The sequence below is a fragment of the Camelus ferus genome, chromosome X (assembly GCF_009834535.1).
Source record: "Camelus ferus isolate YT-003-E chromosome X, BCGSAC_Cfer_1.0, whole genome shotgun sequence".
Lineage (NCBI taxonomy): Eukaryota > Metazoa > Chordata > Mammalia > Artiodactyla > Camelidae > Camelus > Camelus ferus.
The window spans coordinates 49,107,273-49,179,361 of record NC_045732.1 but is presented as its reverse complement, the minus strand read 5'-3'; the positions used below and the strand labels follow the sequence as shown (position 1 = coordinate 49,179,361).

Sequence of the window (72,089 nt, the reverse complement as noted above, 5' to 3'; positions counted from 1 at the left end):
TCTTCTTTAATTTCCTTCATCAATGGTTTGTAGTTTTCTGTGTATAATTCTTTCACCTCCTTGGTTAGATTTATTCCCAGATATTTTATTACTTTGGGTGCTATTTTAAAGGGGATTGTTTCTTTACTTTCTTCTTCTGTTGATTTATCGTTAGTGTAAAGAAATGCAACTGATTTTTGAACGTTAATTTTGTAACCTGCTACCTTGCTGAATTCTTCAATCAGCTCTAGTAGCTTTTGTGTGGACCTTTGAGGGTTTTCTATATATAGTAACATGTCATCAGCATATAATCACACTTTTACCACTTCCTTTCCAATTTCGATCCCTTTTATTTCTTTCTCTTGCCTGACTGCTGTGGCTAGGACTTCCAGGACTATGTTGAATAGGAGTGGTGATAGTGGGCATCCTTGTCTTGTCCCAGATTTTAGTGGGAAGCTTTTGAGTTTTTCACCGTTGAGTACTATGCTGGCTGTAGGTTTGTCATATATAGCTTTTATTATGTTGAGATATGTTCCCTCTATACCCACTTTGGCTAGAGTTTTCATCATAAATAGGTGTTGAATTTTATCAAATGCTTTTTCTGCATCGATTGAGATGATCATGTGGTTTTTGTCCTTTCTCTTGTTGATGTGATGTATTACATTGATTGATTTGCGTATGTTGAACCAGCCTTGTGTCCCTGGGATGAACCCCACTTGGTCATGATGTATAATCTTTTTTATGTGTTGTTGGATTCTATTTGCTAATATTTTGGTGAGGATTTTGGCGTCTATGTTCATCAGTGATATTGGCCTATAATTCTCTTTTTTGGTAGTGTCTTTGCCTGGTTTTGGTATCAGGGTGATGGTGGCTTCATAGAATGAGTTTGGGAGTATTCCCTCCTTTTCAATTGTCTGGAAGAGTTTGAGAAGGACTGGTATGAGTTCTTCTTTGTATGTTTGGTAGAATTCCCTGGTGAAGCCGTCCGGTCCTGGGCTTTTATTTGTAGGGAGGTTTTTAATTGCTATTTCTATTTCCTTTCTAGTGATCGGATTGTTCAAGTGTTCAGATTCTTCTTGATTCAGTTTTGGTGGACAGTATGTTTCCAGAAACTTGTCCATCTCCTCTAGGTTATCCAGTTTGGTTCCATATAGTTTTTCATAATATTCTCGTATGATATTCTGTATTTCTATTTTGTTTGTTGTAATTTCTCCATTTTCCTTTCTTATTTTGCTAATTTGTGCTCTCTCTTTTTTCTTCTTTGTGAGTTTGGCCAGAGGTTTGTCGATTTTATTTACTTTTTCAAAAAACCAGCTTTTGGTTTTGTTGATATTTTCTAAGGTCTTGTTAATCTCTATTGTATTTAATTCCCCTCTGATCTTTATTATTTCCTTCCTTCTGCTGCTTTTTGGGGCTTTTTGTTCTTCTTTTTCTAATTCATTCAGGTGGTGGGTTAAATTGTTTATTTGAGATTGTTCTTCTTTTTTGAGGAAGGCCTGTGTCGCTATAAACTTCCCTCTTAGCACTGCCTTTGCTGCGTCCCATAGGTTTTGAGTGGTTGTGCTTTCATTATCATTTGTCTCAAGGTATTTTTTAATTTCAGCTTTGATTTCCTCATTGATCCATTGTTTTTTCAATAACATATTGTTTAATCTCCATGCTTTCCTTATTTTCTCCTTTGTTTCTCTGTTGTTGATTTCCAGTTTCATGGCATTGTGGTCAGTAAAGATGCTTGAGATAATTTCTATCTTCTTAAAATTGTTGACGTTTCTTTTGTGCCCAAGTACATGATCGATCCTGGAAAATGTTCCATGTGCACTTGAAAAGAATGTATATCCTATTTTTGAGGGGTGTAATGCTCTGAAAATATCCACGAAATCTAGTTTTTCTATTGTAGTATTTAATTTCTCTGTTGCCTTGTTTATTTTCTGTCTGGAAGATCTGTCTATTGATGTTAATGCAGTGTTAAAATCTCCAACTATGATTGTATTCCCATCAATATCCCCCTTTATCTCTGTTAGTAATTCTTGTATGTACTTAGGTGCTCCTATATTGGGTGCATATATATTAACGAGTTTAATATCCTCATCTTGTATCACTCCTTTAATCATTATAAAATGTCCTTCTTTATCTTTCTTTGTGGCCTTTGTTTTAAAGTCTATTTTGTCTGAAATCAGTACTGCAACACCTGCTTTTTTGGCTTTTCCATTTGCATGGAATATCCTTTTCCATCCTTTCACTCTCAATCTATATGTGTCCTTCTCCCTAAAGTGGGTCTCTTCTATGCAGCATATTGAAGGTTCTTGCTTTATTATCCAGTCTGCCACTCTGTGTCTTTTGACTGGAGCATTTAGTCCATTAACATTTACAGTAATTAATGATAGATGTGTGTTTATTGCCATTTTGAACTTATCTTTGCAGTTGAATTGGTATATCCTCTTTGTTCCTTTCTTCTTCCTTTTGTGGCTTGGTAATTTTCCTTTGTATTATCATGGATTTTATTTAATTTCTGTGACTCCTTTTTAAATTTTTGGCTTGTGGTTACCTTTTTTTGTAAATCTATCAACCCATTACTATAACTGTTTTTATTAAACTGATAGTAACATGATCTCAAACCCATCCTACTGTTAAAAAAATTTTAAAAAGAAAGAAAAAAATATTCTATATTTCCCTGCCTCCCTCTCCCACTCTCAGTGATTTGTATGTCTTCTTTTATAATTTCATGTTTACTTTATTTGTAATTCATGAGTTATCACCTTTCCAGTTGTGTGTTTCTCATTTCTGTAGCATCCTGCTGCTTTTCTATTTAGAATAGCCCTTTCAATATTTCTTTTAGCATGGGTTTAGTGTTGCTAAACTCCCGCAGCTTTTTTTTTTGTCTGTGAAACTCTCCCACTCTCAGTGATTTGTATGTCTTCTTTTATAATTTCATGTTTACTTTATTTGTAATTCATGAGTTATCACCTTTCCAGTTGTGTGTTTCTCATTTCTGTAGCATCCTGCTGCTTTTCTATTTAGAATAGCCCTTTCAATATTTCTTTTAGCATGGGTTTAGTGTTGCTAAACTCCCGCAGCTTTTTTTTTTGTCTGTGAAACTCTTTATTTCTCCTTCTATCCTAAAGGATAGCCTTGCTGGATAAAGGATCCTAGGCTGCATCTTTTTGTCATTCAGGGCTTTGAATATATCTTGCCACTCCCTTCTGGCCTGTAGTGTTTGTGTAGAGAAATCAGCTGAGAGCCTTATGGAGCTTCCCTTGTAACTTACTCTTTGCTTTTCTCTTGCTGCCTTTAGAATCATTTCTTTATCCTTGACTCTGGCCATCTTGATTATGCTATGTCTTGGTGTGGGTCTATTTGGGTTCTTCCTGTTTGGGACCCTCTGAGCTTCCTGTACTTGGATATCTGATTCCTTCTTTAAGTTCGGGAAGTTTTCAGTCATGATTTCTTCAAAAACCTTTTCAATCCCCTTTGATCTTTCTTCTCCTTCTGGGACCCCTAATATGAGAAGATTGGGACGCTTTATATTATCCCATAGGTCCGTCATGCTATTTTCATTATTTTTTATTTGCTTCTCTTGTAGTTCTTCTGAATGGGTGCTTTCTATTGCCCTGTCTTCTAGATCACTAATTCGTTCCTCTGCATTATCTAGTCGGCTTTGCACAGCTATTAGATCATTCCTCATCTCTGTCAATGAGTTTACCCATTCTACTTGGCTCTTCTTTATAGCTTCACTTTCATTTTTGACATATTTTATATCTCTAAACACTATCTCTTTTAATTCCTTCAGCAATTCAATCACTCCTTTTTTGAAATCTTGATCTAGTAGGCTATCAATGTCTGTTTCATTGATCTTTCTTTCAGGGGATTTCTCTTGTTCTTTTAATTGGGAAAGGTTTTTCTGCTTCCTCATCTTCCTCATACCTCTTTGGCACTGTGGTTTATGAAGTATCAGTTGTTTATTTTGGTCCTTAAGGATTTTACCTATCTGATGCCTATTTAGGAATAGAACTTAGGAAAAAAAGAAAAAAAAAATAAGAGAGAGAGAGAAAGAATTTTAAAAGAAGGGAGAAAGAGGGTTTGAAAACAGTGTATAATGAATAATAGAAGAGTGAGTTGAAGCAGAGTATTAATCAGGTTGAGACGTCCTTTTGAAACCTTTACAAAAAAGGGGGGGGGAGATGAATAGATGTATTTGAAACCCGTGTCTAATCAATAGCAGGACATCAAAACCCAAGAGAAATAGAAATGAATTAAGAAGTAAAGATTAAGAGAGTAATAGAAAATAGAACAGGTAAAAACAGATTTAAAAAAAAAGGGGGGGGGGTGTCGGTGTTTCCCTGGAGTCTGTGTGCTTTTAATGTGAAGTCTTTCTGTCTTCGTCCTGTTTTGGAAGGTCAGCTTGCTGTTTTCAGAGGCCCTCCGTTGGCGCCCTCTTCTGTGCTGCTCCCAGCACCTGTCGGCAAGCCGATCGCGCCTCCTCCTAACACTGGGTCAGGTGCAGCTCTCTGCTGTGGGCGGGCTGGTCGCTGCCCGTCCAGATGCCGCAGTCAGATGTTGCAGACTGGCCGGGTAGGAGGGCGGGTCGTGCCCCCTCCCAGCACCTCGGTCAGGGGCTGTGTTCCTGCCCGAAAGTCGCGGGGCCGCTCTCGCTCTACCTGCGCCGCCGCCGGTAGCTCCGCTGCTCTGTGCGGCTGTGCGCTCCACCCTGGTCGGCGCTCCGCCCTGGTCGGCGCTCCGCGGGTGGGCTCGGGGAAGACCGAGGGACAGCCCTGTCCCTGCTCCGAGCCAAAACCCAGCTCCTTGTTTGTCTTTGTGGAGCAAGTTCTCTGAGGGACCAGGATGGATGGATCCTATCTGCCACGGGCTGCAGGCCAGTCTCAGTCTGGCCTTTGAGGCTGCTAAGCCCTTCGGTTCGGATGCAGGTTTCGCCCCCGCCCCCGCCTCCGCCTGACTGCTCAGCGCAGAGGATATGGCGGCTGTGCCTGAGCCCCGCCTCTCTTCCCCCGAAAACTTTCCGCGGGTTTTCAGAGATGGGGGTGTGCACCCTTTCCCCGAGAGCACATCAACCTTGCTGTTTTATGGAGGGCCCAGGTTGTTCTGCCCTGCGCACCCACAGCCACGGCGCGCAGCCCCTTGTGTTCCCCCCGGGCTGCCTCTGTGCAGCCACTTTCGTCCTCCGCCCGGCTTGTGCAGCCTGGCCCTGCCCGCGGCTGCCGGCCCGCGTCTCAGGCTGGGTGTCGGGGGGACGCTCTGTGCCCATTTAACTTAGTTCTGTTAGTCAAGGGCTACTCTGTACAGATCCGAGCCTCGGAGGCTCCCCCTCCGTCCCGCTGGCCTCTCAGTTGGAGAGGGGAGACCCAGCGAGCGAGCGCCAGTCCTCCTTTGCCGCTCCCACCCCTCAGGACCCGTCCCGCACTGCTTTTCCTTTTGTTCTTTCTTTTTTCCTTTTCTCCTACCAGATTTTTGGCGTCTTTATCTTTTGAAGAGGGCGATGTTCTGTCGGAGTTCCACAGGTGCTCTGGTTGGCTGAGTGGGTCTGTAGATGTGGGTCTTGGTGTATTTGTGGGAGAGGGTGACCTGCAAGCGTCCTTCTACTCCGCCATCTTCTCCGTCTTCCGGGAAAATATTTTCAAATCATACATTTGATAAGGAATTGTACCCAGAATATACAAAGGAGTATTTATAACTCAACAATAAAGACAAATAACCCAATTAAAAAACAGGCAAATAATCTGGATATTCTCCAAAGAATATATACAAATAGCCAATACACACATGAAAAGATGCTCAACATCTTTAGTTTTCAGGGAAATGCTAATCAAAACCACAGTGAGATATACTTCTCACCCACTAGGAATGCTATAATAAAAAGATATGGGCAATTACAAGTGTTAGTGACGATGTGTACAAATCTGAAACTTCATATATTTCTGGTGGGATTGTAAAATGATGTGGACACTTGAGAAAACAATTTGGCAGTTCCTCAAAAAATAAACAGAGAAGCACCATATGACCCAGCAATTCCAAGAGAAATGAAATTCCAGGAGAAATTAAAACATATGCCCACACAAAAATTTGTACACAATGTTCACAGCATCATTATTCATAATAGCGAAAAAAAGTGAAAACAACTAAATTGTCCATCAGCTGACAAGTGGATACACAATTTGTGGTATATCTATAGAATAGAATATTATTCTGCCATAAAAATGAATGAAGTACTGATACATGCTACAAAATGGATGGACCTGGAAAGCATTATGCTAATTAAAAGAATCCAGTCACAAAAGACCACATATTGTATGATTCTATTTATATTAAACAAGTAAGCAAATTCACAAAGACAGAAAGCAGATTAATGGTTGCCTAAGTCTGGAGAAAGGGAGGGAGGAACAAGTAGAAGTGAACAGGCTAATTAGTATGAGGTTTCTTATCAGGGTGATGAAAATGTTCTGGAATTAGTGGTGATGGCTGCACAATTTTGTTGATGTACTAAAAACTACTGAACATTTTAAAAGGGTGAATTTTATGGTATGTGAATTATATCCCAAGCTGTTAAAAACACACAAAAAAATGAGGTGTCAACTGTGGTAGGCTAGACTCATACAGGCACCTCTCGTTCTGTGTGGCCCACTGTTGTCTGTGGCAGCTTAACCTAACAAATGCTCTTTCTAGTCTCAAAAAAATAAATAAATAAAACCTGTGGTAGGCTAAATAATGTTCCCCTTCCTTCAATGTGCCTATATCCTGTCCTAATCACTAAAACCTCTGACTGTTACCTAACACTGTAAAGCGGACTTCCCAGATGTAATCAAGTTAAGGATCTTGAGCTGGGGAGATTATCCCAGATTATCTGTATGGACACAATACAATCACCAGGGTCCTTTTGAGAGGCTGAAGTATCAGTTGAAAGAATGGGATGTGACAACAGAAGGAAAGATTGGAGTGATATGCTTTGAAGATGGAGGAAGAAACCAAGCATGACCCATGGAATGTAGCTGGTCTCTAGAGGATGGAAAAGGCAAAGGAATGGAGTTTCCCCTACAGTTTCCAGAAGGAATACAGTCCAGTTGATGCCTTGATTTTAGTCTTATAAGACTCATTCAAAACTTCTGGCTTCCGGAACTGTAAGATAAACAATTTTGTGTTGTTTTAAAGCACTTAGTTCATGGTAATTTGTACTGCAGCAATAGGAAACTAATACATTTCATATCCAATAGACAAATTGCTAAAACAAAAAATGTTAACCATACTAAATGGTTTTCTTAATTGAGGTATAGTTGATGTACAATCTTATATGTTTCAGGTGTACAACATAGTGATTCACGGTTTTTAAAGGTTTATTCAATTTATAGTTATTATAAAATATTGGCTATATTCCCTGTGTTGTACAAAATATCCTTGTAGCTTATTTATTTTATATATGGTAGTTTGTACCTCTTAATCCCCTACACCTATCTTGCCTCTCCCCACTTCCCTCTCCCCACTGGTTACCACTAGTTTATTCTCTGTATCTGTGAGTCTGTTTCCTTCTTGTTATATTCACTAGTTTGTTGTATTTTTTTAGATTCCACATATAAGTGATATCATATGGTCTTTGTCTTTCTCTTTCTGACTTCACCTAGCATAATGCCCTCCAAGTCCATCCATGTTGTTGCAAATGGCATTATTTCATTCTTTTTTATGGCTGAGTAGTAGTACACTATATATACATATATATAACACATATATCTCTCACATCTTCTTTATCCAGTCATCTCTAAATGGATATTTAGGTTGTTTCCATGTCTTGGCTATTGTAAATAATGCTGCTATGAACACTACAATGCATGTATCTTTTTGATTTAGTGTGGGTTTTTTTTAATATATACTCAAGACTGGAATCACTAGGTCACATGGCAACTCTATTTTTAATTTTTTTCAGAAACATATGTTATTTGCCACAGTGCCAGTGCATTCCCACCAACAGTGTCCATGGAATCCCTTTTCTCCACATCCTTGCCAACATTTATTGTATGTGTTCTTTTTGATGATAGCCATTCTGACAGGTGTGAGGTGATATTGTGGTTTTAATTTGCATTTCTTTGATGATTAGCCATGTTGGGCATCTTTTCATGTGCCTATTGGCCATCTATATATCTGCTTTGTAAAATTGTTTATTCAGGTCTTCTGCCCATTTTTAAATCAAGTTGTTTTTTTTTTGATGTTGAGATGTATAAGCTGTTTATATTTTTTTTAGATATTAAACCCTTATCAGTCATATCATTTGCAAATATTTTCTCCATTCAATAGGTTGTCTTTTTGTTTTATTGATGATTTCCTTTGTTGTACAAAAGCTTTTAAGTTTAATTAGCTCTCATTTGTTCATTTTGGCTTTGATTTCCTTTGCTTTAGGAGACAGATTCAAAACAATATTGCTATGGTTTATGTCAAATAGTGTTCCACCTATGTTTTCTTCTAGGAGTTTTATGGTTTCCAGTCTTACATTTAGGTCTTTAATCCATTTTGAGGTTATTTTTGTATATGGTGTTAGAGAATGTTCTAATTTCATTTTTTTATGTGTAGTTGTCCAGTTTTCCTAGGACCACTGATTGAAAAGACTGTCTTTTCTCCATTGTATTTTCTTCATAGATTAATTGATCACATGAGTGTGGGTTTATTTCTGGGCTCTCTATCCTATTTCATTGACCTATGTGTCTGTCTTTGTGCCAGTACCATACTGTTTTTTTTTTTTTTAATCAAAGCACATGTTTGGCTTGTTTTGTTTGTCTTATAAGGGGGCAGTAATTGGGTTTATTTATTTATTTCTATTTGGGTGAGGTACTGGGGATTTAACCTGTGACCTTGTGTATGTCAAGCATGTACTCTACCACTTGTGCTATATCCTCCTCCAGTACCATACTGTTTTGATTGCTGTAGCTTTCTAGTATAGTCTGAAGTTAGGGACTGTGATTCATCCAGCTCTGATCTTCTTTCTCAATTCAAAGCTTTTCATGTATCCATAAAAATTTTTAAATTACCTGTTCTAGTTCTGAAAAAAAGGCCCTTGGTATTTTGATAGAGATCTTATTGAATCTGTAGATTGCCTTAAGTAGTATGGCCATTTTAACAATATTGATGCTTTCAATCCAAGAACAGGGTATATCTTTCCATCTGTTTGTGTAGTCTTCAATTTCTCTCATCAGTATCTCATAGTTTTCCAAGTACAGGTCTTTTACCTCCTTAGGTAGGTTAATTCCTAGATATTTTATTATTTTTATATGATTGTAAATGGGATTGTTTATTTGATTTCTCTTTCTCATAGTTCATTCTTAGTGTATAGAAATGCAGCAGACTTCTTAACCATACTAAATGTTGGTGAGAATGTGGAACAGCTAGAACTCTCATATGTTGCTGATGGGAATGTAAACTGGTGTAATCACTTTGGAATGTTTCATGAAGGTAAAACACATCTACCATGTGTTCCAGCGACTTCTTTCCTAGGTATTTACCTAAAATAACTAAAGCATAAGTCCATACAAAGATATATACATTAATGTTCATAGCAGCATTATCAATAACAGACAAAAAGTAAAGACAACCCAAATGTCCATTAACAGATATGTGGATAAATGAAACATGGTATACCTATACAATGGAATACTTCTTAGAGATAAAAAGGAACAAACTATACACATGACAACATGGATGAATCTCAAAATAATTCTGCTGGGTAAAACAAGCCAGATAAAAGCATTTACTATTTGATTCCATTTACATAAAACTTCAAAATGTAAAATAATCTAAAATTGTGATGGGGTTGTCTATAGACATGGGAAGGGGGGATGGAGGTTGGGAAGTGATGAGGGTTGGGAGGGATTAAAAATGTGGAATGTGGAAAATTTGGGAGGGATGGATGTATTTATTGTCTTGATTTGGGGACTTCATGGTGACATACATATGTCAATACTTATTAGAATTTATGTGCTAATCATTGTGTCAATCATTTCTCAGTAAAGTATTTAAAAATAAAATGAATTAAAATGACAAATATGACATTGCTCTGCCTCAGGACCATTCTTAGGATTGTGAGAATGATTTGATTCCTTCTATCTTGCACCCAATGAACAGTAGCTACATTAGGGTAACTGACTCTGTGTGTAACTCCTCCTCCTACTCCTAATGTTTAATTCTCTTTTAAGTTAGTCTTACGTTTCTCATGGTGGACTCCAGGTTCCTTAAGAATTATTTGCTTCTCTGAACTTAGAGTGGAAACAAAATCCTAAAAGTCTAACTATAAGGCAAATTTTTGTTAAATTTAATTATGTTAAGATTAAGTATATCTAGTCAACATAAAATACCATGCATAAAACTAATAGGAAGATGATAAAATTAGAGAAAATACTTTCAATGTCTAAAACGAACAAAGAATATCTAAAGCACACAAGAACTCTGGAAAGTCAACAACAAAAAATCAGCAACTTCAGTAGAAAAATAGGCAAGTGATATTTATTGGCAACTTACACAACAGAAAACCCAAAAGACTAATAAAGCATATGTAGAGATGCTCAAGCTTATTCATAATCAGAGAAATGTAAATTTAAACAATGAAATACCACTTTGTACCTATTAAACTGATAAAAATTAGAAAGCAGGATGATGCCAAGTTCTAGTGGAGACTGGGGCTGTAGGAACTCTCATGCAGGTAGGAGTGTAGATCTGTAGCATGATTCTGAAAAACTAACTGGAAGCAGTTAAAACTAATTAAAGCAGTTAAAAATTAGTTAAATTTAATGCATGTCCTATGCCCCAGAAATTCTGTTCCTGAGTTGACATCCCAAGTTCTTACATTGGTTCACTGCAGCATGGTTTATGATAGTGGGAAGTGGAGGATGCTCGGAGAGTGAATGTGGTAGGAAAAAGCAATGAGCTAGATGTGCACATAGCAAAATGGAAGGTGCTTTTAAATACAGTGCTGAAGGGGAAATGAGATATACAACATAATGCCATTAACATACAATTGAAAATATGCACATACCTATAAATTAAAAGATACACACTAAACATGTTAGAATAGATGTATATGGAGAGTGGGGAGCAAAATGGGAATCCTATATGAAGATGAAAAGGAATAAATAAATAAGAAATGGGCATTGGCCAGACCAACAATAATGTGAAAATAAAATACCAGAATATAAAATCACTCAGCCAGGAGACAATGAAAGCAGTCAGTATGCAGATTTTAAGAACTACAAAGGTCAGATTTCTGAGTCTTCAAAAATCTGTAAGATAAGGAACAAAAAGAGGTGAAGTGAGTGGCACAGCATAGAAGCTGAACTGCTAAAGAAAAATATCTAGAACTGATGCTCAGAGGTCACTTTTAGACAATCTTTCTTCTCAAAGGTCCACTCTACAGTTGCTCATACATTTTAAGATGGACTATATTTTGAAAGCTCATTTATACTCAATTTAACACTAGCAGGCACTAAAAAAATACAATTTCTCTAGATTCATTCATTTATTCATCTAACAAATATTTATTTAGGGCCTAGTATGCAAAGGTGAGACTCAGATTGTAGTCATTAGATTAGAGGCTGTGAGTATATTCTGTAAGGGTACAGACTGCCAGTGGTATAGAAGGTTCACAGGACAAAGGTGTTAGTAGGACCACAGGCTTCTAGACTAGGAATGCTTTGCTTAGAAAATTAGAATGCTCATTGTCTCCTATGCCAGTTCTCATGTTTTCTTCATGACAAGGGTATTCCCTGCATCTCCCCACAAAATGCAAAGTATAGGATTTTTAGCAGATATCACTCCCAATGTAAGACCTGATGTGGCTGAGGGGGGCTCAAAGTGGGTTAAGACTTTAATTACTCACAAACAAAAATTTCCTGGTTAATTTGTAAAAGGAGTCACAAGAGACCTCACTAGTGTCCACTGCTATTAAATCTTTGCTGACTGTAGGGATAGTGCCGCCAGGATTTGGGTGTGGGAGAGTTATAGGGCTTGCTGCTGAGCAGAAGGAATATTAAGCCAAGGACTGCTGCATGGAACTTCAGATTTTAATAATGACATTTTATACTTTGATAGCTCAATAAGTATGTAAGAAGACAGTGGCATTAGTGTGTCCCCCAGATACAGCCTCTAATGGGTTAATTTAATGAGCCAGTACAAATTCGTAATTGGTCAATTTGCCCATATTTCTAAACTCCTACCTCTTTAGTCCCCACTTCTCCTGTGAAATCCTACAGGAGATTTCAGAATCAATAATTCTCTACCAGAGGCTTTGAGGAAGCAGAAGTCCTACCCAGATACCTGCCGTGTCTCTGCGGGAAGGCTTGAGTCATGATGAGGCTTCAACCCATGTCCTCAGCTCAGCTGCAGCTATAATTAAGGATAAGCTATAATCTGCCTTTAATATGTCCTCCACATTCCATGCTTTCCTTGCACAGACATGACTGTTTTTAAAATATCAAATCATCAAGGGCTGAAACTGGGTCTTTATCCTGTCCTCCTATTTCTGGTAACAAATGTATAAATCCTTGAGCTCTGCTGTATGATTCTGAGGAGCTTGTTAGAAGCCTTTTTAAAAATAATTTAGTGGTTTGAGGGATTTTAACAGTCACTCTCTCTTGGGCACCTACTGATATCCTAAAGTACAAACTTTGTACTTTTATCTCAGTTTTGCTGTGGAGTATGTTCTGGAGGTGAAAAATGAAATGTGAGTAAAGACCTGTAAGCCTGTCTTGCTCACCACCCTCCCAACAGGACAAAGCCCTACCACTTCAGGTGATTTAATGCTGGCTTCTAACAAGGAGCCTCGGGTGGGTACAGACAGCCCATTTACCAGTTGCAGTGGTATGTGGCATTTTATTTAAATATTTTCAGTCAAATATTCAGACAAACTAATTAGTAGAATCATAGCAGATTGGGGCCAGACTCAATAGCATCCAAACAGAGATAGAACAAGAAAATAATTGCTTGGGCTAAAACTGACACACTTGACTGTTAGGCCCCCAAATCTTCAATGGTCACTTTGTACTCTTAGCCTTGGCAAGTACTTTCCTTTCCCAACATATGGCCAAAAAGTATGCAGAACTATAGCACTTTTCAAAAAACCCTGTCACTTTTTTTCTCATTACTGATGAGAAAGAGGTTTACATATTTAAATATGCATGCCCATATAGGTACATAGGCTTATATGTATGCACATGCACGAATGAGGTTAGTCAACATTTATTGAGTACAGAACACTGTATACACTGTGGCAGGAAGTACAGGGGAAATTAAAAAAAAAAAAACCTAATCTCTGCCCACATGATAGTTACAGTCTAATGGGCAATTTGTGATGCAGAAGGAAGATGAGGAAAAATTGATTACTCTAGAGATAAAAACCTCTTTCTTGTCTGTAACATTTACTTTTTTTCTCCTGAGTACAAAAGTAATGCATATTTCTTGCAAAAACTTTGGGAAATAATCACCTGTAATGCCAGAACTCAGAAATATACATATCAACATTTAAATATATATCCTTCCAGACTTGTTTATCCTATGTTTATAAAATGTCTTTAAAGGCTACATATGATAGGATTCCAACTATATTACATTTAGAAAAGGAAAAACTATGATGATCGTAGCAAAATCAGTGATTTCCAGAGGTTCAGGGAGAAGGATGGAGGGATGAATAGTCAGATCACAGGGGAGTCAGAGCACAGACCATCTTAGGCAGCAAAAACACTTTGTATGATACTATAACAATGGATACATGTGATTATACATTTGTCCAAACCCATAGACTATACAACACAAAAACGGAACCCTAATGTAAACCATGGACTTTGGGCAACAATGACATGCCAATATCAGTTCATCAGTTGTAACAAATGTACCATTCTGGTGAGTGACGTTAATAGTAGGAAAAGTTAGACATGTGTAAGGGTAGGGTGTATATGGGAAATCTCTATACCTTCCCCTAATTTTGCTGTGAAATTAAAAATTCTTCAAAAACATAAACACTGCTTTAAATATCTCTGAAACAAAATTAGAATCATAATGTGCATGTCATGTTATAAACTGATTTTTCTTACCTAAGAGTATGTCACAAAATTTTCCATATCATTAAACTAAAATAAATGGATTTAAGGGTACAATAATATTTCATCATAAAGTATGCCATAATTTATTAACAAATACAATAATTCACAACAATGTGAATATACTTAACACTGTTAAACTGCACACTTAAAAATGGTTAAGATGAGGGGCACAGCCAAGATGGCAGAAAGACTCACAGCTCACCCTCTCCCATAAATACACCAAGAATTGCATCTATGAGACCAACAAATTGCACAGAACACCTACTGAACTCTGGCAGAGTGTTTCTCATTTCAAAATAGAGGAGGATTCTCACAAAATCTGGTAAGAAAAAAGGACAAAGAAAAAATTGGTGCAGGACCGGTTCTGCAGGGAGGGAGTGGCATAGAAGGAAGGGCACTCTCATGCTGGGACAAACCCTCTCCAACTGGGAGGTCAGTAGGGACAGAAGCAGAGCTTCCAAAGCTCAGAGTGGAAAGTGACAGCAAACAGAACTAAGGGAAACTGACAAGGAGGGTCCCTGCGATCCCTGGCCCTAGATGCAAGCCAGCAAGGATGAGCCAAGACTGGCTCCTGGAGGTGGGTGAGGAGCCCAGGTAGAGGGCTGGGGCCCACTGCACAGAGGCAGCCTCAGGGGACTGGCGGGCAGTGTGAACTCTGGTTGGGAGTGTGTGCAAAACAGAACAGACTGGGACCGCCATTAAAAGAAAACATCACTGTTGGTGGCAGGGGGAGAGGGGCACAACGCAACCACACCATAGCCTCTTTCTCCCTTTGGTTCCATTGTTGGTGTGTTCTCACGAGAAGAGAGGTGGCACTCAATCATAACCATCACTGCTGTGGAGAGGCAGGGCTGAAGGCTGAATCCATACCCTGCGACCCTGCAACTTCACAGGCAGGAGTGAGACTTGTTTACAGTACCAGGCAGAGAGAGCGGATTTGCTCTCTCTGGATCTTTTGTGGACCTGCACCTCTGAGACAAAAAAGCAGTGAGTGGAGTCCTGACTCATTGTGGGGTGAGTACGGGTATTTACTACAAGCCAGCATACAGTACTGAATGTGGATGCAGGGCTGGGGTATGCACCAACACTGTGGCACATCACAGATTGAGATGTGTGAATGCATGCTTGCTATGGTGGGTTCTAGTGCCTGACATTGGTGGATCTGCACTGGTGGTTCCTGGGGCTCAGAACCTGGAGGACACAAGAGCAGGTGGCTGACATTCCTGCAGCTAAGGCAGGGACAAAGGGAGGGTCAGTACAGTACTCTGTAAGCCCACAAAACAAGTGACAGGCAACACCAAAAGGGCATTTCCCAGTGGACATCTCCTGCCTACTCTTCCTGACAGCTGAAGTGTTCTAACCCTGCCTACTACACACAACAAATCAGAAATGGGTCTAGAAGCCTCTATCCCAGCAACAGACCAGTCCTCTGTCAAAGCTGTGACAACCACAAGGGAAAACAAAAGGAGGTCCCACTAAACAACAACAATCAAGGCAGGCTCTGATCACCACAAAGCCAACAACACTCCCAATCAAAGGAATAACAGCCAATGCTCATGGAAGAAAGACATGGCAACCATCTCGTACTAAGAACAGCCATCACAACAAAACTATTAGATGAACACAGTCTACACAGGAATGCTCCCACTTTAAATAAAAACAAACAAACAAAAAATAAAACAGCCCTTGAAGACCACAGGAGATAACTGATACTCCTAAATACATAGAAGAAACATAAGTAAAATGAAGAAGCAGAAGAACCATTCCAAATTAAAACAAGAGAAATCCCATGAAAGAATGATCAATAAAATAGACCTCAAAAGTCTACTAGATCATGATTTCAAAAAGAGAATGATCAAGGCAATAAAGGAACTAAAAGAGACTATGAATAGAGACAGAGAATACTTTAAAAAGGAAATTGAAACTATAAAGAAGAGCCAATTAAAAACAGAAAATTCAATGGCTGAGATAAGAGCCGAACTAAAGGCAGTCAAAAGCAGACTAGATAATGCAGAGGAACAAATAAGTACTCAGAAGACAGGATAACAGAAGTCACCCAATCAGAACAGCAGACAGAAAAGTAAGTAAAAACTAATAAAAACAACATAAAGGACCTTTGGGATGATATAAAACATGCCAACCTATTCATAATAAGGGTCCCAGAAGGAAAAGAAAGAGAAAAGGGGATTGAAGAGGTTTTTGAAGAAATCATGACTGAAAACTTTTCAAACCTAAAGAAGAAACAGATATCCAAGTACAGGAGGCACAGAGGGTCCCAAAGAAGAAGAATCCAAACAGACTTACACCAAGACATATTATAATTAAGATGGCCAAAGTTAAAGATAAAGAAAGCATTCTAAAGGCAGCAAGAGAAAAACAAAAAGTTAGTTACAAAGGAACCCCCATAAGGCTTTCATCTGATTTCTCTACACAAACACTGCTAGCCAGAAGGGAGTGGCAAGATACATTCAAAGTCCCGAATGAGAAAAAGCTGCAACCTGGGATACTCTATTCAGCAGGATTACCCTTTAGACTAGAAAGAGAGAAAAAGAATTTCACAGACAAGCGAAAACTAAAAGAATTCAGAATACTAAACCTATGATAAAAGAAATATGGAAAGATTAACTCTAAATAGAAAAGAAACTACAGAAATGAGAAAACCATAATTGGAAATGCAATAACTACAGTGAATTGAAAGAGAATAAACGTGAAGATGTTAATAAATAAATAACATCAAAATCATAAAAGGTAGGAGAAAATAACATGGAAATATAGATTTTTTTTTCCTCTCTCTGTTCTTTTTTTCTTTATTCTTTTTAGGGTGCATTTGGGCCTACATGACTATCAGTCTAAACCAAACAGATACAGTAAGGAATTAGCATGCTTGAAAAAGAGGGTAACCACAAATCAAAAGTATACAATAGAGTCATAAAAAAACAAAAAGAAATGAAGGTAATACAAAAGAAAATTATCAAACCACAAAAAGAAGGAAAAGAAAGGAACAAAGAAGAAATGCCAAATCAACTGGAAAACAAAATTCAAAGCAGCTATAAACACACATCTATCTAAAATTACTATCAATGTCAAGGGACTGAACGCTCCAATCAAAAGACATAGAGTGGCAGGTTGGATAATGAAACAAAAGCCTACAATATGCTGCCTACAAGAGACCCACTTTAGAGTGAAGGACACACATAGATTGAAAGTGAGAGGATGGAAAAAGATACTTCATGCAAATGGAAATGACAAGAAACCAGGAATAGCAATACTCATATCAGACAAAGTATACTTTAAAACAAAGGCCACAAAGAGAGATAAGGAAACTTATATAATGATCAAAGGAGCAATGCAAGATAAAATATTACACTTGTTAACATGTATGCACCCAATATAGGAGCACCTAAATATATAAAACAAATACTAACAGACATAAAGGGAGAAACTGGTGGGAATACAATAAAAGTAGGAGACTTTAACACCCCACTAACATCATTGGACAGGTCTTCCAGACAGAAAATCAGTAAGACAATGGTGATACTAAATGACACAATAGAACAGTTGGACTGGGTTGATATTTTTAGGATGTTACATCTCAAAAAAACTGAATATACATCCTTTTCAAGTGCTCATGGACCATTCTCTAGGATAGACCACATACTCAGACACAAAAGAAGCTTCAGCAAATTTAAGAGGATAGAAATTATTTCAAGCGTCTTCTATGACCACAATGCAGTGAAACTAGAAATCAACCATAGAGAAACAAATGAGAAAAAAAATGACAGCATGGAAACTAAACAACATACTACTAAGAAACCAATGGGTCAAAGATGAAATCAAAGAAGGAACTGAAAAATACCTTGAGACAAATGACAATGAAAACACAACCATACAAAATCTATTGGATGCAGCAAAAGCAGCCCTAAGAAGGATGTTCACAGTGATTCAGGCCTTCCTCAGAAAAGAAGAACAATCTCAAACAAACTAACCTACGAACTAAAAGAATTAGAATAAGAAGAACAAACAAAACCCAAAGTCAGCAGAAGGAAGGAAATAATAAAGATCAGGGAGGAAATACCTAAAATAGAGATTTAAAAAACAATAGAACTAAAAGTCAAACCAAGAGCTCATTTTTTGAAAGAGTAAACAAAATTGATAAACCTTAGGCCAGGTTCATCAAGAAGAAAAGAGAGAGGACACAAATAAACAAAATAAGGAGAGAAAATGGAAAGATTACAACCAACACCACAAAAATGCAAAAAATCTAAGCAGCTCATATGACATAATAAGAAAAAAATAAACAACCCAATCCAAATATGGGCAGAAGACTTAAACAAGCAATTCTCCAAGGGAGAAACACAAATGATCAATAGGCACATGAAAAAATGCTCAATATCACTAATTATCAGAGAAATGCAAATCAAAACTACAATGAGGTAGCACCTCACATCAGCCAGAATGGCCATCATTCAAAAGTCCACAAATGGCAAATGTTGGAGAGGCTGTGGAGAAAGTGGAACCCTCCTACACTGCTGGTGGGAATGTAGTTTGGTGCAGCCACTGTGGAAAACAGTATGGAGATTCCTCAAAAGACTAGGAATAGACTTACCATATGACGCAGTCATCCTGCTCCTGGGCATATATCCAGAAGGAACCCTACTTCAAAAAGACACCTGCACCCCAATGTTCATAGCAGCACAATTTACAACAGCCAAGACATGGAAACAGCCTAAATGTCCATCAACAGATGAATGGATAAAGAAGAGATGGTATATTTATACAATGGAATACTATTCAGCCATAAAAACCAACAACATAATGCCATTTGCAGTAACATGGATGTCCCTGGAGAATGTTATTCTAAGTGAAGTAAGCCAGAAAGGGAAAGAAAAATACCATATGAGATCGCTCATATGTGGAACCTAAAAAAAAAAAAAAATGAACATAAATACAAAACAGAAACAGACTCAGACATAGAATACAAACTTGTGGTTGCCAAGGGGGTGAGAGGGTAGGAAGGGACAGACTGGGATTTCAAAATTTGTAAATACTTACAGGCATATGCAGAATAGATAAATAAGTTTATACTGTATAGCACAGGGAAATATATACAAGATCTTGTGGTAGCTCACAGTGAAAAAAAAGTGACAATGAATATATGTTTGTTCATGTATAACTGAAAAATTGTGCTCTACACTGGAATTTGACACAACATTGTAAAATGACTATAACTCAATAAAAAATGTAAAAATAAGAAATACAAAAAAATAAGAGAATACTATGAACATGGATATGGTAATAAATTGGACAACTTAGAAGAAATGGACAAGTTTCTAGAAATATACAGTGCACCAAAACTGAATCAAGAACAAATAGATCACTTGAACACACCAATCACTAGAAGTGAAATAGAATCAGCAATAAAAAAAAAAAAAAACCTCCCTGCCAACAAAAGTCCAGGACCCAACAGCTTCACTGGGGAACTCTATCAAACATACAAAGAAGAGCTTATTGCCAATCCTTTGATAAATGAGGCAAGAACAATGGAGTAAAGACAGTCTCTTCAGCAAATGGTGTTGGGAAAACTGGACAGCTGCATGTAAATCAACAAAGTTGGAGTATTCCCTCACACCATACACAAAAGTAAACTCAAAATTGCTTAAAGACTTAAACATTAAACAAGACACAGTAAATATCCTAGAAGAAAACATAGGCAAAACATTATCTGACATATATCTCAGCAATGTTCTCCTTCGGCAGTCTAACCAAGCAATAGAAACAAAAGCAAAAATAAACAAATAGGACCCAATTAAACTTATAAGTGTTTGCACAGCAAAGGATACCATAAACAAAACAAAATACAACCTACAGAATGGGAGAAAAAAATCTGCAAAATATGAGACTGACAAGGGCTTAATCTCCAGAATATATAAACAGCTCATACAACTTAATTTTAAAAAAGCAAACAACCCAATCCAAAAATGGGCAAAAGATCTAAATAAGCAATGCTCTAATTAAGACATGCAAATGGCTAATAGGCACATTAAAAAATGCTCAATATTGCTAATTATCAGAGAAATGCAAATCAAAACTACAATAAGGTATCACCTCACACCATTCAGAATGGCCATCATTCAGAAGTCCACAAATATCAAATTCTGGAGAGGGTGTGGAGAAAAGGGAACCCTCCTACACTGTTGTGGGAATGTAGTTTGGTGCAGCCATTATGGAAAACAATATGGTGATTCCTCAAAAGACCAAAAATTGATTTACCATATGAGCCAGCAATTCCACTCCTGGGCATATTTCCAGAGGGAACCTTAATTGAAAAAGACACATACATCCCAACATTTATGACAGCACTACTTACAATAGACAAGACATGGAAACAACCTAAATGCCCATCGACAGATGATTGGATGAAGACATAGTGGTATATGTATACAGTGGACTACTATTCAGCCATAAAAAAGAATAATATAATGCCATTTGCAGCAACACGGAAGGCCCTGGAGAATGTTATTCTAAGTAAAGTAAGCCCGAAAGAGAAAGAAAAATACCATATGATATCACTTATATGTGGAATCTAAAAAAACTAATTTACAACACAGAAAAAGACTTACAGACATAGAAATCAAACTTATGGTTATCTGGGGGTGAAGGGGGTGGGAAAGGATTAATTGGGAATTAGAGATTTGCAGATACTAACTAATATATATTAAAGAGCTAGATGACAAGTTCATACTGTATAGCACAGGGAACTATATTCAGTATCTTGTAGTAACTTATGGTGAAAAGAATATGAAAATGAAAAAAGTAATCTATCATTCAGTTGATTTGAAATTCCATGTTTATCGGATGTATATTTGGAATACTTGCATATGATTCAGGCTTCCTGTTTATCCCTCTACACACACACACAAACTATACATTCCTGTATCTGGCACTATTTCTTTGAAATTCTCTTAAAATAATAATATAACTCATTTGTTCCAAGTTAATTCTTCTTGAGGTACTCAAGTCTACAGAACTAAACTTGTCTTTATTAAGTGCCTACAGTGTGATTTGACAAATACCAATCATCAAGCATTCCGCATTCCCACCTGAAAATATCTTCCCCACCAATCTGCTATGGCTCCTCCCCAAAGACCTCTCTTTTGGTTATACCAAAGTTCCCAAATAAGTTCAAATTACTTTGGGAGGTTTATTTGTTTATTTGTTTGTTTGTTTTTAAATATAGATATCTGGACTCCACCTCAGTCGTACTGGAATCAGACCTGCCAGGGTAGGCTCTGGTACCGGTGATTTGGAGGTTTGGAAATCACTGGTTTCAAGAAAAAATTATCTCAAAAAGGCAAGAGTTAAAACCCATATGTATTATCTGGAGAGAATCTCTTTCAATCCTTTCTCCTAAACTGGAAACTGGTTTATTCAATTTGAGCTAATTATCACATTGGAATAGGCCATGAAGGAGGCTTGAGCCTTAAGAGAATAAACCATATAACTGGCTTAATTTGGGAGGGAAGAAAGGAACATAATGCAGTAATAATATCTGGACAGCATTAGGTTCTAGGCCAGGAATATGAATCCATAAACAAGGTTTCCCTTGCTTATGTTAGTCAGCATGCTCTTAGGTGATATTAAGCTGAAGTTTCTGTATTTTACTAATTATGTATTGATTTGTATGATTTTCCTCCATTTATGATAAGTGATACTAGTGATAGTGGTTTTCTATTTATAATAGTGATGCAAAATATCCTTTTAAATAAACATATTTACATTTTAAAAGATGAGTCAGTTTAAAGGAAAAAAATCACTTGACAGCGAGGGGATATAACAAAACTTTTGAATATGATTAGAAATAACTGATGTTGGCTAAACACTGACAATGAGATTCCTGGGGTAGATGCTCACAAGTCTAGCTGGGGAGGAATGCCAAAGGAACAACCAAAATGAACTTTGTCTATCTGGCAGCTTTGCTCAGGGTTAGAGCTCACATGAACTACATTGGTGTCTCTTAGGTTCCTCACCTCATATTGTGTCAGCTTTTACTGCATTTATTCAACCGGCAGCATGAATCAGCTAAACTGCACAATTTCAACTTTATAATATAAAGTGACCAGTCCAGCTACACTGCTGCCTAAGTCTGATACTCTGTTTATGATTTTAGGCTTCTCACTCAATCTAATTACAGATTAAGAAGAGAGTAGGAAAATCTAGTTATATGTCTTAGTATGATGATATTTGTGTTACTGTGTATCTTTTTGTAGAAGATTTTCTTCAAAAATGGAACAGTAACCCAAGATTTGGGCATCCAGAATCAGAGAAATGAAGATTCCTTACTCTTTGATCTTTAAGAAATAGGCCCACCTCTGTCCAGAAGGGAGGTTTGTAGGCCATTTATAATCAGGCCGATTCAAGCAATAACCCTTCCTTTGCAAGCACAAGTGTGCCTTCCAGTATGGGAGTAACTGAGGGCCATGATGGAGAAGATAGTGCACTGAGTGAAAAGAAGCACAAGGTATTTCCTCTCCTCTGCTCAGTGCTCAAACTAGAGCAGGGCAGCTACCACTCAACATGAAATGGCTATAAGAAGAGTGGGCACTTCATATTTGAGAAATGGATGCATCTGCTGGCCCAATCCTCCATGGAGAAAACAAAAGCATCCAAAATAAAAATACTCTCTTCCACTCCCTAATCTGACTCTCATGGGTGTGTTTCTTTAATAACCCATTTGCAGTTCTGTATCTACCTAAAGGGTGCTGTTTTATGGAAAGGTTGCTTTGTGGAAGTTTGATAGATTAAGCACCTAACCTGGACTCTAAAGTCACACAAACTCGGTTTGTATCCCTGGCTCCTCCACTTACTCACTGTATTGCTTGATATGGTTACTTTAAACTTCAATTTTCCCAGTTTTAATATGGGTATAACAATACTGATGTCACAGGTGGTTTATTGTGAGACTTAAAAGGACTGATTAATGTTTGTACAGAGCCTGGCACATCGTGAGTGCACAATAAATATCAATTTTATTATCTACTTATATATCGGTAGTAAGGCATATTTTTAAACAGCATTCTATTTCTCCTGGAAATACAGAATTATGGAAGATTGATACCATTTTCTCACAGCTAGATTATCTTGAGTTCTTAGAAACAGGTGAGCATTATTCAGGCTTTCCTAAAGTCAGTGACTGCACCCTTTTTGTAGGTATTTCTAAGTGCTTTTATCCTGTCCAAAAAGAAAAAAAAGGAATTAATCTAAGCCAAAGAAATAAGTTACTTTAACACATGCACCCCAACGTTCACAGCAGCACTATTTACAATAGCCAAGACATGGAAACAATACAGATGCCCATTGACAGATGACCAGATAAAGATGCTGTAGATAGATCGATCGATTGATCAATCGATTGATAGATGATGGAATACTACTCAGCTATAAAAAAGAATAAAATAATGCCATTTGCAGCAACATGGATGGACCTGGAGATTGTCATTCTAAATGAAGTAAGCCAGAAAGAGAAAGAAAAATACCACATGATAATGCTTATATGTGGAATCAAAAAAGAAAAGACACAAATGAACTTATTTACAAGACAGAAACAGACTCACAGACATAAAGAACAAACTTATGGTTACCAGGGGAGAAGGAAGGGGTGGAGGGATAAATTGGGAGTTTGAAATTGGCAGATATAAACTACTATATATAAAACGGATAAACAACAAGTTTATACTGTCTTGCACAGGGAACTATATTCAATATTTCATAGTAACCTATAATGAAAAAGAATATGAAAAGGAATATATGTATGTATATGTATGACTGAAACATTATGCTGTACACCAGAAATTGACACAACATTGTAAACTGACTATTATTCAATAAAAAAGTGCAAAAAAAATTAAAAAAAGAAGTGCCTTAAGCTGATTTCTGCAATGGGGAGGATTAAAAAGGGGGTAGGGAACTTTTATTTGAAAAGACCATGACCATTTAAGATCTTTAGCATTGTAAAATATATAAAACTTCTGAAGAATAAAATTTCCAGCAGAGCCAGGTTTTCTCTTTTCAATCATCTTTAAGAAAATATTTTTAAATGTATTATTATTCACTCAAACCCTGGTTTAGGAGCTGGGAGATCTGGATTACTAGAATCAGCATGCACTTACAGGACAAATCTGTCTCCATTATTTACTAGTTCTGTGATCTCATGCAAATTTTGGTTTTGCTGCTTTATGCTTCATTTTCCTCAACCCTAAAATACTCATAACATCTCTCAAGGCTTTTTGTTGGGGGGGGGCTTTTTTTTATAGAAGTCGAATGAGATAATGTGCATAATGTTCTTGGCACATATTAGGAACACAACAGAGGGTAACTATTAGTATTGTTTTAACTAACGTCCATCTTCCAAACACTTCTTTGCAGATAACCTGCATCTGAATCTTCTGGAGAGTTTATTTAAAATGAAGATTCCTGAGTTCTACCCTAAAACATCTGATCTGATAAGATTCCTAGAGTGAGGCCTAGGAATCTGTATTTAAACTAAGTGCTCCTCCCAGCTTTCCTTCTGGGTGTGAGATATAAAGGTTCTGTGAGGGGGAAGATCTGTACTTGGGGTATTTTTTTCTAGTGAGTCTGCAGGGAGAGAGGGGTCTTTGGGAAGCTGGCACTTTTCAGTCAAAGGGCTGAAAAGGAGAGCCCTTTCTACAAAGAGGTTAAGAGAGCAGGGGGTGTGTTAGTACTGAGGGCTCAGCAGAAAATGTTGAAAGGATGCAAAACAGTGCAGATGGAGATGGAAGTGGATTTATAACTGACCTCTATGGATATGAGAGTTTAGATGGGTGCAGGACCAGATGTGCTTGAAGCTTTTATGGTGACTGAAGAGGAAGGAAAAAAGAAGCAAGGACAGAGTTATCCAGGGGGAGGGCATAGCTTAGTTGTAGAGTGCATGCTTAGCATGTACACAGTCCTGGGTTCAATCCCCAGTACCTTCATTAAATAAATAAACTTAGTTATCTCCCCCAAGAAAAATTTTAAAAATTAAAAATTAAAAAAAAGGACAGACTCATCCTCTCTCTAAAGAGAAACTTGGTATAAAGTTGTTTGAAGTCAGCGAAAGTGCATAGTCAACTTAATCTATTTTAAACATTTTATTATTCACAGTTTAAATAATTAAATGACAAAGTATTTATTAAAATAGATTAATAATTGGAGATAAAGTGGGTACTTCTTCTCTAAATCCAGACCTTCTGTCTTCTCCCTGATATATTGCACTTAATTTAGTACAGGCAGATTACTTTCTGGTTGTTTTTGGCATGAGTTGGAAAACTGCCCTGTGCTTTCTAAACCAGACCATCTGAAACCTTTATGTTTGGATACATAAGGTGCTTGATCTTGTTTCATTAAGCAGGTTATTTTTATATTCCCCAAAAGCATAGAATGTAAAGAGAGATCTTTCACTGCTGCTATAATAGCTGGAAAAAAAGACATGACAGCAAATCTATGGAGTTCCTCTACTACTAATGTAGTTAACCAGGCATCAGTACATATTTTATTATAACTATGTTTAAAAATTTTCAATAATACTTCCAATTTCTAGAGTATATTTTACTGAAGGAAAATAACCTGAGTTAATTAAGTTAAGGAAATTTGTGGGAGGAACCAAATGCATCACTATGTACTTTTTTGAAGGAGAGAAACTGAGTTCTAGAGCAACTAGGTCTTCAATAACAATGCTAGTATAAACATGGCATTGTGCTGCTAGGAATGAAGCAAATTGTAATATTTCCTACTAGACTAAGGTGAATATACAAGATGTTCTCAAGGCTTTTAGGTTAAAAATATCTTCCATAAAAAGGGAACCCTCCTACACTGTTGGTGGGAATGTAAATTGGTGTAGCCAATATGGAAAGCAGTATGGAGGTTCCTTAAAAATTAAAAATAGACTTACCTTATGATACAGCAATCCCACTCCTAGGCATGTATCTGGGACATGGACATGGAAGTAACCTAAACGTCCAATGAGAGATGAATGGATAAAGAAGATATATATATATGGAATGGAATACTACTCAGCCATAAAATAGAATGAAATAATGCCATTTGCAACAACATGGATTGACCTAGAGATTATCATACTAAGTAGTGTAAGTCAGAAAGAGAAAGACAAATACTATATGATATCACTTAAATGTGGAATCTAAAGTATGATACAAATGAACTTATTTACCAAACCAAAACAGACTCACAGACATAGAAAACAAACTTATTGTTACCAAAGGAGAAAGAGAAGGGATAAATTAGGAGTTTGGGATTAACAGGTTCACACCACTATATATACATACCACTATGTATAAAAATAGATAAACAACAAGGACCTGCTGTATAACACAGGGAACTATATTCAGTATCTTGCTTTTTTTCCATTTGTGGGGGGGAGGTAATTAGGTTTATTTATTTATTTTAATGGAGGTACTGGAACCTGATGCATGCTAAGCATGTACTCTATCACTGAGCTATATCCTCCCCAAAATTTCTTGTAATAACCCATAATGGAAAAGAATCTGAAAAAAGAATATATATATATATAAAACTTAATTACTTTGCTGTACACCAGAACCTAACACAACATTGTAAATCAACTATACTTCAATAAAATTTTTTTAAAGTCTTCTACAGATGGTAAAGGATAAAAGGGCTTTCATCTTATGCTTTGTGTGCTTCGCTCTCTAATCTTTATTTTTAAGACCACTAACATTTTATAAATACAAACTTGTGGCTGACTTCCTAAAAAGTGTTGCTGGGGCCTCTACAATGGAACCAACATACCAATTTTGGCTTCTACATATCTTCACAAAATGACTGCAGATGAAATTACATACTCCCAGGATGCCTCTCTTCTTCTGAATTGTGAACTTCTGCAGGACAGGGACTATATCTTTTATATCTATAGCCTCAAGGTCTAGCACAGTGCCATGTCACACAGTAAATATTGTTGAATGAATGAATTGCTGATTACTTTTCACTTGTCTCTTCCCATCCTGCTAACCCCTTCCTCAGGGGCTACTGAAGAAAACATTAAAAACCCATTCATATCTTAAGTATTATTATGAGCTCCTAAAGGAGTGAACTTAGGCAAAATGGAAGTGCTAAGAAGCAGATACTGGTTTTCTAGTTAATTGATTTTGGCCAGTAATTCTTATTCAAAAAAAAATTTACAGCTACTTAGACATTAGAGGCAGTATCTAAACTAAATAGATATTTGGGAGGTGTCATGTTTTTAAGAAATAAAACCAGCTGAACTTCTTAAAGATAAAGGAGTTTGGACTCAAAATAGTAGATAAATCCACCAGAAAGAAAATGGAGTCATAAGCACATAGCAGCCATAAAGATAAGTTTTTAAAGATTAAAGTTTTAAAAAAAAACTTTTATCACATCATTTTTAAATGATTTCTTTTTAAAATTCAAACAACTTCCCATTGCTCTAAGAATAAGATCCCAAATCTCTAATTTGATCCATAAATTAATTCTTTGATTCACTCCTGAAATATTGATGAGTGTCTATTGTGTATTTTAGGCTTAGAAAATAGAGTGGTGATGGGGTAGGGCAAAGCCTCAGTTCCCATAGAACTTTACACAGGGGGTGGGCCAGTGGGAAGACTGACAGACTATAAACATAAAAATATAATTAATGAACAACATAAACAAATAGACAAGATAAATTCCAATGTGATGCGTGTTATGAAGAAAAAAAGATTTTCCAGAGAAAATGAGCTATTCTTTCATTTCCCAAGCTTCCATTTTCTCACCCCAGGGGACTTTTACAGGTTATTCCCTCTCTCAGGGCTCTTCCCTCATCTTCCTTCCCTCCCTAACCATCATTCTTCCTTCAGCTCAAGTCTCAGCTAAAAATGGCAACTTCTCTAGGTTAAATGTGCCTTTCATATACCCTTCCCACTGTACCCATATGTCTCCTTTGTAATGTTCATTACATTTATAAGCATTTGTTCAATGTCTGTCTTGCCACAAAGGCAGGATCTTCTTGTCTGTGGTTTACTGATCTATTCCCCGCCACCAGCTGGGAATATAGTAGATGATCCATCAATAGTAGATCATCATATAGTAGATGATCAATACACTTTATTGATTAATGAACAGAAGGAAAATTGGGAAATTCTTTTCTTTTTTTCCTGTTAAGGGTCACTTCACCAGGAAGAGATAAAAATCATCTGAACATGACACATATGTAAAAAAACACATGGGAGAGAAATGCAATTAGGCTAAAGGGAAACTGAATGAGAATTATTCAGTGGTTGCTTCCTTGGGTTTTAGGGTGAAACTGAAAGCCATCATGGGATAAATTGTTTTGAGAAGAAGTCATTTCCTAGATATCAGAAGTAAGCAGCTCCTTGCTTATAAAAGAACACGGAAGAATACATGGGAGAAAGAGAGGAAGAAATGAATGGAAGGAAGGAAGGAAGGAAGGAAGGAAGGAAGGAAGGAAGGAAGGAAGGAAGAAACAAAGAAACAAAGAAACAAAGAAAGAAAGAAAGAAAGAAAGAAAGAAAGAAAGAAAGAAAGAAAGAAAAGAAGAGAAAAGAAAAGAAAAGAAGGAAGGAAAGAAAGAAAGAAAGGAGGGATACTTGAATGAAGCACGGAAGGAATAAGTACATAGGGAGATACTTGTTCTTTTGAAATAAAAATGGCCCCTCCTCTCAATACCAAATAATACATTCACATTGTAAATATTCAAGACAACACAGAAAAAGGTAAAGCAGAAAGTCAAAATGTGTAATAATCCTTTCACATTTTATTTGCATGTATATGCATTTAGACTTTTTTCTATGTGTATTTACATATATCTTTCTAATATAAAAATAGAATACATACTATTTTATAAATTTTTTTTCATTAAAAAACATATTTCCAGATCTAGCTACTCGTTTTTAATGGCTATGTATAAGTCTACTATATGGATGTACTGTCAAGTATCTAATTATTGTTGAATAGTTCTTTCTTATTTTTCAGTATTTCAGTATTATACACCTCACTATGATTAACATCTTTGTACATTTATTACATATAGCCTTGCAAACTTGGAAGTACAGTTTCTGTTGAATGCCTATCATTGTCTTTGTGTATATGTTATTTTTATTTTTAACACCTTTTTGTGATATAATTTCTGTAAACTACACATATTTCAGATATACAATTTGATGAATTTTTGATAGATGCATACACCTATGAAACCACCACCACAATCAAGATAGCTAACATTTCCATTTTTGCACTATGGTGAAGTCCAAAAATTGTAGTTGAACCGTTTTAAGTTGGGGATCATCTATAGTGGTATCAGCCATACCTGCTTATTCAATGTTTATCACATATTTTGCCAATTTGTCATTTCTCTTTTATCTTGGGAGGGTAATTTTTAATGGAGGTACTGGGGGTTGAACCCAGGACCTTGTGCATGTTAGGCATGCACTCTGCTGCTGAGCTATACCTTCCCCCGTCATTTTTCTTTTAATTTTATTATAAATCAGTACTACCTCTGTACTGTCATATGTCATGTTGAAATTTTTTTCAGTTTTTCATTTGTCTTTTAAGTTTACTAACCCTATGTTTTGACATTCAGAAGCTTTACTTTTATTTATGAAGTTGTATTTAACAGTAATTCCTTTTATAGATTTTGTGTCATGTTTAGTAAGTCCTTCCACATCCCTAAGGCTATGGATATATTCACTTACATTTTCTTTTACGATTTTATATTTTACATTAAGCCACACTTGCCTCAAGAATATGTGAAGGCGTGGGTAATGTTATTGCCATAATCTTAACAGGCTTAATAGCAATTGCAGGCCACTGAAGAATTCATTTTACACATTCTAGGTAAAAGTTCTAGTATATGATTATGTAATAAAAGACAAAACTGAGTAGAGACATAGCATCTAAATCATATTTCCATATTGTCAAAAATGACAATATCAAGCATCATGTGAAGTTGAGCAGGGAAGTCTGAGGGATATTGCTGTAACTTCCTGGAGTGAAATACACTTATACCCCAGGCTGATGAAGTGGCCATCATGCTGAGGCCGGAACGCTCTCAAAAAATATTTGAGAGCCTATTATGAGCTCGCTGGGGATAAAACAGTGACCAAAACAAAGAGGTTTACTGCTCTTAAGGGGTGGGATAAAACAAATAAATAACATATTCAGATTAAGTGCTTTAAAGAAAATGAAGCAGGTAAGGGGATGGGGAAGTTGTAATTTTCGATAGGGTGGTTAGGGAAGTGTTCTCTGGGGAGATGACAATTGAGGAGAGACTTGGATGATGAGAGCAAAGATGTGAAGGGAAAAATTCCAGCCTATGTAAAGTTGTAGAGGTGGGAACAAGTTTAGTCTGCTGGAAGAATAGTGAGAAACCCAGTGTAGCTGGAGTGTTACCTGAAAACACAGAAAACAGAAACATGGGGAAAGAAACAAGGAAACATCCTGAAACGTGGGTCCAATTGTTTTTCTTTAACTGTGAAAACAGGAGGTGCATGCCGGGGAACTGATTCCCTACCTTCCTTCAGGCATTACCATCTAAGAAAGGTCTTCCCTAACCGCCCTGAAATTCCAATGTTATCAGATTTTCCCACCCTTTTATAATCACCGCCCCTTTTCAACTATTTCAGAATTACCATCTCAGAGAGGCCATCTCTGACCACGTTTTAAAATTGCAATTCTCGTTCGCCCCCACTGGGCGCTCTCCCACCCACCTTCCCCCGCTTTACTTTCTCCCCTAGCATTTATCATTAAATATATATATAATATATACGTATATATATACATATAAATTATTGTCCCTCCCCCAAATAGAATATAAATACTCCTGAGAACTGAGATTTTGGTCTGCTTTAATTTCCGCTGTGTCTCCAACACTATAACAGTGCTTGAGAGACAGCTGGCGCTCGATAAATACATTCTGAATAAAGGTAAGATGCTATATTAACTGGTCTGGACTAACTGTGAATCGATGTCAGGTTAGATTAACACCGCATTCCTCACTCTCTGAAAAACGCTTCCAGCAGTCAGATGATGACGTCCTCCAGCTTTCAAAATGGGAAAGCGAAGGTTCCCACAATTCTCAGAACGCGAATTTCTCTCCACAATTCAAAATGGCGGAGGAAGGTGGGGCCTGTCACATGGTGGGCGTCACAGCAGCTCGCCTTTTCCAGACCGCGGCCCGCCTTGCCGCGTCGTCAGGGGCCTCCTCCCCTTCCCACCGAGCCTTTTCGAAGAATCGCCTGGGATTGGCTAATAGGCTGGGAGTGGGCCTGCGGGGCTGGGACACAGCATCATCACTTCCTGTTGTGGGCAGTCGTTTCCTGTCGCTGCTTGGTAACAATGGGGAAGATAATGGCTGCCTGAGCAACGTCTCCGAGCAGGCGCTGGGCTAGAGGCGGGTCTCAACTAGCGACTCACCGGAGGCGGGCTTGAGAGCAGCGGCAAGGGAGGCCCGCAGGAGCCCCGGCGGCGGCGGCGGCGGCGGCCGAACCGACCGAGTCGGATCCCGACACTAAAACCGAGTAAGTGAAGCCTTGGGAATCCTCCGAGAAATGGATGGAGAGCAAGAGGAAGACAGGGGAGTCGCGGCTGCTGCATTCTCTCAAAATGGCCTGAGTGGCCCATCGTGGCGGAGGCTCAGCGCCGCCTCTGGACCCCAGGCGCCGGTTGCTGCGGGGGGCTCCGTGGCGTAGTTGCCGCTGCCATTTTAGTTGGGTGTATAGTCGACAGGCTCTTTGAAGAAGGGGAAGGAGGTGGGTAGTACTTCCTCTCTGTAGCCGCGCGAGCCGCAGTCGGGGCCCTCCGGAACCTTAAGAATTTGGAGGAGGCGATTTCCCAGTGTCGGCCTTAGGCGTGAGAATCTTTGATCGTCTCAGGTTTTTCTCTCCTCGGTTCTCTGGAGACTTCCCTCTCTTCCTCCTCCCCCACCCCTCTTTTACACGGCGGGCTTGGGTTTAGGAAATGGTGTAGGGGGTGGGAATCAGGCTGCTCTAAGTTAGATGCTGGAACTCTTGGGCCTTTAGATTTCCCAGGATTTGCAAAACCCTGTTTTGAGCCCTTCTGCTGGGCACTATCAATTAGGCGCCCCCTGGGGCCACGATGACATCTTCCCTGAGGATCTGAGGCAAATGTGGTTTACTCTCCTGCTCGAATAACCCTGGTGTATTCTTTGCCAGATACCACTGTAAGAATCCCCGCCAAAAGGGAGGGAAAAGCCGTTGCGTGTTTGTTGTTTTTCCCTGGGTGAGGGTGGGAATTGGGCCAAATGATTTTGAAGTTAATTTCCGTTCAATCCGCGGACAACCCAACCCCTCCCCCCCTCAAAAAAAAAAAAAAAAGCCTAAGGGTCTCGGCTTCTGCGGGCGGTACCTGCCACGTACGCCATAGCTTTAGTAACTAGTATTAACCGGTTGGGCTTCTGCTTCCTGAATACTCAGTCCCTTTTTCCCTTATGCTGATTAATTTCAAGATGGAGGAGACAGCCACGTTCCTTCCCTAGACAGTTTCACCATACTTATTCCACAGGTTAGTCCGGGAATCTGAGGCCTAGCAGGCTTGTTATTTAGGTCACTCTTTCGTTTTGGGGCAAGAGGGAGCGTTTATATCAGGTTGTCATCCACTATTTGCAAGGCCCCACAGTAATTTTTTGCTAGAAATAAGGAGCCCGCATTTCCTGAATCAGAATTAACCGCAGTGCCTTTGGATGATTGAAGGGACGAAGAAATACACATATTACTACTAATCATTTCTTTGATTCTTCGTGATTAAAGATGAAATACTCGTATCATCCCATCAGGTACATTATGTCCATCCTGGATGACTTGAGAGCAGACAGGCACAGTTATCACTCCCCCAAAATCAAGTTTTGTAAATTGTAAAAATAAAGTACCCGGGAAGACCAGTCTAAATATTTTTAAAATTTGATTTTAGGATACGCTTACTGAAGAATTTTTCATTCTTTAGCCTAAGATGTCCTGATGATTTTTAATACTTTAGTTCCTGCCTAAGGCTAGTGTAATGTGCCAGATAAGTTCTTGAAAGTAACTATAAGAATCTGAAAATCATTACTAGTCTGATTAGAAAAGGCCTATTTTAAGTAAGTTTACATTAAAAAGTAGATTGGCTCTCAGCCTTTAAAGGAAAGCTTATATCTAACATATGAGATTCCTTGTTCCCTCTGACCTACTCAGTCTCCCCAAATATACTAATGTTGAATTAGGTTGGGTTATGGTGTGTGTGTGTGTATATGTAGTATGTGTGTCTAAAATATATAGGATATGTACTTTTTAGGATGTCTATTTCAAAGAAAATGTTTATCTTATTAAAGAGGAAGAATAATGGATTCTTTTTTTTTCTAGAGCAGAGAGTGAAGAAAACTAAAATCCAGTTTATTGTATTACAATACTATGTCATAACAGTCAGGTAATTTATCTTTTGTTGCGTCTCCTGATGATTTATGTGTAGAATGCATGTTTTAAAATATTTATTGTTTCGCAGGCCCTGTACTTGGATGGCCTTATTTAATATGTAGTAGTTGGTGTTGGGCATTCTTCAAGATCAGAATGGGTGTTTTTCACTGGGAGTTCTAAGAGTAGTGTTTCTGAGTAGCTGGAACTAATTAGGGCTTTATCTTGAATTTTCTTGTTTTAAAATGATGTCTGAAGTTTACCAGTACCTGTATAGAACAGAAAGAACAAAATAGAAATTTGCTACCTTAAATCATCTTTGGGATGGGATGGGTATAAGTAATGTTTAAATGTTTATTGAATAACTAAATGAAATATAAGTAGACTCTATTACAGGAATATAATCTTACATTATTTTTGTGGTGTTCAGTTTTTTCCTTCAAGATCCGAAAGGTCATAATTAATATATAATACTCAAATTGGCATTAACTCCTTTCCATTATCATCATTAAGGTAACCACAGAATTTATTACCCTAGCCAGGATGCTTTTAAGGGCAAAAGGAACATTATTAATAATTATGCCTGGACAACAGGTGCAAACCTAGATTGTCCCAGGCAAACTGGGATGGGTAGTTAGCCTAAATTCATAACTAATTTGTATTGAATACTTATGTGCTAGGTCCTGTGCTTCGCATGCATAATATTGTAATACTTAGAGCAAAACCTAGTGAGGATGTTAACTGTTTTACAGAGGTAACTGAGACTCAGAGGAGAGATTAGGTAATTTGTCCTCAATTAAATAGCTAATAAGTGGTAGAGCCTCCATTTTAACCCATCTGTCTGATGCCAGAGTCGCTAAACTTTTATGCCTCTAGACTTAATTGCTATCTAAATTAGATCAGAAATGCAAAGAAAATGAAAGGTTGTAATTAAAAAGTCTATGGGTTATGTTGCATCAAAAACTTTTGTTAATACTTAAAGGAGATTGGCTTTATGAAGCAGGTGAGACTTAAGAATTACACCTCCCCTTTTTTCTGTGTCACGGTTCCTATTCCAGCTGTTACTGCTTGTGATATAATTTGATAATTTAAAATCAGATATGGTTTTAAGAAATAGCTTAATAATGAAATGGTATATAGAAATGTTAGGCTGGTTGGATATATTCTTTCAGGTTAGTGAACACATAGTGAGGCCTTAAATAATGCAGTAGATCAAATGGGACATCTGTGTTTATGGACTTACAATGTCTATATTACTTTTTCCATAGCTCTAGCGGATTGGGAAATAGAGCAAATCACTCACCAGCCTCCGTTCCCTTGGTTTTACCATAGAGTGGATAACAAATTAGAAAGTGAAAAGTCCTCTGTCAAACGCAGACCAATGAGGTGCTAGAATTTTTGGCCACTGCCTACGATGGGGACATGGTTTTCTTTTGTAAGTCTAATTCCTTAACATATCTGTGTAACACAGAGATTTCCAAAACCTTTATGGCCCATTGATTTCAAATGGTATCCAGTTTACATAATCCTTTGACATTTTGATAACCAGTGTAAAAAAAACAGTAATACTTCTGTGTCTATTTTTTTCCTTCATTATTTTTTTCAACCTTGAGTATGGAGGTTCCCAGATAAACAAGCAGTTCACTTTTTACTTTCATAAATTAAGTTTTTTTAGGTATAAAAATCTTGGCAGTTTTGAACAGTTTGAGAATATATTTGTGAACTTGTGGTTTTGCTCTTGAAATATATACTTGATATTTTTGTTGTAGATGTTCTCATATTTCAGTGCTTCAACCCAAGGTTTTAATTTCATTAGATATAATACCACCTACATATCTGTGAGACAAATATCTGTAGACAGTGTGTGGTGTGTATCTAGATTCGTGGACCTCTTGCAATAATTTCACAACTGCAGGTTGACCTGCTATTATGGTATTTGCATGGTGACGAACGTGATACTTTCTTTGGGATAAAGGGAATATTTGTGTTCTGTGTTTTTAATTTTTGCTGGAATGAAAAATGCTCTTCTTGCTCTCCGCTTGACTGTATAAAGGAAGGATTTAACTCTTAATTACAATTTTTGTTTTTTTATTGACCAAAGTTCCTGTTAGTGTCAGTTATATCTAAGGTGACTATATAATTTGTCCAAACTGGGGGACTTTTAAGAGTGAAAGAGGGCCATGTTGTTAATAATTGCTACAGGACAACAGTTGTAGACTGTGATACTCTTTTGGACAAATCGGGGATATATGGTCACCTTTATCATGATTTCTGTGTAAAACACTGGTTCAGGAAGCACAGTAGTCAACATGTTTAGTTCTGTAACACATAATTGTTTTCCTCAAGTAATATAACAGTCATTTGTGTAGATAATTTCTTTTTTGGTCAAGTGATTTTAATTGTAAAAATGGCTTCACTCTTTTTTAAATAGTTAATTTTTGGTGGAAAACTTATATCCTAAAATACAGTACTTTATTTACCAATTAACACCAAAATTGCCAGTAATCAGTGATTTTACATTAATAACTTAAAAAAACACATGAACCTTTTGGGTTTTTGAGTCATTTTTTTTGACTTCTTGGGAATAATGAGAAGTCAGAACTGAGTTAGTGTGGATAAGACCAAATTCTAATTTAGTGATGTAGCTTGATAATAAAAAAACATAAAATGGGAAATCGAAGATTGAATTCATTGTCTAAGGTACTTTAGTGAATTGAAATGTCATCATAATGGTTTCCTTTTTTTACTGACTGAATTCTGTGAATTGGCAGCATTTGGCTTGGTCTCCATCCTTTCTTTTGTTGACATTCTTAATAATCTTTCGATTTAACTGTTTTAGAAGGTTATAGTAGTCAAAATTGTTTGTGAGCAGAGATTAGACACATGAGGGACATTTCTGAATCCTTTTCGTTTTTTCTGCTGTCCTTTTCAAGTGGTAAAGATAGAAAAATGTGAGCAATGCTAGTAAGCTAACATCAACATTGCCATCTCGTATTGCTATAGTAGTATCAGCAGTGGTGGAAGCCTTGGTAGCATCCTCTGATAGGCCAATAATGGAAGTAATCAACAAATTGTGTGGGTGGTGAGAAGCATCATGCAATAAATAAAGACAGTGAAACATCAACCCTGCTGTGTTTTTTAAAGAGGAATGCTTTATATTTCTTTAAAAAAAAATAAGATAGTTACAAAAAGGGAGAAGTGTATGAGTGAAATAACAAAAGCACAGCTTCTCAGCTTACATGTTAGTTATTCGTGTTGTTTCTTAAGCCTTATTTTTCTGATTTAATATTGTAATGTAACATGGGTTATATCTTATTCATAGTCATAGATTCATAGAACTGTAAAGGTACCTTGTGGATAGTTTAATCCAACACTCTAATATTGATGGAGATCTTGAGGCACAAGATGTTAAATAAATTGGCCAAATTTACATAGCTAGTTAACGTTACACTCAAGTCTAGAACCCAGTAACTTCTCTTTTTCCCTTTTCACAGAGCTGAATTACACTCTGCTACTCATAGAATAAAAAAGTAATCTGATAATCAGGCTTTTATTTGTAACAAATGCTGAAAAATTTTAGTTAAACATTCTATATATGAAGAATTCCCAACACTTTTGGTAACTACATATGCAATGGTACTTCATATCCTGACCTCAAATCCAGCAGTTCTTTTGTTATTCGACTCTTAAAAAACCTGTATTAAGTATTTTTCATTTTGGTGATGGTATCATCAAGCTGACATTTTCTTTACTGACAAGGCTTTCATGTCATTAATTCTCATCTACTCTGTGAGATTCCTAATGAAGAACCTCTGTTGGAAATACGATCGATGTGTTCCCTTTCCTTTGCAGAATGACACATATTTATGTTGATACCCATGATTTTTTTTTTTAATTGGTGTCTTCTGCTTTGGAACACTCTTGAGTTTGGAGCTTGTATGAACACACTGAGAAGGTGACAATGCTCAAGATACTTTAGTAGTTGTTTGATAGTAGGTTACCTTGATTCCTCCCTCCCACTATACCGTTCCATTTTTAAAAAGGAGTTATTTCTTCCAGACTTAATAGATGTGGCTTATTTTAAAAATGATATTCACACAAGCATTTGCATTTCAGAATTCAGTTTTTAAGTTGTTAACTCTATATTTTGGTGGCTTAAGTCTTCTCAGTTGGATACTATGATGCAGTATGTCTGTTGAATATGCATGCTTATACTTAGCACCAGGTCTCCTGACCAGCTAGTACTGAACAATATGTTTTAAGGGAATTTTTACCCTAACATCAAAACAAAATTACATTTTTTAAAGATTCGTGTACATGGATTAGGAAAATTAGATGAAATACTTTCAGCAGTGGTCAGGAACATAGTAATTTGCATAATTTATATTAACGTATGATAGGAGATTTGGAGATCTCTAAAAATGCTTGAAAATTCTCAAGGTGAATAAATTCTGTTTTAACTTCCCTAATTAAAGAATAAATCTTAGGTTTGATTTTCTTGCTAACTTTTCCTCCCCGGAATTCAATTTACCTGACAGTCATACATTTATTGATCAAATGAGTAGGTTTTGAAATGACTGGGCAAAATTTCAAAGTTGGCTGCTTGTTTCCAAGAATGGATTTGGATGTATTGGCACACAGTACTCTGAAAGAAATAAGGTTAATAAAATATGCTATTTATCTGAGGGGGCAACTGTATTTAAAACAAAAATACCTAAAGTTGACTTATTTAAAACTAAGCCCTACTGGGTTCATACTGCTTATAAAAGGTGTTTTGTTATTTTGGAAGTTTTCATACCAGAAGTGAATGTGGTATAAAAAGCTCATAGTGAGGTTGGATATTTTAGACATGGCTGTTGGGATTGAAGGAATGTATTTTTTTTTAGAAAGTATATAGTCTTGGGATATGCTGAGAGGCAGTTGTCCATTCAGTGAAAAGTTGACTGAATTTGGTATCAGGCGACCTGGCTTTAATTACTGGTTCGAAACACTTACTAGCCACATGGTCTTTGGTAAATCACTTCCTTTCTCTGTGCTTCTGATTCTTATCTGTAAAATACAGTTGGTAATTCCTCCTTCATAGGATTGTTGTAAGGATTTAATGAAATATAGGTAGAAGGGCTGTATAAATAGGGTAGTGTGTATTATGACTGAGGAGAGACCTCGGTGATTTAAGAACAATTACATATTTGTTCTCTTAAATTGTTTTATTGTTAAATTTTCCATAGAAATATTTAAGTTTAAAAGTGACTGATGCTAACTGTGTACTCAATCTGAAATTTCTGACTTGGGCACATGAATATTATAACTGAGTATACGGTAACTAAATAAAAAGATTTAAGATCTTCTCTTTTATGATGATAGAAGGAGATCAGTGGGGTGTGGGAATTCTTTTTTTTTTTTTCTATTAACGTAAGTTAAACTGGAAATGTACCACAGTTTTGTTCACCAAAGAGTAGAATCTAGAGTCCCATTTTGTTAATGTAATTCTTCACTAATCTTTTCACACCAAAATGAGGAGAGATCTGTATTTGATTGTATGGACCATGGTCTCCTAACATCTTTGGTATGCTTTAATCTTTAAAAAGTTTGTTTTTATTTACCAAACGATAGTGACATTACATCTACCAAGGTTGAACTTCTGGTTTAGATTTATTACCCCCCTTTTTTTTTTTATCATTTTACAGCACTTAGGTAGTGAAGGGACTGCTTAAAATGAGACCAGGCTCATTGGGTGTGTGTAAGATGATTTTACAAAGCATTTGAGGGCATTGGTTACATTCAAGATTTCCTTTTCTTTCAAAGTGTAATCACCTCTAGTCCAGGGGGCCTTGGCAGGTATTACAGTCATAAGTCACTCCCTAAATGTCCGTAGAGGGTAGAGATGTCTTACCTTAAGTGCTGAAATTTCTTGACCCCTACTCCCAGCCCAGGGGAAATGCAGAATAAAGCAGAAAGAATGGAGGCTTTGGGCAAAAGTAGGGAAGCAAATCAGATTTTTCTCTCCCTGTGCCCTAATCAACTATAAGAAACAAACTGCTTTCTAAATGGAAGCCTATACCTTAGCAAAAACATTGTGTGTTCTGTTTAATGAAGCCTTGCTGGTTTAGGTGCGATTTTGAGATATACTGCAGGATGTCATGTGGGGAAAATATTTTTGTTGATCTTCTCTGGTGTAGGTAGGGGGAAAGGAGAGCAGCAAATTATTATGGAAGTAATAGTAGTTTGGATTTGTTCACATATTGCTTTGTGTGTCTCATTGTTAAAACTCTGAATTAAAAAATAAAATAAAACCAAAATAAAAATCCCTCTTGAATAGAATAAACTAACCTGTACACTCATCAGGTAGGAGCTATTTAGGATTCAGCAATTACTAAAATCACACTGTTGGGAGGGTTTTGAATAGAGGTATAGTGTTTTGTTTTTAGTTTCCATGTAGGAAATGTTAAAAATTCTATAAGTTTGAGAGTGAATCTTGAAGATTGGTGAGCATAAGAAAGAATCCTGTATCCTATGTATATTTGTAGAGTATTCACCATTATTATTTTATTTTTGGAAAATATAAAGGGGATATATAAAGAGTGGGTTTATAGAGCATGAACAATTTATAGAGCATGAACAATGCCTTTTCTTTTCATACATTGTTTAAAGCTCTTTCCATACATGGAGTTTTCTCTACCTTACAAATGTTCTTTAAAGCTGCACTGTCCAGTATGGTCGCCTCTAAGCACAGCACAGTGGCTACTGACACTTGAAATATTGCTAATGTAACTGTGGAACTGAAGTTTTAATTTTCTTTAATTGCAATTAAGTTAAATGAAAAACTGAAGCAGTGTAAAAATTTTCCATTAAACACAACTTTGTTGTTTCATTAGGACTACATTTCACTTTAACCATTGAAATTTTAGCATCCAGCTTGAGATGTGCTGTGAACTTCACACCAGATTTCTAAGACAGTATTAAAAAATGAATGTAAAACATCTCAAATTTTTCACATTGATAACATGTTGAAATGATATTCGATTATGTTCGATAAATGAAAAATATTAGTGAAATAAAAATTTCAAAAATAAAAACACCGTGTAAGGCAGAAAGTGACACTAGTGGCACGGACAAATGCTGTGTTCAGAGATGGATGAAAAAAATTGTTTGCAAGATAGTAATAGCTTCTTAAGTGGTAAGATTTCATTGAACCTTTGATGAAGGAGTAGCATTAGTAGAAGTGAAGGTAGTTAAGCATAAGATTTATTGGAGGGCTATGATGAGGCAGCATAAGTAGATTGGTCTTGTCAAGAAAGTTTGGTAACAAAATTGTATCACTGAAATATGTGGCTCAGTATGACCCTAGCCCCAGAATAGAAAACCAAGGGACTATCCATCCTTAATGACATTTTAGTCCAAAAGGTCCTTTAAAATCAGTCTGTTCAAACTCCCACCTAATAAGGAGTCCTGTCTTTAATATCTAACCTTTGCTTGAATATTTCCAGAGATGGGTAGTATGCTTGCTTCAGGAGGGTGGTTGCATCCATTTTTGGACAGTCTTGTTTGTTAGACTATTATGAGAATTATCTGCTTCCATATTTCTTCAACTATTGGCCCTAGTTTGACCCTATGATTTTGTTCTCTTTCATGTTACAACTCCAAATATTTGAAGATAGTAATCATGCCCATTTTTAGTTTTGTCTTCTGTCTGGACATCTCCAAGTAATTCAGCCATTTCTTTTATGGTATTCCCTGGCTTCTCACCATCTTGGTCACTCCTGTGTTGACTTGTGTTTGGCAATGTTGTTTTAGAGGTATTTTAAATGTTTCAAATACTCCACTCATAGTCTGAACAGCAGGTTGCAGTATTTGAACATTGTAGTCTAGGAAAGCACCATGTGACTCTTCGGTTTCTTAGCAGCCAGGTCAAACAGGCTTTTTATTGAGCTTTTGTTAACTAAACATTTCAGGTCTTTTTCATGTGAACTTCCAAGACAGGTTTTTCCTCTGTACTCTTACTATGTGTTACTTCAGCTTGATAACCCTTAATAAAGTGTTTTAAGATAGCACATTTACCATCATTTTGTTTGATTTCAGCTCATCCTCACAGCCCACTGAGAATTCAGAATATTCTTTATCACATATCGTCATTACTAACTCCCACTTTTGCGTTGTCTATTATAGATTTGGTTAGCGTGTCTTTGACATGGCTCTTTTTAAAATGCTGAAGACAGGGTGGTTTGCAAGTTAACATTGCTCTGTAATCTTTGAGGGTCACTGTTAAACTGTATTGTCTTCAAGCTCCTTGCTACTCAAACTGATTCTAGAATCAGCAGCATCAGCATCACTAACATCACTGATTTAAAATGCAGGCTCTCAGGCCCCATCCCCAAACTACTGAATCAGAATCTGTATTTTTACAGGATTTTCAGTGATTGTTTTGTATGGTGAAGTTTGAGAAGCACTGATCTAGCCCACATTTCTCTATAGCAATAGGATGTGAAACCTTCTTAGATTCTGTACAGTAACCGAGCCAGACCAGTCAGCAGTATTATCCTGATGTCCCTATCAAAGAGATTCTCAGTCCTGACTGCCCAATAGAATTAATTACCTGTGAAATTTTTAAAATATAGCTGTCTGGCCAGCCCCAGAGAGCTTCCCAGGTGATTTTTTTTTAAACCCTTGGCTCCCCACCACCAGTGGCCAGAGGGCTGGAGCTCCCCAGGTGCTTTTAATGTGAGAACCTTGTAAAGCAAGTTCTATGTGAAAGAAAAATATATAAAGGAAATGAGGTGAATTTGGCAGTGAGCCCTACTTCTGGTGAACATATTTCTTCTACATGTTTGCAGTGTATCTGATAGTCTATTGCAGAATTTTTTCCTAGGTTTATTGTCAGATTTTGCTATGCTGTAGTTTACAGACATCATTTTTCTTTGAAGATTAGATCATTTTAAAATCTGGTATTTTAGCACCTATCCTGTTCTCTGTGATTTCTCAGAGATTATCATTGGAAGTTTTGCACTTTGGGCTCTTGATTCTCTCTTTGAGAAATTTGTTTCTTCCACTACTCCCAGTTTGGAAGGTGAATCTCCTTGTTGAATAAAATAGAAGTTGAGTATCTCTACCTACCGTCTTCTGTTTATATACCTACTCCCCCACATGCTTAGTACAAGACCCCTTTCTTGTTTCAGATTTTGTGTTTCAAAGCCATTTTAAAAATCTTTCCCATATTTTTCCAAGTTTCTGTTCCTCGCAGGCTTTAACTTCCTTGACACTTATTCTTAAGACTTGTGCCATTCTTCTAACAGTCCTTGGTATGTGAGTTCTCTGTTACCTTTGGTTTATGGCCTTCAAGTGTCAGAACTTATCAGAAAGATGTTTTTTTTCCTTCTTTGAAAGATTAATATTTTTAAAGCCTTTCAATGCTAATGAGTTGTACTTTTTTTATAAATTATTTTCTGAACTATTTTCTGATCCTTCACAAGTGGACTTTGTCATGACTTTCATGTTATCCATGTTCAAAGTATTAACTGCTTAATATTAGCCAAATGTTACTGGTGATTTTATTTGGTTTGAGGAATTATGGCTAAACTTTTTCCTTTGTGCTTTTCTGTATTTTTTAAATTAATCACTTACTATTACCATTACCAACACTAAATCGTATAACTTAGGTACATATGGAAAAATTTGGCTTCCTTTTTTGGTTTTCTTTTGCCTGGCCCATATAACTTTTATGGGTGTTTTATTTAAGCTGTGGACTTCGGTCTTCTTAAAGTTGCAAGTTATTATAAAAACAACATCTTTCAGAAATTTCTATAAAGAAATCATAGTTAGGAGATTAAGAAACTCCCAAGGGAACCCTCCTATAGTGCTGGTGGGAACACAGTTTGGTGCAGCCACTGTGGAAAACAGTATGGACATTCCTCAAAAGACTAGGAATAGACTTACCATATGACCCAGTAATCCCACTCCTGGGCATATATCCAGAATGAACCCTACTTCAAAAAGACACCTGCACCCCAATGTTCATAGCAGCACTATTTACAATAGCCAAGACATGGAAACAGCCTAAATGTCCATCGACAGATGACTAGATAAAGAAGCTGTGGTATATTTATACAATGGAATACTCTTCAGCCATAAAAAACAACATAATGCCATTTGCAGCAACATAGATGTCCCTGGAGAATGTCATTCTAAGTGAAGTAAGCCAGAAAGAGAAAGAAAAATACAGTATGAGATCGCTCATATGTGGAATCTGAAAAAAAAAAAAAGAACATAAATACAAAACAGACTCAGACATAGAATACAAACTCGTGGTTGCCAAGGGGTCAGGGGGTAGGAAGGGACAGACTGGGATTTCAAAATTTGTAGATACTGACAGGCATATGCAGAATAGATAAACAAGATTATACTGTATAGCACAGGAAAATATATACAAGATCTTGTGGTAGCTCACAGCACAAAAAAAGTGACAATGAATATATTTATGTTCATGTATAACTGAAAAATTGTGCTCTACACTGGAATTTGACACAACATTGTAAAATGACTATAACTCAATAAAAATGTTAAATAAAATTTAAAAAAAGCAAAGGAGATCAAATGTTTAAAAAAAAAAAACCTCTTTCCCAAAATATTAAGGTCTCCCTATCCTTCCCTATCCTTGACATACTATCTTATTTGTTTAAACAATGATAAGGTAATTCTAAGAATGATTTGAGAAAAACAATGGAGATCTAGACGTGCCCATTTATAGACTAAATTTTGTTTAGATTCATCAGACAGGTAGAGGCTTGTTTTTAATATCTGAAAGAGGATTTGTTTCTATTTTTCTCTTTAGTATTAACTTGTGAACATCCAAATACTTGTGTTGTGAGGTTAAGTCTTAGTACCAATATAGATTACCTCTTTTCCACAAATCAGATTTTCATATGTTGATGGAAGTAAGTTTTATTTTGTCAGTGGGAACTTAAATAAAGTCAATCTGGAGTTGGAAGGAAAAGAATTAGAGAATGAAATTTTTTGTTTGGAGTCTTATTTTAGATTGCATACTACTATTGTTTTTTCATTAGAGTGGTTAATTGAGTCTGTGGAAATCTGCCAATATAGTAACTTCCTAAGCCTTTACAAGTAGTGAATGATAATTAAGAGGTTTTGGCTAGTTTTATGCACTATCCAGAGCAGGAATTGGCAAACTTTTTCTGTAAAAGACCAGATAGTAAATTTTTTTTTGCTTTGCTAATCAAAATTTAGCATATTACATAGTTATTTATATAAAAAGAAGCCGAATTTCCACAAAGTTTTCTGGAGAAAATTCAAAATGTCATAATAATTGAGTGCAGCATTTTGTAGTATAGGTATACTAATGAGAAGAATGACATTCTTTGGGGGTTAGGGAATAACATTTTGCTTAATTGGGGCTAAACATATCCCTTAGCATCAAAATCATTTGCAGATGTTTAGTGGTTTCTGACTTGAAATGAGATTTTCCATATTTCATCTTTGAAAATATCTTTTCACACATATAGGTAGGTTTTGACATCTAATTAATCTACAAGCATGTAGTATTAATAAAGTATATTCACCCCTTAGAAGGCATTTATAGAATTCCAGTAGATTCTCTTGATATTTACCTTTTAGCAGACATACCATTACACAGAGTTATCACTTTCAGTTGAGGGTTATGTGGAAGCGTCCTTAGTTACACAGTTAAATGGATTTTGAAAGAAGGACATTCCCTTTGTACTTGCATTGAGGTCCAAAAAAAACACTTCTGAAAATGTAGTTTGTGCTCAGAAAATATATCTTCTACAAATTTCTGTGGAAGTGGAGCTGTCATTTCTTTGATAGCACAAGAAGTGCATAAATCAGCTTGACATTGTGATTCCAGTGTTAGTTATTGTTGAAATGACTTTACTGCAGTAAAAATTTTGCCTATAAGCACTGTTTTGCCTTGTAGTTTTAGATTGAATTGATTAGGAAACATTATGAAGCCTTCAGAAAAAGCTAATTTCCTAAGCCATTCATTGTTTGGTAATAGTAATTGAGAGTAGTTCTTTTCATTCAGAAACAAATTGTATCTTGGACCTGGGTACAACAAATCACAGTAAAACTTTGCCAATGCTAAGCCATCAAAATGGGCATTTGGTAGAGCAAGTCAGGATATTCAGCTTCTATTTCTGGGAAAAATTCATGGATCTGACTGTTTATTTCCACTGTAGTGAAGTTCACCATTGATCCTACTGGTTCAGTGATATGATAGGTTCAAATATTTTCTACAAACTAACTGCTGATGAGTAATGTAATGAATAACCATGGACTTTAAACACCTTACATTTTCACAAGCTTTGTAAATTTGGCCAGCTAGGTCTCTGTGCTCTACACACATTTTTTTTTTTTGACTCACAGGTTGTTTTATTTATTTATTTATTTATTTATTATTTATTTATTTATTTATGTTTTCTCTTTTTTAACATTTTTATTGAGTTATAGTCATTTTACAATGTTGTGTCAAATTCCAGTATAGAGCACAATTTTTCAGTTATACGTGAACATAATATATTGTCACATTTTTTTTTTTGCGGTGAGCTACCACAAGATCTTGTATATATTTCCCTGTGCTATATAGTATAATCTTGTTTATCTGTTCTACATATGCCTGTCAGTATCTACAAATTTTGAACTCCCAATCTATCCCTTCCCACCCCCTGACCCCTTGGCAACCACAAGTTTGTATTCTATTTCTATGAGTCTGTTTCTGTTTTGTATTTATGTTCACTTTTTTTTTTTTTTTTTTTTTAGATTCCACATACGAGCAATCTCATATGGTATTTTTCTTTCTCTTTCTGGCTTACTTGACTTAGAATGACATTACACATTTTTACCATTTCAGTTGTAACACATCTTAGCAGATTCCACTTCAGGTTGTGCTGAATTAGTGTTTTCTCAACTTCTTTGACAATATCATCACTTGTAGTTGTACCATGCAAACTATTCATAGAGAGTACTTCTGTAGTTACTTCAGACTCCTCAAATAATGAACACTTGACTCCTTGAATAAACAACAACTGAGTAATTTCCTTTACAGCTGTCAACTCATCAAGAGCCAGGGAAAACCCTCAATCATTTGCTGCTTTTTTTTTTCACTTGACCATTGACATAATCCCAATATCCTTACCTTTTTGAGCATCTGTACTTACTCATCAAAAGGCTAATAATCTTAAACAAGTTTTATTTTCTCTGGACACATTTAGCTTCTGCAGTGAAACACAGTTTAACTGACACATCATTGATAAATGGCTTTCCTTGTTTATCCAACAAATGAGCCACTTAGAAACTTAACTCTGGTTGAAGCATCATTTCTTATTTTTTGAAGAAGTATTTTATGACGTGATACTTTGTTTTAAACTTTTCTGATTTTTCAGACCATAGCTTTCCTGTGAATTGGGAATATTATGATGAGTGCTTAGTCTGATAATATCAATGTATATTTTATTATTTTAGCACAGTTTTAGTACCGTTGCATAATGAATGCAATCTTTGCCATTTAGTATAATAACAAAATAATCACCACACTCCACTGTGTCTTTAGGGGTGGCATTCAAAGTCCACTTTCTCTCCATTTAACGTAAGTGTACACTGGTAATTTTAAAAATGACACTTGAAGTGCTGTGAAGTTATATTGTATCACTGCAAATTACAATGCACAGATCATCGGTACAAAGCAGTGAATGCCACATGCAGTCTCTGTCACAACCATTCAACTCTGCCATTATAGCATGAAAGCAGCCATTGACAATGTAAATGAATGTGTATGGGTGTATTCCAGTAAAACTTGATGAACATTGAAATTTGAATTTCATAGTTTTTACACATCACAAAATATTCTTAAAAACATACATTTAAAAGTACAAATCACTTTGAGATCTCAAGAAGGAAAAAAACAGGCACCAGGGCTAAATTTGGCCCATGGGCCATAGCTTGCCAACCCCTGTCCTAGTCTTTTCCTAGTATAACAGTGCTTTTCAGTTTTTCTGTTATGAAATTTCATTCGAGGTCTAAAAATCCATGTCTCGACCTGCATTCTGGATTTTTGCATAATTAAAAGTGTTCTATAGAATACATACTGACTTCTGTTTTCAAGATTGATCTCCTTTCTCCTTTTAGATAATTTTCCATTTGTTCACCAAGATGGAAAGCTCAGATTCTAACGATAAAGGAAGTGGTGATCAGTCTGCAGCACAGCGCAGAAGTCAGATGGACCGATTGGATCGGGAAGAAGCTTTCTATCAATTTGTAAATAACCTCAGTGAAGAAGATTATAGGCTTATGAGGGATAACAATTTGCTAGGCACCCCAGGTACGCAATGTGTAGTTTAAGGATTTATGTGTGTAAATTGCTGGTCTTTAAAAAAAAAAAAAACCTGTTTTAAAAAATTATTTCTTTAGCCATTATGAAATGTGTTTTTAATGATACAAGGGATACTGAATGATATTGACTGCTGTACTTATTACCTGATTCTGTTCACTCATATTTGGAATTACCCTATATTGGGTTTTTTAGTTATGAATTATATTATGAATTTATATAAATCAGAATTGAAAATAGTGGAGCTGAACAATCTTTTTGTTGTTATTTAGCTTTATTTAACTTACTAGACATTGGTAATGTGTAAAAGAGCTAGTGGGAACTTTAGTTCTTAGGACAGATTTAACTCTATTTTGTCATCTCTGATTCCCTGAATATGCCCCAATCAAAATCGTTCAGAGCTAGTCTTGGGTAAGATTGTCAGTTATTCAGAACTTTGTGCTTGGTTATCCTCTTTTGCCAGATTAGGTCCCATTTGATTTTAGTTAAAATTCATTATCTCTCTTCCTCTTCATTTCTACTGAATTTTACTAATGTTTGAATGCTTACATTTTAAAAGGTAAGGGGTTAGTTAGCATGGCTCTGACGGAGTGCATTTTGAGCCAACGGTACCAGACTTGAGTCAGAATGCCTAAGCTGATGATCTCGCCCTGCCATAGTCAGTCTCTCACTCAGTCTGAGTTTCCTTGTTTTAAAATGCAGGTAGTATCTACCTCCCAGAGTTGCAGTTTTAAAGAATGAGATATTGTATGCAAAATCATTTAGTAAACTGGAAAGAAACATGTATAAATATAAGCTGTAATGTGCTCCCAAATAAGTGAATTTTACCCAGGTTCCTACTCACTCTTTGGTTTTCATCTCCAGTGGACAAGAGTCACTGGTTTTTATTTATAATTTGGCAAACATTTTAAACTATTTGCAGGTGAAAGTACTGAGGAAGAGTTGCTGAGAAGACTACAACAGATTAAAGAAGGTCCACCACCACAAAACTCAGATGAAAATAGAGGTAATTTTACTTTGGGGGCGATGAGTAGAAGATGGAATGGATAAGGAGCTTCATAATGGTAAATGTCAGCCAAAGATGATCCAGCAGTGGCACAAATTAATTTGGTGCTAATTTCTCATAGAAAGATAACTGGCATTTTCTTGATACTTGATAAGAATGTCAGCATTTTTTCCTGCTTTACCTTTGGGGTGTTTGTGTTAATTGGGACATAGTGAGGAATGGCTTATTTTAAATGTGATTTTTTTCCTAATTTTCCACCTCCATTGAAATTTCCCCCTACCTACTGAATTAGTCCTTATAAACATGAGTTCCTCACCAGCAGAAAAAAAATGTTGCATTATCTAACCTGGTGGTCCTCAGTGGGGTATAATTTTGCCGTCCTCGGAGATATTGACAATGTCTGCAGACATTTTTGGCTGTTGTGATTGGGGGTTTGCTATTGGCATCTAGTGGGTAAAGGCCAGGGATACTGCTAAACATCTGACCCTAAAATGCACAGTACAGCACCCAGAACAAAGAATTGTCTGGCTCAAAATATAAATAGTCCCACTGTTGAGAAATCTTACTGTCACCTCAGGTCTGGTGTTTCTCTCCCAATATGAAGTAAGGAATTTGACTAACATAAAAGGCTATGATAACAGTTTGGTTGTTGAACAGAACATTATATGTACTGTGCTAGGTTCAGACTATTTTTTTGGTCTGATCTCTAGGTTCATGTTAATTTAAAATCTTCGTAACATGAAGTAGTATTCAAGTACTTTTAAACTTGTAAATCCTATTTATAGTTTTGCAGTGGCTAAAGCAGTTATGTATTTTTAAATGTTCTGTATTATCAAAGACCCTAAAGTCAAGAGACTAGGAAAAAATGTAGACTCATGAAAATTTGACAGAAATGTAATTTGAACTAAAATACCTGTACCTTAACTGGTGCTTACCTTGCTTGATTACATTAGTGTTTTGACAGTAGACTAAAAAAAATGTTGTCTTCTGATGGTCCACAGTAGTACTCTAGGCTCTGTATATGATGAAGTGTTGAAAAAAAGACTTCCTTCAGATTCCCTTTTTTAAAAAAAATTTGTCTAAATTTCTCTAAGATTAGCTTACTTTTTAAAAATGGAATTGAAACTTTCCTGCTTTTACTTGCACATCTAGGCAGTATGGTTTACAAAAATCTGTAAATGCGAAATTTGTGCAGAACCTTTGTTCTTTTTTCCTAATACAAAGTTTTAAGAGTACTCTTACATGAGTATCCTAATTTTAGTAGTTCTGCTTTCTTCCTCTCTCCTCCTTTTTTTTTAAAACAGGTGGAGACTCTTCAGATGATGTGTCTAATGGTGACTCTATAATAGACTGGCTTAACTCTGTCAGACAAACTGGAAATACGACAAGAAGTGGGCAAAGAGGAAACCAATCTTGGAGAGCAGTGAGCCGGACTAATCCAAACAGTGGTGATTTCAGATTCAGTTTAGAGATTAATGTTAACCGTAATAATGGGAGCCAAAATCCAGAGAATGAAAATGAGCCATCTGCAAGACGTTCCAGTGGAGAAAGTATGGACAACAACAGCCAAAGGCAAGTGGAAAATCCACGTTCTGAATCAACATCTGCAAGGCCATCCAGATCAGAACGAAATTCAACTGAGGCGTTAACAGGAGAGGTTCCACCTACCAGAGGTCAGAGAAGGGCAAGAAGCAGGAGCCCAGACCATCGGAGAACCCGAGCAAGAGCTGAAAGAAGTAGGTCACCACTGCATCCAATGAGTGAAATTCCACGAAGATCTCATCATAGTATCTCATCTCAGACTTTTGAGCATCCTTTGGTAAACGAGACTGAGGGAAGTTCTAGAACCCGGCACCACGTAACATTGAGACAGCAAATAAGTGGACCTGACTTGCTAAGTAGAGGTCTTTTTGCTGCTTCTGGAACAAGAAATGCCTCACAAGGAGCAGGTTCTTCAGACACAACTGGCAGTAGTGAATCGACAGGATCAGGACAGAGACCTCCAACCATAGTCCTTGATCTTCAAGTAAGAAGAGTTCGTCCTGGAGAATATCGGCAGAGAGATAGCATAGCTAGCAGAACTCGGTCAAGGTCTCAGACGCCAAACAACACTGTCACTTACGAAAGTGAACGAGGAGGTTTTAGACGTACATTTTCACGTTCTGAGCGGGCAGGTGTGAGAACGTATGTCAGTACCATCAGAATTCCAATCCGTAGAATCTTAAATACTGGTTTAAGTGAGACTACATCTGTTGCAATTCAGACTATGTTAAGGCAGATAATGACAGGTTTTGGTGAGTTAAGCTACTTTATGTACAGTGATAGTGATTCAGAGCCTAGTGGCTCAGTCTCCAGTCGAAATATGGAAAGGGCAGAGTCACGGAATGGAAGAGGAGGTTCTGGTGGTAGTAGCAGTTCTGGTTCCAGTTTGAGTTCCAGTTCGAGTTCCAGTTCAAGTTCCAGTTCTAGCTCAAGTTCCAGTCCTAGTTCCAGTTCCAGTGGTGAAAGCTCCGAGACTAGCTCAGAGGTGTTTGAAGGCAGTAATGAAGGAAGCTCATCATCAGGCTCATCAGGTGCCAGGCGAGAGGGTCGACACAGGGCCCCGGTAACGTTTGACGAAAGTGGCTCTTTGCCCTTCCTTAGTCTGGCTCAGTTTTTCCTCTTAAATGAGGATGATGATGACCAACCTAGAGGACTCACCAAAGAACAGATTGACAACTTGGCAATGAGAAGTTTTGGTGAAAACGATGCATTAAAAACCTGTAGTGTTTGCATTACAGAATACACAGAAGGCAACAAACTTCGTAAACTACCTTGTTCCCATGAGTACCATGTCCACTGCATCGATCGCTGGTTATCTGAGAATTCTACTTGTCCTATTTGTCGCAGAGCAGTCTTAGCTTCTGGTAGCAGAGAAAGCGTTGTGTGATTAAGGTCTGAACTCTCAGCTATGTAGCTGGTATAGTGATGGGCAAACAGGAATCACTTGCTTTATGTCCACTTTTTGAGTGGTGCTTAAATGTAAAGTAGCAACCTGAATTGAGTCATTGCTTTCTGAATGAATCATTGTCCTTTCTCTAGTTTCTGTTCCAGAATAAAAGGAAATATTTAAAAAGCAACATTTTAGGACATAAAAAATCTGATTTCAGTATCAGTAATTGATATTACTGATGATTTATCTTATATACTTATCAGTTTCTCCTTTGTTATCTTAAAAGATCTGCCTTAGCAATGGCTCTTATCTGTTTCATGTTGATCTTTAAAGTTTCCTGTGCCATAGGAAAGAGGGGCAAAGGAAATTCCCAGTTTAGACTAAGTTACAGTACACGTTTCCTAAGTGATTGCTTAAAGCTACACCATTCCCAGTTATTAGTTGGCACAAATTCAGTTACATTCTGAATATCATTTGTTCACTTTTCAGGCAAGGTGATATTGGACATGTCAGTGTAAATAACACTAAGGTTAGGATCTTCTAAGTGTATAACTGTCTGCTACGCCCATCACTGTGGCACACTGTAGAGTGAGCTTATAGTTTAATTGAGATATTTATCTTGTGGAAATATTAAAAAAAAAAAGCCTATGCTTGTGTAAGTGAAAAAATCACATTCATTTGTTTAAAAATGTAAAGCTATTTTGTAGAGGCTCAGTACTTTTCCAATGCACTGTTGTATTAATGCATTAAAAACTGTAAAGTACCATGCTTAGAAATGAAAAAAACTGCTTTTTGTGAGCCAACTTAGTAAGAAAAAAAAATACACACCAAACAAAGTACAAAGCTGCTTTTGTAAGTGTGTAGATGTAAGAGCAGAACATATCTATAATATTTAATGTATGTGAACAGCTACTGTGACATGCAAAGAAAAGGACAGAGTGCGGAATTCAACTGCATTGAAGACCAATGGAAATTGTTTATTTTAACTTGGATTTAGGCAGGAAATGAAAGACGGGAGGAGTAAAGAAACTGCTTGGAGGAATTTAAACTTCATGAAGACAGTAATCATACAGATGTGAACTGGTTTCATATGGCAAGATCCCTGTCACAGTATTCTACTTGAGCAGATGAAGTAGATCAGCAAATTTTGCCAGAGCTTTGGTTTAAGAAAAACAAATCACTGCCACCTAGCACAAGTTACAGTGATGTTTTTTTACAAGTCTGCTCCTCAAAAAAAAAAGAAAGAAAGGAAAAAAAGGAGGAAAGAGACTATAAACCACTTTTAGCATAAGAATTGAAGTTGGTACTACTAGGAAAGTCTCAAATTTGCATTGTTTGCAAGATTTGTCATTTAAGGTACCAGTGCATACTTGTTTAATGTTTCATTACTCACTCTCTTAACACAGACCTAATATCTCACATTTAAAGACAAGGTGAAGAATTAAGGGATTTTTATTTGTTGAAAGTGAGTCCTGTTGGGTTATTTGAAATTCAAATTTTAATTGTGCTGCCCATATTTGAAGATGAGAATGCTGACTCACAATCTATGGGATATGCACTTTATGTTGTTTCCTTAGTAAGGTTTGTGAAGAACCCCAGTAACTCATGCTGAATTTCTCTTGGGGTTAGGATTAGTCTGACTGTGGAGGACTGTCGTTGCTTTTCTGGGAAAAGCTAATGGGCCCAAACAGAGATGGAACACATCCTTGGCCTTCAACAAAGTGAGCTAACTACCCAGGCCTAGTCAGATACTCTACAAAATAAACAAGACTGCTTTAGAAATTATCTGGCTACCTTAACTGTTATCAGCTTGTATCAGCTGTAAAGATTATTTCAAAGCTCATTTTTCATGTTTTCCTCTGGCTTTCAATCCTACCTAAGTATCAAGGAAATTAACTTGTAAATATGGTAGTTGTTTACTAAGGATATGTACTGCTCTTGCAAGGAAATAATGTCCAAACAAAGCTTCACTTATTTTTTTTTAATATAAGCAGATTTCACTGTTTATGGCGCTTATGTAATACATTTTATCTTTTTAAAAAAAATGTCCGTGTAAAAGTCAGGATTCCTTTATATTTGTGAGCCTCCTTGTCTCTTTTCCTAAGGGTGTAATCTACGGTTTTCAGATCTGCAGGGTAGTCCTGATTAGCTAAAAACAAACCCATTTTCCTCCTGGTATGAAATGTACCGTTCTTATAGGGGTGTTCATTTTAAATAGTTTAAAAACAACTACAGCACATTCTAAGCATAAAAGAAAGTTATTAACAACAGGTACCTTCCTAACCTCCCAAGATGTATTATTACTCATTTGTGAAGTATTAAAGAGGTAACTCATGCAGAATGCTGGTTATGAATGTAGATATTGAAGCGATTCATAAACACTGGAAGTAGAATTTTAAGTTTTTAGCCTTCAGTAGAATGCACATATTGGACATGTGCATGTGGAAACCTTTTCCAGTAGCACTCATTAATTTCCATTGGATTGTGTAGAATGAATACAAATATTTTTAGTGGAATTTGCTACTTGATTTTTTTTATTTTGCAAGGTCCATGACCAGTGTGTACTGACTAGTATGGACATTGAAGACAAGGTCATTTGTAGGTGTCAGATGTACAATGGAGAACAAAGATCTTTTTTCCCCACCAGCATCCAAACACCTATTCTCTTGAGGGAGCATTTTCTTGCAAAAGACTTTACATTTCATTTTGTATCTTTGCACTTTTTCTTTATTACAGAAAGGTTCTGTCTTGAAGACCTAGTTTGAACTTCATGCAGTAATAGGAACAAGGAAAAAACAATATTGGGGGATTACATTGTTCAATGCATAGGGAAAAGTACTAAAAACTGAATTTCCTTGAATATTTCAGCTATTTTTAAAATTCACTTATTAATCTGAAGTGTTTGAGATGTTAATGTTTAATTCAAAGCAGCTGACGTGGTTGAGATTTATTAGTACTAAAACCAAGATTGAACAAGTTAGGTTTAAAGTTTGCAGACTTTATCTGTAGCAACACTAAAAGATGAGCCATATTGTGAATTTGGACTATTTGCTCTAAGAAGAACACATAAGTTATACCTCAGTGGTGTTAATGATTAATGGAGGTGGGGACTAGGAAAAGTGTTCACATTAGTGTTGGACTATAGGTAATCAAGTGTACAGTTGTCAACAACAAAAAACCAGGAATATATATATATATATACATATATATAATGTATATTTATATATATAATCTCCAAAAATATGATCGTTGGAGTTCATCCAGACTTTAAGATTAGGAAACTGGTTAGCTATAAGTGTTACCTCAAGTATTTTTTTTTCCCCTGGGAAAACATGTCCTTTCCGTGCCAAACGTTTTCTCCTAGTGTCAGTGTCTCAAATTCTGTTTATGAAGGGTTATCACTTAATGTACTTTGTATTTAATCACCTGCTTCCCAAATGTCCATGACATGAAATGGATCAAGCATCAGCCACCTCTTTCAGCGGTTCCCAAAATACCCATGTGATAGGGAGGTGAATGTTGCAAAATGCCTCTTGAAAGGCCATTTTTACAGCTTGCTAGAATACAGTGACACCTTGTGGTGGTTGTTGATACTTTTAAAGATGGAGGATATTTTTATTCCCCCTTCCCTCCTCCACCCCTTTTCTTTGTTCTTTTTGTGAACGAAAAATATTTGTAATCTGCCTTATTTGAGTTTTTAAGTTTTACCTTACTGGCTTCCCTGTCAAATGTATTACCATTATTAAATATATAGAAGCCACGTTTGCAGGGCACTTTTATTCTCTTAAAGACTATGCTGATTGCTACTTGCTAAGGTATTCTGTATCTTAGTAATGCAAGAGATTGATAAGGCACATGTTAAAGTGTAAGGCGTTTTTTTCCTCAGTATAATTCTTCAATATGTGTAATATTCAACAACAGTGTTTTAATTCATTGAGTTAACAAGTAAATTATGCTTTTGGAAAAAAACATTTGAAAATGTAAATCAACTTATACTTCATTTGGAAAGTTAAAGTGCAAGGTCCAAGAAATTAGTATTTCACTTATTTTTAAATCAGATTTTTAATAAGCAACTAAGAAACAGCTATGAGTTAAGTACCTGCCCTTTAAAATTTTTAGCATTCTGAAATTGAGTTCTTAACGGGAACATTTCTAAGATATCGTTACCTAATATTCCCACTTGATTTAAGTAACTCCATTTTGTATCTAAAATACAGCGTAGAAGAGAGCTGTTATTGAGCTGTTAGAACTCTCAAGGAATAACAAGTTTATATCAGTTTTATGATTCTTTTCATGTCTACATAGGTATTTTTATTCAAATTTGCAGAAAATAGGCACACCCTTCAACACTCAAAATCACACATACTTTTGATTCGGATTTGTTTACTAAAGATCCACAAGCTGCTTTATAGTCACTTGGATTGAGTGATATCTTAAAGACATGCAGTGAAAGTGAACCCCATCATACCACTGTGCCTAGCTATTTCAGGGTTCCTCTCTAAGTTCCTCATCTTGCAGATTTATTCCAATACCAAGGTATGGCTGAACCAGCTGCCCGGCCTTAACTCTTTTTATGCCCCTCTGCTAACATTCTTTTAGTAACTGAGTAATTTGTATGTGTTTTAACTGTCCGACGTTTGGATTTTACCTCTTGATAGCTCCATTTGTCCCTGGTGCTGCTTTTAAAGATGTAGGGCCATGTGATCAGGTATCAAGTTGGGTAGGTACGCAATTGGCCTGGTTATGTATCTGTGCCTGTTTTATCTTCTCCCAGGAAGAGCTGCTTTGGTATAGATGTTTACTTAGATTCAGATAAAGAACTGGGCAGCAATCTTGGAAAGCTTTCTGAAGCCTATAAGAACCTGAAGGGATTTGGAGGGGAAACAGTAACAAAGGCTGCCTTTATGTCTTTGAACGTGAAGCACATAAATGTATGTTCTGTAAAGACTAACGTGATTGTTACACCAGGGCTTCCTGACCTCTGGGAGAGACTTTTGAAAAAGCAGAAAGGAGCACAAAGTGAAGTGAATTTGGTTGGCTTGCTTTATCTGGTTTCTCTTTTTTTCGATTTGAACCTGAACGTAATACCCTTCTCCAATCTCTGTCCAGCAGACTCCTGGTTGGGAAGCCCTGTATTAAATTTCGAGAATGTACCCAGTTTCCTTTTTTTTTTTTTTTTTTTGTACAGTGCTTTACACCTGCTAAAAAATTAACTTGTTTAATGCAAAACAAGACCTTGAAAGGTCAGTCATATTAAAGCTGGTTTGATTATTAATAGTTATCTTTTAGGAAGAAGCTTTTTCCCTATGTAAGATGTCATACTGCAGATTTAAAATATAGACTATCAATAAAATGCATGAAGTGATCATTTGTGCTTGATCATTTCTCCTTGGGTTTTTCTTTAAAGAGGGGAATCTGATAAAAGGTTCTGTTGCTTCAAACCAATGTCAGATAGACTTGGTTTTTAGAATTAAGTGAAATTATGGTGCAGCCTTGATTTTGATTCCCCTCATGGCTATGAGCGTGGGCAGGTACTGATTTATGGGATATAACTTTCATTCTGTGTTGTGTAGTTTAATGGCTTAATCTTCAAGTAGTAAAATAAAAGATTAAAGTGTATTCCAATATAAGAATCATGGAAAGATTTATGTAAGTAACAAAAGTCATTTCGTAAAGTAGGTGCATCTTTGCTGTTTCTTGTATTCTCACTGTTGCCCTGACCACTTCCTTACCTCACCTCTGTAAATACAAAAACTTGTCTAGGTGCACATGTGTGCTCACACAGCTTTTGTTTTCCATCCCTACCTCCAACCTCTTACACATATTACCTAAGCCAATAAGAGTCTTTGTTTCTAAATAGGTCATCACATTCTGATACCTGGATGTGACTTCCCCTCGGTACTGGTATTTATTTAGCTGAAGGTGAATTTTATTATGGTTTTCATTTCCTCTGGTGCCTAACGAGCCCTATCATTGGCATAGGAAAACAGTTCCTGGGATCATTTTGGTGTGGTCAACTCTTCACCCCATGACCTTCCCAGGGTTTTACTTGTAGTGTCATTCATGATTCTGTTCTTTGAAACTCAAGAACACCACTGGAAAACTCACATTCTAGACAACAAAGTAAGCCAATACCCAAGCATTTTGTTGAGGGAAATTTAGTGAGAAGGACCATTACCTAGAACAGAGGATCTGGTAAATCAGAGTGGATTATAAACCATACTCCTAATGTCATTTAAAAATTTTGGAAATAAAAGCTAGGGTCCAGTTTCTTGGAGGTTTTGAATTCAGGCAAGATTTAAATCTAAGACCTTGCAAATGGATTACTAATAGCTATAGCTAAATTTTTCTGGTTGCTGTCAGATGTTGTATTAAGTACTATAAATTATTTAATCTTCATGGTGACTCGGAGGTGTATTATTACCACCCTGTTTTATAGATGTTGACTAAGATGCAGGCATTTGGTAATTTGCCCAAGGTCACATAGTGAATGGCAGAGTATTTCCAAGTTAGATCTCTGATTCCAGAACTTACTTTCATTGTGCTCTTAATCTTGCTGCTACAATATGGTCCCTAATTTATATTTTAAAATATTTATCTCAAGTCCTAGAGTAGATTACTTATGAGGTATGATTTCTTAGACTACACGTTGGTTTTGGCTAGTTTGCCAAGGGAAAAAAGGGCAAATCTGAGGAATATTAAAGGTCATATATTGTAAATTCAGTAAATCACTTTGGGCATTACCAAATACACCTTAGTCTTTGTGTATCAAGGTGTTTCATTTCCGAAAGTTTGGAAGGAGACTGGAATTAGTTTTAGAAATCTTTAATGTTAAGTCATCTCAGCCTCTTATTAAATGTGCTTTTGACCCCAGTTATGACTTGATTTGAAATATGAAATGAGCACAAAAATTGTAGCTTTTAAAAAAAAGGTATATCAGTCATGTATTGGCATCCAAGTAAATACCCTTTAAAGTTGCCTTGGGCAGCTGTAGGTATTCTGAGAATGCCATCATTGCTCAGAAGATACTTGGAACTTGTTTAAAATTGTATTCAGAAACAATATTAGAAGCAACTGAGAGAAGCAGCCCTGTTCAGTTTGTTCATGTTATTTGCCATCCTTGGGGTGAATCTTGGCTGTTTCTAAGAATTATCTTTTCCTCAGTGGATGGAGATTTGCCACCGTTAAGCATATTCACGGAAATACTATGAGCTCTGAAAGCAATCACAAACAAGACATTTCAGGTAATAGATTTAGAATAAGTAAATGGCTGCCAAGGTGAGTGCTTTGAAAAGATTATCACGCCTCATTCAACATTTGAGCACAGGGAGAAGGATATAATCCTTACTCACAAGGAACAGGCATTTCAGTGGGGATACATGTAAATAGTAGAGTATTACAGAAACCATAAAAGACACACATTACCGTAATTATCCATCCCTATGCAAATAGTATTTGAGAGGAGCAGTGAGGAGTAGTGGGGTGATCAAGGGCTCATCTGAATTTAGAGTTTGTTTCTTCAGCTAATAGGAGATAAATGTCTTGCACTTCCACTATGTATGAGGCATTGTGCTGATCTGAGGTTTCTCTTCCTGTTTTTGGCAAGATGGAGACCTGAAGCCTCTGAAATATTGCTGAATTTCTCAGTGGACAGTGTTGCTGACTATTATGTACCTACTTTTTAAAAAATTCCCAATTTCCCATATCTGCACCGAATGTTTTAGAATAGCACTGTCTAGTAGGAATATAATGCAAGGAACATGTAATTTAAAATTCTCTAGCAGCTACATTACAAAAGGAAAAAGATATAGTTGAAATTAATTTTAATACTTTCATTTAACCCAGTAGACATATCTTAACATGTAATCAACATAAAAGTTATTAATGAGATACTTACATTTTTTTCATACTGAGTCTTCAAGATCTGGTATTTTACACTTATAGTATGTCTCGTTTTGAACAAAGTATATTCCAAATTCTCAATAGTAACTAGTGGCTACCATACTGGACAGTACAGTTCTAGAACAATATGGGAGAGAGTGGTTAAAGTGGGTAGGATGCAAATGGCGATGTATTTTAGAAGTTCACCTGTAGATATGCACACCTCATCTGCTCACCTATACTACCCTAAAATTAAATGGACATCATGCTTTTAATTGTGTGTCAAAACTAATTAGGGTGTCTCCTAGCTTACAAAACTACCATCTTTCTCCCCTTCTGAGGTTAAAAGAATACACTTTCTACCAAAGCTTGAAATCTAACCATTAAGAATTAGCAAAAGACCTTAGCTAGTTGAGGGCTCTTATGATTAAAAGCTAGGGAAGACCATCACAACTGCAGCATAATAGCGATTAAAGTTACTTACTGCAGGAACAAGCAAAGTTTAATGTGGATTCTCTTAGTTTAGTTATGTTAAAATAATACAAATAATTTCCAAGCAGTTGCTCTATCATCTGAAATCACCACATTGGAATATTCCTGGCCTTTGTTAGAAACTGCTAATCTGGATTTACAATCTTTCTACTTTGTAGTTAAGACAGAAGTGATAATATATATGTTAAATGAGTTTCTTGGGGTGGAAGGGGCAAAGTTGACAATATGAGACTAGAGGCTACCAGATCAGACTTCAGGCTCAGTGAAAGTATTTCCCAACACCAAGTCTCTGATGCCATTGCTGAAAGTTTGTTTTGTTTTGTTTTGTTTTGTTTGGCAACATGAAGTGAAATATTAACTCCTGTGAAGAAAGAGCTTTTGGAGTTAAGGTTTTAGAAAAAGCTGATTGATTTGGCTTGGCTTTACTTGTATTTTCTGTGTGAATACAATGTAACATTTTCTGTGGCCTTTTTATTTAAGCACCTGAAAACCCATTTAGCAGTAGAGACGGATGTTGGTTTCTAGCATGGGTAACAAGCCGATCCACAGCATGTGAATCTGACTGCTTACTTGGAAGAGGCCAGAGAAGCACATCACCCAGCTTTTATCAGAATCTTGGATGTAGCCACTCTCGATTAAAGGTGAAAATTCAGGAGGAGTCATTCTGCTTTGTCTTGGCCCTGTGCCTTCCTGGAAGAAGGAAAAGAATGGAACAACGAGGCTCTGTTAACATGAAGGTACAGGAGAATTCTCCTTAAGGAGAGGCCAACTCAGCAACTAAGCCCGAATTCTGCCCTATTGCTCCAATGAAAAGGAACATTCCTAATAATAATACTACCTTCTCCAGCATCTGGTTTAATCTCTTTTCTCTACATTTGGGGACCAGTAACATCTGCATTTTTAAATAGGATAATCATTCCAGCCTAATGTGCTAAATAGAAATATATTCCAAGCTTCATTTTAGTGATATTGTCTAACAGCCCTTGTGCAGATGGGCACTGACTGGGTCCTTTCTCTTATTTTTTTTAAGTCTGAGGTCAAAATCACCTGGGAAGAAAAGAGCTGGAGAATCCATTCTTGTTCTTTTTCTCTATCCCACCTGCTGATGTTCCCTTTAATTCACACTATTAGTACATTTGATTTTGAACTGTCCAGCATATATTAACTAGGCCTGGCTTAGGCCTTATTTTCTGTTTAAAATGCCAGTTTATAAATCAGCCTAGAATCAGCTAGATTCCTAACCCTGACATCTTTGTGGATGACTGAAATATCTACCTACAACTGTTCCAGAGAGGTACTGTGGGACCCATTTGTAAGCATTATATGAATTACAGCACCAACCTTATAATCCCCAGTACTGTATACACACTTTGTACTGAAAGGTATGTGAACTGTCAGCAGGCCCTGAAAGGGAAAGGGAGGTGGAGAGATGGTTATGGATTGATGAATAGATGTGTTGAATACCTGCCTATTTATCAGCCACTGGGCTAGGCCTTTTCACACTTGTCCTCTTATTTGATACTCATACAAACTGGGGAGGGGGCAATTGGATATTTGCATTTCATAACTGAAATAGAATCAGAAGGTAAGTGATATGCTCCAGGTCCCACTACTAGCACTAAAAATAAAAAAAAATTTATTGGAATCTATGTCCCAAGCACCATTCCAGGTGTAAAGGATACAACAGTGAACAAGACAAAGGCCCTTACCTTCATGGAGATTACATTCTAGTAGGGGGAGGCAGATACATTTGTAAGTACAAATTAATAAGGTGGCTAAATGCTGCGAAAGAAAATAAAATGGTTTGATGTGACTATGACTGAGATGGAATAAGATAGTTGGAGAAGACCTCTCTGAGGAGGCGACACAAGCTGAGACCTGAATAAATAGGAAGCAGAACAGTCCAGCCCTAGGAACTGAGCTCTGCCCATTATTTGGAGAGAGGAAAAGGAGCAATGTTGAAGGTGGGGATAGGGGAGAAGCAGTAAGAGATAAATGAGGGCCATTTTGTGAGGATTTTATAGGCCAGGAAAGGGAGACGGAATTTTATTCTGAGATGAGAAGCTGTTGGGGTCTTGATCATGGGAGTGAAATGTTTCAACTTTAACTCCTAAGTGGCAGAATCAGGACTAGAATACAGATCTGACTCTCGGGGAGCTCCATGTTCCATGATACCACAGCAGCCTCTCCCTTCCCTGCCCTTTTCCTTCCTAGTGGAAGTGCAGGGAAGCTGGGTCCACAGTACCCTGGAGATGGCTCTGCAGTTCTCTAAGCTTTTGTCTTCTCTTTCTAGTTTTCCTTGTTTCCTAACATTGTGGCTCTTTACGTTATTTTACTCTAATCTGATTTGAACGACCCTTTTCCGCCATCACTGAGAGAAATCCTCAGATAATGGAACCCAATGCCACAAATAAAACGGAACAAGGTAACTGGGCCAGCATTGTTCTGTTTTTCTTCACTAATACCTGTAGGGGGCAGCATTGCCCATATAATGAACCACAGAGCCAGCTGAAATTTAAATTTTTTAAAGAGCTGAATGTTCAGATCCTTTGCATCGGATGCCTCTTAACTTCTTTGTCAGTGATTTTACTGATGTATAGGCTAAATACAACAAACTCAGATGAATCTGGTCAATTGAACATACATTTATGGATTAGCTAATATGCCCTCGCATTTTATGGTTGACAGTCACCCAGTTCAGCTGCCCACATCTAGGCAGGTCTACATCAAAGCATCCTGAGAGAATTGGTAGCTGAAAAATGGGTGACTCTGGATTGAAAGATTCCAGTTATTTATGGGATATGAGGCCCTAACCTAACTATGAGGAAAGGGGCCCCAACCTTGGAGTCCAAGTTGCTAGTTCATCTTCCAGGTTTCAGATATAGAAGCAAAGGGCCAAAGGAAATAGGGGCAATGGAAAGGCAGTTCTGGGCTACAGCATAGGAATCAGGCCAAGCTACATGGAAACTGGCTCCTTTTCTGCTTGTTATGGTGCCACAGATTGCTTCCCCAGTCTAGTAGGTAGGTCCGTGTTGCAGTCCTACTACCTCAACTCTCTGCCATGCCAACACTAACTGTTGGAGTGGGTCTGATGGTGACTTCATAGCCACATTCCCTCTGGATCCAGCAAAGTTCAGAGATTTTCAGGGCTGCAGGTGAGTACACATGGAGCCTGACTCATTTGCAGAGGTATCTTCTTAGGCTAAGCAACAAGTTTTGTGAAAAGGCCCTAGTTCAATTGCTGGTCCTAACCTTGCCCTACATTGATGAGACAAAGGGCCCTGCAAAGAGTATATCTGATATGGACCCCAGTCCTGTGCAAGGCACTCATCTAGGAAACAACTTCTGGGGGCTTCACCACGCTGCCCTGAAACTTCCCTCTATCTTTGCTCCTTCGAAAGAATCTATTCACCTGGAGATCCAACTAAATTATTAGAATTGTGTCTAGATAAGGACATATGGCCCTAGGAACTATAGGAGGCAATATAAGGGTTTAGGCCTTTACCACTAATGAGCAGTAATGATCTGATTGAGCAAACAGCCCATGGGAGAGGTAATTTGGGGACCTAAAGATGCAGTGAAAATAACACAGGTGTAAGAGCCAGCCAGACTTAGATTCATATGCCTCTTACAGGCTGTGTGGTTTTGGATGACACTTACCTTCTTTGAGTCTCAATTTTCCTTTCTGCAATGCAGGGATAGTGATGTCTACTTTGTTGGGAAGCTTAGCAATCATAAAGTTAAATTCCCTAGCACTTTAATGGGAGAGACGTTCTATTGAGCTATTAACAAGGTTAACAAGCAGTATTTCCCAGCATGGGAGAAGGTGGCTGAACCAACCTCTAATGGCTGTGAAGTCTGTACATCTAATTTTGAGATATTTTAAAAATATCTGGGAAGCAGCTTTAGAAAAGAGGAATGCATTTGCCCAGTGTTCTTTTGACGCTCAAGGAAGCCTATTAGATGTGTGTGAAGAAGACAAGCAGGCGACAGACACAGTTGTTCTAGAATAAGACGAAGTAGAAAGAAGTAGGAGAAAAACCAAAAGCCCATGTAATATGTCCCTGCTTTGCCAGGTAAACTAAGATTACACCTAATTGCCTGTGAAGCAAGAAATCAATGGCTAAAGATTTGTTGCTATGGCAACTTTTTTTTTTTTTTTTTTTTTTTTTTTTTTTTTTTTTTTTTTTTTTTTTTTTTTGCTTATTCAGCATCTAGCCACTATTTAGAGGCTACAACAGGGTCTGGGTAAGGAGATAATTAGATATACCAGGTGCAAAAAAAAAAAAAAAAACCTGCGCAATCTAAAAACAACCCCCCAAAATCTGCTAGTAAAATAGGATAAGTGGCAAAACTTGCATGCTTCTTTTAAAACTTTACATGTGGCTCAACAAGGATTCCACACACTCTAAAAAGAGGAAATCTTTTATACATTCGAAAAAGATTGAAAAGGGGGAAAAGTGTGAGAAGTGTGGATCTTAGGCCCAGCAAAACTTTTGTCAGAAACCAGTGACTCCAAAAATCTTGCTTGGAATTTCTCCTGTTTCCCCTTCTCCTATAATTTATGGGTCCTCTTCACTAGAAACAGCAACCCTCAGGTATCAGTTAGCAACCTTTTACACATTGTATCTAGCAGCCTTCTATTTGTAATCAGCATACCCAGGTCTGAGCTGAACTAAGATTTTCCTTTGTTCATCTAAAAGGAGTGAAGCTACTCCCTAGGTCAGAGACAGGCTGCAAAAAAAAAAAAAAAAAAAAATTGCAGAGACAATTCACCCAGAGGGAACTTCTCCTTGCATTACCCCATCCATCACACAAAGCCCTGCTACTTTTCCTGAATGTGCTTGGGACAGTTCAAGGCTTCAACCATCAGAGATCATAGCTCAAAGAAAAAAAGCACTGTTAGACCCTTTGTTCGTCTCTAACACTGTTTGACTTTACATACCACTGTGGTATTGTTCCTTTATGTAAGAATTTGTTATCTTATTACAGAAGAAATTTCCCCATGGTTTTGACTATTCTCCATACTCTGATGACTCATCAATCTATATCTCCTAAGGTCTGACCTCTTAGAACTTTAGACACTCTTTCCATGCCTCCCAGTCCCCCAGTTGTTTGCCAGACATCTCAACCTGAATATTTTAAAAGTACTAATTTTACATGGAATATCCTTCCCTATTTCAGTAGGTAGTACCATGTAGTGAAGGGTAGTAGATTTGAACTACTAGACCTAGCTAATGAGTGGGCCATTCAACAGAGGAGATCATGAAATAGGCAAGAAGCTTCTAAGAAATCTTGAACATGACTGAGCCAGATCTTAAGGCTTAGTGTAAAGAGTTAGGAGTGAGGGTTAAAAAACCCAACTTAGCAATAAATATTTAAGTGTATGGCTTCTAAAAAAAGGTCAAGCCATCTATAGGAGGAAAAGCCAGTAGGGAGGAAGACTCTTAAGGGAAATCTGACCTGCAAGAAAACCTAGAACTTTGACATGAGAGAATGATGAAACTGTGGGCAAGTCAACGCTGGAAAGTACAATGGTGAAAGTTATCGCTTTTATTTCTGTTGCTTGGGTAGACTGCCCTAGGACAACATTGCTGAGATGTATGTCAGATAAGGTTTTACTTATGTTTTCTTCTAGGATATTTATTGTGTCTTGTCTTATGTTTAATTCTTTAAGCCATTTTGAGTTTATTTTTGTGTATGATGTGAGGGAATATTCCAACTTCATTGATTTACATGCAGCTGTCCAGTTTTCCCAACACCATTTGCTGAAGAGACTGTCTTTATTCCACTGTATATTCTTGCCTCCTTTGTCAAAGGATTGGCATGAGCTCTTTTTTGTATGTTTAATAGAATTCCCCAGTGAAGCTGTTGGGTCCTGGACTTTTGTTAGCAGGGAGGTTTTTTATTGCTGATTCTATTTCACTTCTAGTGATTGGTCTGTTCAAGTGATCTATTTGTTCTTGATTCAGTTTTGGTGGACTGTATGTTTCTAGAAACTTGTCCATTGCTTCTAAGTTGTCCAATTTATTGCCATATACTTGTTCATAGTATTCTCTTATGATTTTTTGTATTTCTGTGATGTTGGTTGTAATCTTTCCATTTTCTTTCCTTATTTTGTTTATTTGTGTCCTCTCTCTTTAATTCTTGGTGAGCCTGGCCTGAGGTTTGTCAATTGTGTTTACTCTTTCAAAAAATCAGCTCTTGGTTTGATTGATTTTTTCTATTGTTTTTTAAATCTATCTTATTTATTTCCTCCCTGATCTTTATTATTTATTTCCTTCTGCTGACTTTGGGTTTTGTTTGTTCTTCTTTTTCTAGTTCTTTTAGGTTGTAGGTTAGGTTGTTTATTTGAGACTGTTCTTCTTTTCTGAGGAAGGCCTGAATCACTATGAACTTCCCTCTTAGGACTGCTTTTGCTGCATCCCATAGATTTTGTATGGTTGTGTTTTCATTGTTGTTCGTCTCAAGGTATTTTTCAATTCCTTCTCTGATTTCATCTTTGACCCATCGGTTTTTTAGTAGCATGTTGTTTAGTTTCCATGCTGTCATTTTTTTTCTCATTTGTTTTTCTATGGTTGATTTCTAGTTTCACTGCATTGTGATCATAGAAGACGCTTGAAATAATTTCTATCCTCTTAAATTTGCTGAAGCTTGTTTTGTGTCTGAGTATGTGGTCTATCCTAGAGAATGGTCCATGAGCACTTGAAAAGAATGTATATTCTGTTTTTTGGGGGGATGTAACATCCTAAAGACATCAACCCAGTCCAACTGTTCTATTGTGTCATTTAGTATCTCCTTTGCCATATTGATTTTCTGTCTGGAAGACCTGTCCAATGATGTTAGTGGGGTGTTAAAGTCTCCTACTTTTATTGTATTCCCACCAATTTCTCCCTTTATGTCTGTTAGTATTTGTTTTATATATTTAGGTGCTCCTATATTGGGTGCATACATGTTAACAAGTTTAATATCTTCATCTTGCATTGCTCCTTTGATCATTATATAAGTGTCCTTATCGCTCTTTGTGGCCTTTGTTTTAAAGTGTACTTTGTCTGATATGAGTATTGCTATTCCTGGTTTCTTGTCATTTCCATTTGCATGAAGTATCTTTTTCCATCCTCTCACTTTCAATCTATGTGTGTCCTTCACTCTAAAGTGGGTCTCTTGTAGGCAGCATATTGTAGGCTTTTGTTTCATTATCCAACCTACCACTCTATGTCTTTTGATTGGAGCATTCAATCCCTTGAATATTGATAGTAATTTTTGATAGATGTGTGTTTATAGCTGCTTTGAATTTTGTTTTCCAGTTGATTTGGCATTTCTTCTTTGTTCCTTTCTTTTCCTTCTTCTTTTTGTGGTTTGATAATTTTCTTTTGTATTACCTTCATTTCTTTTTGTTTTTTATGACTCTATTGTATACTTTTGATTTGTGGTTACCCTCTTTTTCAAGCATGCTAATTCCTTACTGTATCTGTTTGGTTTAGACTGATAGTCATGTAGGCCCAAATGCATCCTAAAAAGAATAAAGAAAAAAAGAACAGAGAGAGGGAAAAAAATCTATATTTCCATGTTCTTTTCTCCCACCTTTTATGATTTTGATTTTATTTATTTATTTATTTATTTATTTATTTATTTATTTATTTATTTATTTATATCTTCATGTTTTCCCTTGCAATTCACTGTATTTATTGCATTTCCAATTATGGTTTTCTCATTTCTGTAGTTTCCTGTTTCTTTTCTATTTAGAGTTAATCTTTCCATATTTCTTTTATCATAGGTTTAGTATTCTGAATTCTTTTAGTTTTCGCTTGTCTGTGAAATTCTTTTTCTCTCTTTCTAGTCTAAAGGGTAATCCTGCTGAATAGAGTATCCTAGGTTGCAGCTTTTTCTCATTCAGGACTGAATATATCTTGCCACTCCCTTCTGGCTAGCAGTGTTTGTGTAGAGAAATCAGATGAAAGCCTTATGGGGGTTCCTTTGTAACTAACTCTTTGTTTTTCCCTTGCTGCCTTTAGAATCCTTTCTTTATCTTTAATTTTGGCCATCTTAATTATAATATGTCTTGGTGTAAGTCTGTTTGGGTTCTTCTTGTTTGGGACCTTCTGTGCCTCCTGTACTTGGATATATGTTTCTTCTTTAGGTTTGGGAAGTTTTCAGTTGTGATTTCTTCAAATACCTTTTCAATCCCCTTTTCTCTTTCTTCTCCTTCTGGGACCCCTATTATGCATAGGTTGGCATGTTTTATATCATCCCATAGGACCTTATATTGTTTTCATTGGTTTTTACTTACTTTTCTGTCTGCTCTTCTGATTGGGTGACTTCTGTTATCCTGTCTTCTGAGTACTTATTTGTTCCTCTGCATTATCTAGTCTGCTTTTGACTGCCTTTAGTTCGGCTCTTATCTCAGCCATTGAATTTTCTGTTTTTAATTGGCTCTTCTTTATAGTTTCAGTTTCCTTTTTAAAGTATTCTCTGTCTCTATTCATAGTCTCCTTTAGTTCCTTTATTGCCTTGATCATTCTCTTTTTGAAATCATGATCTAGTAGACTTTTGAGGTCTATTTTATTGATCATTCTTTCATGGGATTTCTCTTTTTTTAATTTGGAATAGTTCTTCTGCTTCTTCATTTACTTATGTTTCTTCTATGTATTTAGGAGTATCGGTTATCTCCCGTGGTCTTCAAGGGCTGTTTTATTTTTTGTTTGTTTTTATTTAAAGTGGGAGCATTCCTGTGTAGACTGTATTCATCTAATAGTTTTGTTGTGATGGCTGTTCTTGGTACAGTGGTTGCTACATCTTTATTCTATAAGCATTGGCTGTTATCCCTTTGATTTGGGGTGTGTTTGGTGTACTGGTGATCTGAGCCTGCCCTGATTGCTGTTGTTGAACAGGGCCTCCTTTTTTTCCTGTGGTTGTCACAGCCTTGACAGAGGCCTAGTCTGCTCCCCTGTTGCTGGGATAGAGGCTTCTAGACCCATTCCTGAGCTGTTGTGTGTAGTAGGCAGGGTTGGAGTGCTTCAGCTGGAAAGAAGAGTAGGAAAGAGATGTCCACTGGGATGTGCCCTCTGTGGTGTTGTCAATTGTTATGCAGTCTTTCAAAGTACTCTTTGTTGACACTGCCTTTATCCCCAACTTAGCTACCAGAATGTCAGCTACCCACTCTAGTGTCCCCCAGGTTCTGGACCCCAGGGACCACCACTGCAGATCCGACAATGTCAGGCACCAGGACCCACCATAGCAAGTGTGCAGTCACACACCTGAATTTGTTGTGCACCACAGGGTCAGTACAGACCCCAGCCCTGCCTCCATGTACTGTATGGTACCCTGGCCTATTGTAAATACCCATAGTCCCAGAACTCCACTCACTGCCTATTCGTTCCAAAGGCACAGGTCCACAAATTATCCAGAGAGATCATATCTGCCCCCTCTGCCTGGCACTGTACACAAATGTCAGTCCCACCTATGAAGTTGCAGGGCCTTGGGGTATGGATTCAGCTTTCAGCCCTGCCTCCACACAGCAGTGATGGCTATGACCAGGCCCCACCTCTCTTCTTGCAAGAACACACCAACAATGGAGTCAAGTGGAGAAAGTGGCTATGGCATGGCTGTGTTTCACCTATCCCCCCCCACACCACAACAGTGGTGCTTTTTTATGGGGGTCCCAGGCTGTTCTGTTCTATACACACCCCCAACCAGAGCTCACACACCACCCTCCAGTCCCCTGAGGTTGCCTCTATGCAGTGGGTCCCAGCCCTCTGCCTAGGCTCCTCACCCATTTCCAAAAGCCAGTCCCAGCATGTCCCTTTTGGCTCACATCTGAGGCCGGGGATCACAGGGACCCACCATGTCAGTTTCCCTTAGTTCTGTCTGCCAAGCAGTTGCCACTTTCTCCTCCGAGCCTCAGAAGCTCTGCTTCTGTCTCCACTGACCTTCTGGCTGGAGAAGGGGCATCCCTGCATGAGGGTGCGTTTCTTCCAATGTCCCTCCCTCCCTGCAGTACTGGTCCTGCACTGATTTTTCTTCTTTTTTTTTTCTTACCAGATTTTGTGAGAATCCTCCTGTATTCAAAGTGAGAGACAATCTGCTATAGTTCAGTAGGTGTTCTGTGAGATTCAGTGGGTTTGTAGATGTAATTCTAGGTGTATTTGTGGGAGAGGGTGAGCTGTGAGTCTCTCTACTCAGCCATCTTGGCTCAACCCCAAATTTCTTATTTTGAAATAAGTATAAATTCACAGGAAATTGGAAAGATAGTAGAGAGAGGTACTCTATGCTCTTTACCCAGTTTCCCTCATTAACTACATCTTAGGTAACTATAACACAAAACCAGGAATCAAAACCAGGAAATTGATATTGGTATAATATGCATGAATAGTTCTATGCCATTTATCACATATGTAGAGTCATAAAACCAACACAACTATCAAGATATGAAACTATTCCATCACCCCAAAGATCTCCCTCATGCTACCAATTTATATTCACACTCACACCTGCTCTCCATTGCCACCAACTTTAACCCCTGGCAATTACTAATCTCTTCTCCCTCTGTATAATTTAATCATCCCAAGAATGTTATATAAATGGAATCATATAGTATGGGAACTTTGAGGACTGGCTTTTTGTCATTCAGTATAATACTCTTGAGGTCCATCCAAGTTGTTCCATGTATCAGGTAGCTTGTTCCTTTTTATTGCTGGGTAGTATTTCATTATGTGGATGTACCACAGTTTAACTACCCATCTATTATAGAACATTTTGATTATGTCCAGATTTTGGCTAATACAAATAATACTATGAATAATTGTGTGGAGGCTTTGTGTGGACATAAGTTTTCACTTCTCAGGGATAAGTGCCCAGGAGTACAGTTGTTGAGTTTCACGGTAAATGTATAATTAACTTTTTAAGGAACTGCCAACCTGTTTTCTAGAGTGGCTGTAACATTTTACATTCCCACAGCAATGTATGAGAGATTCAGTTTCTCCACATCCTTGCCATCATTTGGTGTTGTCATTGTTCATTATTTTAGTTGTTTTCATAAATATATAAAGATATTTCATCATGATCTTAGTTTGCATTTCCCTAATGCAAGGATGTTAAACATCTTTTCCTGTGACTATGTGCCATACATACACCCTCTTTGGTGAAATATCTCTTCATATCTTTTGCCTGTTTTCTAATTGAATTGTTTATTTTTTATTGAGTTTTATTTATATATTCTAGATATGAGTCCTTCATTAGGTTTGTGGTTTGTAAATATTTTTTTCCCAATGTGTAGCTTGTCCTTTCATCCTCTTAACAGTGTTCTGCTGGGGAAAGTTTTTACTTTTGATAAAATCTGATTTATAGATTTTTTTCCTATGGATTATGTTTTTGGTATTGTGCCCAAGAAATGCCTCTCCAAGCCCTAGGTTATGAATATATTCTCCTGTTTTCTTCTAAAAGTGTTATGGTTTTGCATTTCACTTTTAAGTTTATGATCAATTTGAGTTTATGTTTGTATAAGGCATGATGTTTAGTAGGTCAATGTTCTTTTTTTCTTTTTTTTTTCTTTTTGTTTTTGTTTTGGCATATGGATATCCAATTGCTCCAGCCCCATTTGTTAAAAAATTTTTTTTAAATTGCTTTTGTACCTGGGTCAAAATCAGTTGATCATACTTGTGTGGGGCTGTGTCAAGGTTTTCTATTCTGTTCCATTGTTCTATATATCTAGCCCTCTACCAATATCACATAGTCGTGATTACTATATAATGGATCTTGAAATCAGATAGACTGATTCTTCTCAATTTATATTCTTTTTCAAAGAAGATATTATAATTCCTTTATCTTTCCATGTAAATTCTAGAATAATATTGACCATTTATACAAAAATAATTGTTAGGCTTTTGATAGGAATTTAGTTAAAACTATCAGTTTAGGAAAA

The 72,089-nt window shown here is 37.0% G+C and overlaps 1 protein-coding gene across 3 annotated transcripts; it reads left to right on the top strand.

Annotated features, from left to right (window-relative positions):
* Positions 1 to 31,436: 31,436 nt before the first annotated feature.
* Positions 31,437 to 57,162, top strand: RLIM (ring finger protein, LIM domain interacting). 3 transcript variants are annotated; one of them, XM_032474937.1, is made up of 6 exons: positions 31,437 to 31,621; positions 33,458 to 33,521; positions 34,774 to 34,940; positions 47,657 to 47,849; positions 48,781 to 48,864; positions 50,169 to 57,162. In XM_032474937.1, exons 3-6 carry the CDS (start codon positions 34,920 to 34,922, stop codon positions 51,791 to 51,793), a joined length of 1,923 nt encoding a protein of 640 aa, XP_032330828.1. In that variant the 5' UTR covers positions 31,437 to 31,621; positions 33,458 to 33,521; positions 34,774 to 34,919; the 3' UTR covers positions 51,794 to 57,162. The 3 variants fall into 3 exon arrangements, with proteins under 3 accessions (XP_032330828.1, XP_032330830.1, XP_032330829.1); XM_032474939.1 differs by lacking the exon at positions 34,774 to 34,940; XM_032474938.1 differs by lacking the exons at positions 33,458 to 33,521; positions 34,774 to 34,940.
* The last annotated feature ends 14,927 nt before the right edge of the window (positions 57,163 to 72,089 follow it).

What these genes read in the sequence shown, in the direction of transcription:
- RLIM (XM_032474937.1), top strand. Translation starts at nt 34,920, where the DNA reads ATGGGGACATGGTTTTCTTTT. An exon ending in TGGGGACATGGTTTTCTTTT is followed by an intron (nt 34,941 to 47,656) that starts GTAAGTCTAATT and finishes TTCTCCTTTTAG; the next exon opens with ATAATTTTCCATTTGTTCAC. An exon ending in AAACTCAGATGAAAATAGAG is followed by an intron (nt 48,865 to 50,168) that starts GTAATTTTACTT and finishes TTTTTAAAACAG; the next exon opens with GTGGAGACTCTTCAGATGAT.